Below are 72089 nucleotides of genomic sequence, written 5' to 3' on the forward strand. Positions count from 1 at the left end.
GCTCCTCTAAACAACATGTGCTGCTTAGGCAACTGGAGTTTTTTCTCTGCCTACTTATATTTTAATCTGATGTCAAGATTTTCATCTATATAAAAACATGCTTAACAGCTACATATCAATCAGCAGCAGTATGACACATTTAGTAGTTATGACTTTTGTTACAGGAAAGAAAATCCAAGAGGTCATTCAACAGTACAGGACCGATTGCTATGCAGAATTCCGGCTCATCTTCTGAAAATGAGGCTGTAAAATGGAAAATTGATTAAAAATGTAAGATATACTGCTCTGGTTATTGAAAGTAATACAAAAAAGCTGCAGCATATCTGTTTATAACTGCTTCTGTATCACAGGGGGTCCCCCTAATGGTTTATATTTGTGATGTTGGACAATTAGTTTAAAATATTGGGTTTTTTACTTTATGTTCTTTATGTTTAAGAGGAAAACATTTTCATCTTGTGCTATTTTTATTGTTGACTAACTGACCATTAGGTATTTAAAATCTCTTTTATCGAAACATGAGAAAGCACACCAGTGGTCACTGAGCCATCCAGCTGGAGTGAGAGCAGACACAGTTAAGAACCTGTATTTCTTTCTCTGGGAGTGATGCAAGCACTAAACCCTCTAGCATTTACTCCTTGAAAGAGTTGGGTGTCATCTCATCTTCTCAAGAAGAAAGATTCACAAAGTTTTCATTTAAGGGCAGAATCCTACAAGGATTCTGTGATGGTTCAGACCTGGCTCCCTGCCAAATACCCGAACTCACAGTAACAACCCCTTCCCCTCCCTTCTTCCCTTAGGGTAAAGAAAAAAAACTATAAAAATTGAAGAACCTGAAACCAATCGAATTATATCAAAAATATATATTTTTGCATATATCAGAGTTATATACAAATAAAATACTAGGTACCCAGCAAAGGGGACCCCCAAACACCCCCCAGAGGAAAAGGGAAAGGGAAAAAAGTGACAAAAAGGGACAAAACAAGAACAGATATGTACAGTCGAAACCAAGAACTAGTAAAATAAAGAACTAGCAAACTGAGATCTCACCACATCCCTCATAAAAAAACAAGATCACCAGACATGGCCAGCACTCTCCAACCTCCCGCGTGGCAGACCAGTGGTTTCTGCAGGTCTCAACCTCCAGATAAGCGGGATCAACGCAGGGAGTCACTGCTCCTGAACGTCACTGGAAGAGAAGAGAGAGAGGTCTCTAATCTCTATCTTATTTATACCCTGGTTTACGTAAAAATGGTATGGAATACTGGGAACACGGCCACTTCCTTGGTTACGAGCTGGTTACCAGGAAGGCCTAGACTAAAACTATCACAGATTCACTAAAATTATGGGTACAAAATCTGATTCATGTACCTTGTGAGTACAGCCAGAAAACACTTCCATAAAGTGATAGTCACTAGACAGTTAATAGTCTCTTCCTATTTCTGTCAGAATGTTTCATACCCTCAGCTAAAAGAGGATGACATATACACTTGGTTTATGATCTGACACTCCCAGAGGGACAGAACTGTTATGTGGAGTGACACTGAGCAGATGGAAATGGATTGTGGGAGACACATTGCTGTGGGCACCTGAGGGAAGGTCTTTCTCCCACTGGCAGCAGGTTCTGCCCACTCAGCCACTACTCAGTACTTGGAGGGGTCATGTGGACAAAAATGTGGGACTCAGCTGTACATTACAAGACCAGCACATTTTGTGAGTTCAGGGAAGGAATAGGAGTAAAAGTGAAGGCCAGTAACCTCTGAAACAATAAGAAAAGTGTAAAACAATTAATTTGTGTGAAAACAATAATTAATACGCTTTTACCTCTTGAGCAGTATTATTGATTTTTATAGGAAGCATTCCAAACTTTATGGGATACCTGTTTGGGAAGTATATGTGGTGGGCAAGGAGAGTCATATATACACACACATACTTCCTAAAAAATAGCCATGCTAAATTTTGTATTGGATTTGACTTCCCAAATCTATTTCCAGTTTATTTTTTATCAAAAGGGTTAGTCTTACTAGATCTAGGACTTAATATTAGTGTGTAGGTCTGAAATTGTTTGGAGTCTCTTATCTCTGCTTCTTTTTCTACTTTCTTTTTCACCTGATGTGCTTTTAGATACCTCTGATTTAGAATTATCTAAAGAACTGTTGTCAGTTTCTCTTAGATGAGACAGATTAGCCAAATATTTTAGTGCACTTATCATAAATATCACTATACTGTTAGTGAGGAAATCACTAAAAATTAGAGGGAAAGTAACTTAAATTCCAAGAGCAGTATAAGTTTTAACCTTTAATTCTCCATTCTTTTATTACACTCTAAAAGTCACAGACTGAAATCACCAGAGTTATATCAGTTTATCAGATGAAGATATGCATCCATGATTTCAATTACTAATAGGCCTCCTCTATGAAATCTTGAATCTATAGAGATACATTTGTCTACATAGTGATGTATAGAATTAGACAAATAGAGTTACATAATGGGGTTCTTGAAGAAAATGGTTACCCTTCCCCAAACTGCAAATAAATTTGTTTTTAAACCCCGCTCTTGAAATAATTTGGATTCTTTGGGGTTCCATGGCATGGATTTTCCTTTTAGCTTTGTTACAGTGAAAGAAAAAATTCTGCCAAGACTGAATTATTTAAAACTACCATGATCCTTTAAATTATTACTGGTTACCAACAGCTTCCCATGTTTCACCTATATATTTCAAGTTAGAACCAAGTACACAATATGGAACAGGTCGTATTTTTTAGCTCTTTTCTTTTCTAGATTTATAGTGTGGACTCCTGCATCAAGATAATTCATGACAGATAATAGAACCTTAAAGCATATGGAAAAATTAAGTCTCAAGAATGGCAATATGAGTCATTGAATAATAAAAAGATGAGGCTGTCTCCATAGTACTGATTTTTAAGACCATACTCTGTCAGCTCATTTATTTATACTAGATAGTAATTTTCATCTTTTCCCAGTTTTTTATTAGTTATTTTACATCTTAAATATTAACTTGCATTGCCACTTTGTTAAATATATTTGTTGACACTCCAAAAGCTATGGATTAAACATTACCATATATACAACATAATAAAGAATTTTTGGGATACTTAAATGTAATCATCTTATAAATACAACAGAAAAATTTTACATCATCAACAGAATTGCTATTGCTAGAGAAAGAACTGGACTTTCAAGACTTCAAAACATTGCTGTTATTGAGTAACTTTCATCCACAGTGTTTTTTCACACTACATTATTATGTTGGTCACATACTCTCCTTTAGATACACTGAAGAAAACCAGCTCAGCAGAAATTGAGAAGATACTATTTTAACAGCAATAACATTGTGAATCATGTGTTGGAAGGTTATTTTGCCATCACTTGTGATGATGGGCACTGTAAACAACCATGATATTTAGTGAAACTCCACAAAAACTCAAGGATACCAAGAGGGAAAATAATCCCTTAAAACCATAATAAATTATAACTTGGCAGAGAATGCCTATGATTCTTGTATAGCTACTACAGAAAAATCTTGGAGAGAAGAAAATTTTGCCACAGATCTCTTAACAATATGCTTTTTGAAGACCTCAGTACTTTTGTGCCATTTTTGGTCAGATTTCCATATTAAAATTGATTTCATCCACCTCTTGAATGTATTTATATACAGCAAAGACCACTACCTCTGAGTTACCCATACTCATCATACTTTCATCTGTTTACATGCCTCTTTTGCTGCATTTCCTGTACAGCAGAACCCAGACTTGCCAGGGCAAGAACTTCTGTCTGCCAGCTTCCTGCAGCAGTGTCTGGATGCCCTCTCTGACCAACCCCTTCATATCTCCAAACGTTGGAAGAACTGTGTCATGCTTTACAGAACCACATCTAAACAGGGCTGGAGCAGTCCAGTCTTCCTGCCCTATCAGGGAACTTGTCTCAGGAGGCAAACACACCCTTCTGCTATGAAGATGCACAATAATCACGTGGTCCAGCAAACATACCAGTGGTGACAGAAAGAATAGTCCTATTAAAAGCACTCCATAACTGAGATTCAAGGGCAGAAGCTGGACTAGCAGCTGCACTACAAGCCTGCAGTGCCAGAGCTCTGTCCTACCTATATGGCTTTCCACACTGACCTCTAGACAACACAGAACTCCTGCTGTCCCTCATAGCTCTGGAACAGGGAACTCAGTCAAATGAAAACATGATCCACTACTTGAGGCTCTGTCCTGCAGAGCTCTTAGCACTGTGACATCTCCAAACAAAATTCCTCAACCTCAAAAATGTCACAAAGATGAAAACGTCTTAGAAGGTGTCAGCTATGGGGGTTAATGACTCAGAGAACCTAAAGAAACATGGACAAGGATTTAAAAAAATCACTCATCCAGCAGAATGGCATAGATCTATGACACAGACAAAAGTAAAATCGTAGAAATGTAAATATTTAAAATCTTATTCTGCATGCTTATTTTTAAATGCTTTATTAAAAAAATCTGTGAAAAGAGCTTATTGAAGTGTACATCTGTATTCTCAGTACTGGTACAATGCTTGTAGTAGGAATATAAATTTTTATATTATGTTTCCAAAGAAATCTCTTTGTCATTCATTGTATTTCATGTCTTTCTAGTCTTTAACCTCTATTTGGCAGTTTGGAAGTTACGCTGACCTCTGTTGGTCTTTGTGAGATGAGCAGCTTATTCCCGACAAAACTGTTTGCAAGCCGAACATCAATTTTCAAAAAATCTGCTGCTATAAACCACAGTTGCAGATCATGATCCAAAGGTTCTGAAATACCTTGCTCATTTCTGCTCTCCAGAAGACAATAATTTTTCACATTAAATCCTCTGTTTATTCAGCCATATTGTATAAGAGTTGTCTCTAGTTGCCTAACACCAGAGCTAGCTTTAAGTACAGAGCAGTAGGCACCCAGACCAACAGGCTGCAAAATGACCCTGGTCTCAATGGTCCTTGCCAGATCCCTGCAGCAGCTGCCACTGAAAAGAAATATCTTAGGACATGGTGAGTGGTCAGCATTAGGGTTGCCTGCTTCTCATAGCAGAAACATGTGAACCACCTTCATCTCACTCTTGCAGAGCAAAATTCAACGGAATACTTGTGTGCACTGTACTTGGTATCACTTCAAAGACAGCAGCATATTTTACAAGATTATTCTGTATATAAATATGTTTCTGAATTCATCCTTCCTGAAGCAAAGACATAAGAATCTTTTTGAGATTTTTCATCTTTTATGAGCTGTTAGAAAGAGAAGTAGTCAGAAACATAGAATTTAAAGCTAAAATATTATGCCTGTTTCTAAAAAAACTATGGAATTTTCTTAAAAATTAATGCTGTAATGTAGTAAAAAAGCCATGGATTGGAAAATAGCAGAGCACATTTAGAAAGTGATGGGAAAAATGTTAGGTCTCTTGAAATAGAACATGAATGAATTGTCCATGAGACACAAATTGAGAACATCTCCATATATACCTCCATATACCTCTCTTTAAGGTATGTTTTAAAATTAATACTCTGTACAATATATACGGTATAGTGGATACAAACAAAGAGGACTGATACGTCTGCAGAAGCAGATTTGTGTATTTTAATATCAGAGGAAAAATTGATATGAAAATATGCCCTTCCAACTTCCCTCAACTTCAGCCACAGAATTACATTTCGAAGTCCAATGGGATTCCATGGAACCCTCGAGTGAATAAGGTGCTGTTCAACAGGCATCAGGGTGGCAGTCTGTGCTCCTCTTCTATTAGGCTAAACAAAGTTCCTGTCTGATCCTGCAACATAGATTTACCTTTAAGAAAGTTAAATTAATCATCTTTTATCCACTACATCTCTGTATAGATACTTTTAATTAGCACATTTCCCCTTGGCTCTTCACTTCCTTTAAACTTCTCAACATGTTCTTGATGGAACAATTGGTCTTTATTAATGTGTGACAGCTTAGAGCTGCAGCAAGCTGTTTGCCAGATGTTTGAACTCTGGTGAACTGCTGTTCACTTGTCAGACTGGCAATGAGGAGTGAACAAATACCACACTATAAAGCCTCCCTCCTGAGAGTTTCAAACAATTTCAAGGGCCAGAGCCAAAGGATCTGCTGAGAAAGAATAAGGTATGTTCCTAAAGAGATCAGTGAGCCATGACTTTTCTAGAAAGGCAACTTTGTTTTTTATTATCTGCTGTGCATGTGACAAAGTCAAAGGCTGAAACATCAGAGGGACCCACACTACAGGGAGCGAGAGGCTTTCACAGATTCTCAAGTTCTTCATGGACTATTAAGTAGAGGAGGGAATAGAAGTAAGCTGGTTACTATAAAGTATCTCCAAACAGGCATATTTGACTCTGAAGATGTTCCTATCTGTGAACAGAAAAGGAAGCAAGGTCTTTTGTGAAGTATCTGCATTTTAATCACTTGTTCAAGGGGAAGGGATAGAACATAAGTTTTGTTTCTTCTTTTTGTTGCAATTCCTTCTTCCGATTTACATATAAAATGCATAGGGGTAAATAAAGCATAAATCTAGCACTTTAAATTTTGAAAGTAGGTCCCCAGTGATGCCAGTAAATAAAGGGCAGATGCTAAAATGTGTTCCACCAGCTCTGCTAATGAAACACATATATGTGCCTTGTATGTGACCATCTTATTGAAGACCTGCACTGACTACAAGAGTAAGACCATGTCCCATCAAGATGTGTTCACAGTCCAAGTCCAGGACAGTGTCTCTGGCATCAGCTGACTGGCACCTCCTGGCTAAATGCACATTTGATTGGTTCCATTATGACATTTGAAATCACCTATTTGAGTACCATCTGTGCAAAAGGGATGGATTCTTTATATACAGAAGAATTAATGTGGTTTGGGTAGTCCCAGTACCCACTTTTTATAACAAAAAAGAAAAAACGTTGTTTGCTGTGTGACCTTAAAAAGCCTCAAGATTGTTAAAGAGACTGAAATCACAACAGTTCAGTGCATTATCTGGTACTAAATGTACTGCATTACATTGTTTATCCTGCACTGAAGGACACTTGAGCAGGATTATATGATGGTTGTCCTACAGCGTGCTTATGGAAACAAAATGCACCTCTCATGAGGTTATGATAGTAAACACAAATTTTCTTTAATATTCAGCAGTGATATAAACCTAAAGCCAGTAAAATGGACTAATCATCTTTGCTGCAGTTTTTTCTCCATTTTACTACTATTTCACTGCACTTTCCGGATAAGAGAAAGAAGATGGACTAGGAAGTAACAAGTCCCTTTTATGCATAAATAATAAAAGAAAAAAAGTGAGGAAACATGATGGTTAGTAATTCTTCCATGAGTGTATTCTCTGACCCATTTTATTTCAAAGTGGAAGTCATATAAACTGACAAAACAAGCACTATTTAAATTTGTATTTGTGTATGTGCATGCATGTATGAAAATATCTTTTGTAAAAAAATGAAAACAGATGTAACAGAAAATGGTTTTGAAGCATGTTATTTTTCTTTTCATGATTTGTCCCTAACTGATTTAGAGGAGTTTTTGTAGGAATCACAATATGTCAGACCTACAGTAATGCTGTGTACAGTACATATCTAAGAAAATAGAGGCTACAGAAAATTGCGGGCAATATAGTGACATTTGATTTCACAGTGCAAATGAAAGAAGGAAGATAACTTCTGAATTGTGATTGTCAGAACAGAGTTTTGCTTAAACTGCCATTCTTAGTATTCCTACCAGGTGGAACACTTGAAAATGCTTTCATACAAATTTGAAGGAAGAGAAAATATCAGCAGCAATTCCTTGCAATTCTTTCAGGTCTGAAAGTCCAACATACAGAAAAGACAAAATGAGTGTGCTGAGCCTGTAGCTCCTCTGCTTCATGTGCAATCACAGAATCATAAAATCATTGAGGTTGGAAAGGACCTCCAAGATCATTAGTCCAACCTTTGACCTAATACTGCACTGCCTGCTACACTGGTCAGTTCCTGAACACTTCAAGGGATGGTGACTCCACAACTTCCACTGCAAACATTCCCTGATGCAGCTTGACACCATTTCCTCTTGTCCTATCCGTAGCTGTCTGGAAGAAGAGGTTGACCTCCACCTTGCTCCAACATCCTTTCAGATAGTTGTAGAGAGCAACAAGGTCTTCCATGAGCCTCCTATTCTCCATCTCCATCACGTGAGTCATCCCACCACACTTCCAGGATGGTGACTGTGTCAAAGCTTTCCTGCTGCCCAACAGCTTCCAGCTCCTCCTGTTTGTTACCCATACTGGTACTCACTGGCATTACCCACACTGTTACCCACTATTGTAGATGCACTTCAGCTGGGCTATCACTTTCATTCCTGGCACAGACATGCCACCCCTAGGCTCATCTCTAGTGAGCCTGGTCTTATTCAAGGCCCTTCCCCCTTCAAATCTAGTTTAAAGCCCTGAGAATCAGCCCTGCCAACTCATGGGATAGAATGCTTTTCCCCCTTTTAGACAGGTGAACACCATCTTCATCCAGAAGCCTGATGCCATATAAACTGTCATGTGTTTGAAAAAGCCAAGATTAAGCTGGTGGTATGAGTCTTTAAGCCACACGTCGGTCATGTGAGTTCTCCTGTTCCTTTTGATCTTCTTCTTTGCTACCAAAGGGATTGAGGAAAACACCACCTGGGCTTCTGTCCCTTCAACCAGTCATCCCAGTGCCCTGAAATTGGTTTTGATTGCCCTAGGACTTCTCTCCTCACTCTCATCACTGTTCACCTGGACAACCAGAAATGAGTAATAATCAGAGGGCCAAATCAGCCCAAACCCTTCTAGTAATCTCTTACCTGGTCCCCAAGGTGGCAACAGAAAAATCCTAAATGGAACATACAAATGGCCAGGAAAGACTTCCATCTTTAAATAATAAAAAACCGCACACATTTTCTGAGTCCAGCAGATTTTCCAGTGTCAGTCTGTAAGCCAAAGTTTTGGAGCTCTCATTCTTCAGGGTTTACAAGCTGTCCACAGTTGTTTTTATGTTTCACTAATGATGAAAAATTGTTTTCACATCTTTCTAAAGAGTTTTTATGCTGTTTAACAGTGCATAAAATTCCATCCAGTTATACAAGCTATGATTGAAGGATTTTGCCTGTTTCCTCATAAAATAGACTACTACTATGAGCTCACTAGTCCCATAATCCCTTGATTATTATAATTTCCCATGTGATATCAACAAAAATTAACAAATTAAACTACAGTGTCACCCATCTTGTGTCATTATACCTGGTTCAATTGATTTGACTTATCTTTTCCCTTGTTCTCTCTGAGCTGAGATACTGTTTTCTTATTTTATCCACAGGCCTTCTTGAAATCAGCACTAGCTCCTAGAGTTCTGTGTAATAGTTTCTCTGTGCTGATTGATTCTCTTGAACTCCTTTCAGGATATTATTTTGTAAAATATCTTTTACCTTTCTTATATTTAAGAAGATTGGTCCTTTAAAATCTTGTTTTCTGACATGTTTAATTAGTTGAAGCCTGGTTAGCAACAATATATAGCAGGGACAAGACATGTCAGGGCAAACAAATCAGAAGACAGTATTTTCTTGTGAGTTTTCATCCATTTTTATTAGGTGTCCTTTGATACTTAGATTTGGCTACTATACACAGAACCTTGTTATCTGTGCTGTAACTGAGAGTCCCCCTATAGATGCACATAACAAATCAGAAGAAATTCTGTGTACGCTAAATGAAGTAATGGTGGTCTTCTTAGCCTAGTCTTGGTTTTGATAGAATTTAAAGGAGTTTAAGAAACATAATATCCAAGGCTTCATTTGATAGGTAGAAAGTAATAATAATCTTAAATTGTAGTATTGTTCTGCAATAATAGTACTGCCAAAATCCACTTTATTGTGTCTTCCAGAATTACACGTACTGTTGCAGGTAGGATTTATGCATACAATTAAATACTGGAATAACCAGGATCTGATATTTCACCTATATATTGAAAATTCAGGTATCTGAGAGATCAAATCCTCTTTCATGTGCTGAAGTATAATGACAATAATTCGACTGTGCTGACAATTACTGCAAAAAGTAACCTTAACACATGCTGCTGAATGCCCTTATGAGTGCTATTTTTTCTCCTTTTTCCTTGTGTTAGTAAAACTTCTGAAACAGTCCATTGCATGGTTTTAAACTACAGTAATAAAACAATTTAATTTTGGAAGAAACCACTGCAACGTGTGTTGTGGAATAGCAAGTGACATTTTCACACCAATAAGTTGCAACCTTTGGACAATATAAAAATGAAGTTCATAAAATTGAAAATATACCTGTTTATGTTGTTTTCTCCAGCACTTGAGAGAGTACTTCATGGCTACCGGTATGTATGCAAAACGTAAGGTTTTATCTGCTATATGTAATTTGTTAACCTTCTCATTTTTCTTTCAGTTGTCATGTCATGGCACAACCTCTACTAACCCTTCATTTTAAAACTCCATAAAGCACATCTGCCGCAACCTGAACTGACTTACAATGCCAAGGAAAGAAAGATGATTACCTGTCAGCAATTGCAGTCGGGTTCTGATGCTTTCCCTCCACTCTGCTGTGAGAACCAAAAATAATGTGAAGATGCTTGTACGGTTAAGCAATCAAGTATGATAATCAATCCCATATTTCAGCACAGCCACTGAAGTAAGAGGGTATGTAAGGAAATTCTAATCAATATAATTCTAAGTTTCACCTCAACCAGACCAAGTGAAATATAGTCAACATATAAGCAGGACTAATACAAATAATGTCATCCTATAATTCTTTGCTTACAAAATATTTGTTCTTATATGTAACAACCATTAATCCTCTCATGTTATGTACTACCTGTTGCATCTCCCGTGAGGAACACAGGGCTTTCTTCTGCTACTTTGGCAAGAGGGAAAGTCTTAGAAAAAGGCACAACTATTTTGAAAGAGTTAATTTAAGAAGCACAGGCATGAAAAACAACCATGGAATTAATTAGAATCGAGTGAAGAAAGGAAAAGTAATAGTGTAAGTGGGATTGCTAGACCAAGAGGAGGATTGATACTGCTAGACCAAGAAGAGTAAAACCACTTTGGTGAGGGAAAAGCTTGAATTTTTCTTTAATCAGATCCTGAGACATAATTGCTTAGAAGGGTTTCTATCCACATAGGAATAATGTGTCACAGCCTGAGACTGAGACAAGAGAGGCACTGCAGGAGCAAAGTATTAACAACAAAATCTTTGTATTTGATGCCAAAGGGACAATTTTAAGAAGCAGTTACTGAGTTTTACAAAACTGTGAGTAGTTTTCAGAATCTGTATTAGAAAACTGGGATATTTACGTATCTTGTGTATCCCTTTTGAAAGCCTATATTGAGGAAAGGAATGGGGGTACAAAGCAGAAGGCAATTAGACAACACCAGTTTAGTTATTTGATGTCAGCTCAAGGTAAAATTATAAATTTCCTTAAAAGTATTTCAGAAAAAAGTGGCAACAGGCAAATCAAATAAGAGAATCTACTTGGACTTCACTGTAGGTTTTGACAAGGTCCCTTGTAAGACACGGAGTTATTTGAACATAGAAATCACTGAGTAATGAAGTACACAATGCTAAATTAGACTAGATGTCCTTCTGCCATGAAAATGTAACACAATATAATTCATGGACAAAAAGGAAAGTTTCAATGTAAAACAAAGAATTATTAGAATTAGAATAAACCACACAGATTTTAAATACTAGGATGTCAAAAATTTCAAACTACAGCAATGTTGAATACACACGATAATTTCTACGCTCTGATTTTAGTCAAGAACTAGGAAAAACCAGGAGAATTTCAGAACTCTGATTAAGGAAAGTAAACTCTTACAAGAACTTAATCAAGTTCTATGCCACATTAAAAGAATAGACGAAAAATAGCTCATCAATAGAAAAAGAAGTATGTCAGAAAAAATTGTCAGAAAGAATCTTGCATTTTAACAACTTCTACATTACCTAAAGTTATTTAAGAAAAAAAATGTCAATCACTGAAGAGAGATCAGTGAAGGTCTCTACTGAATGTCTCTACTGTGAAGCTGTTAAAAAAGATTCTGAAAATAAAACCCACAAGGATTATGATTAAAAATAAAGCTGCAGTGACTTCATAATATAGATCAATCGTGCTATTTCACCTTTGTGTAGCTGCCTTCAATCTGATCATTCCATCTGGAGTGAAGAGATAAAAACAGATGCATCCTAAGAACAGTTCAGACTAGGTCACTGAGAAGGTCTTGAGTGAGGGAAGGTTGGGATTTATAGGAGGAGTCACATAAGGGTATGTATGGAAGAGTCAGCTGTTTTCAGGATTTTCAGGATCAAGGCCACCTTGTGCCAGCCCTTTGAAGCAGGCTGTCAGTCCTGAAAATAAATACATTTTAGCCATTACTACGGCCTTTTTCCATCTTCCAGTGGTTGTTTCACATCATACTGCTTGAGATGTCTTATGTGAAATTTATCATGATCTCTTTGGCTATTCTGGGCACTACAGCCTATATATTTGCTTCAACAGAAATACAAAAAAATTCAACAGAAGCAAACTGTCATTTTTTCTCACTCACTGCTTGTATATGCACACTAGCTTACATTTTAGCCTAGACTTCCTGCCAATCTTAATGGTCACACTCTGGCACCAAGGGAAGAGCAAATCTGGCAGAATGAGAAGCTGCAGGAGCCAGTTTACCAGCAGGACAGAGAATTTGCTGTGGTTCTAATTGAAAAAAACATCCTCATTTGGGCTTTTGCCTTCCCCATCACTCTCTCCCTCTCTCTGTTGGCTTCCTGTTAAGTTCTATTGTGTTTTGCCAATGCAGTCATCTTATTCTCTAGATATTTGATTTACATAATTGAAGCAGTCCATCTTATTTTAGAAAAATTACAACTTTGAAGAAAAAAATAACTTATACAGTAATTATAGAAAAGATGTTCTGCTTTGTGTCAGACACAATGAAATTAGTGGGTTTAAAAATTAAGAACAAGGTCCTCTTAGCACTCCTTGTCATTTTTTAAAGAAGAATGAATACTCTTAAGAAACAGCTTTGCATGTTAATCACCGTGGCTGGGAACATTTCTTGTTAAGATATATGATGTTTGAAATTATTAAAAGAAATACTGAAGGAAGGAAATTGATTTTTTTACAATAAAATTTACCTGTCGTTCTGTAAGATAAGTTTGGACTGAATGTGTCCATTAAAGCAGATTGTTATTTGGGAAGTCACCTACTATACAAGAAGAAATGTTGAATTCACATTGATTTCATTCAGGACTTATGCAACCTATTTTCAGCCAAGGAAGCAAGGTTCTGAGTGGTTTGGTTCTCATTTGCATACAGTTCCTCTGTGCATGGGGCCTGTTTCCAAAACAAAAGGTGCAATAACAACTGTAAAATATATATCATGGGAAACAAAAAACCTAAACACTATAACATGTATAACTGTAAAAATAAGATGATGTTGCAGTACACCCAAGAGATCATGCATATCATAAAGAGGACTAATGTGTGCTGGCAGCCAAAGAGCAACAGATTATTAGGAATCACTGTGGCTAAACTAAATATATACTTTAAGATAATTTTAAGGTTTCATCTCTTTCTTTTAATAGTGAAGACAAATCCACTACTTACAGTTATCCACTATATCCATGGGAATTTTCTCCCACTGCTGCATTTTTCTTCCTAAAACAGTCTGGATCCAAGTCATCCCATGCAGGCATTTTAGGAGAAATAGTGGTGCTCATATCTTGATCTTCAGAAACTCCAGGTCATACTCAGCTAAGCTTCAGAATTTATTCCACACTTGCAGAACCCTCTTCAAGAAAACCTTATACACCAGGAGCACTTCAATGTCTCAGCTAAATAGCCAATTAAAAGGTTTTGCTAATCAGCAGTCCTTACAAGATCATCTCAAAGCTAACCTGAAATGCTGAAAGGTCAGTTCACGTCAGAGAGGAATTGACTGGTTCATGTTATGTTCATATCTTTTCCCACAGCAAAAGTACAGTGCAGCCAATGACATGAAGCAGCACTGTGTATTTTACTGGCATAATGTTCAGCAACCACCATTTCCAGTGAAAAAGCTGTTCACATCTGAAAATGAACCCTTTCTGCTAAAAAGAATCATACAAATAATCTTTATTTGAATAAATCAAAAAAGCTGAAGCTAAAATAAACCCTAATTTCAAACAAATTCACTTCTATATGTCTATATTTACTTCCCTTATAACTCCTTGTAGCTTTACAAAAATGAATATAACTTTTTTTAACATTTTTTTTCCTTTTTAACAACAGAGAAGGCTTTCTGTAGAGGTGCAGGAAAAAACTCTTTGATGATTAGCAATCTTTTCTTTCAGCAGATCCTAGAAGTTGTTTCAAGTTTAATCCAGACAACACAGATGAATATCAGGGGTATCAGCTATCCCTGTATCTAACTTTATGCAATATATGCAGCTTGCTATTGCCCCTTTTGTTCCTCTTCATCAGTAACCATTCTTAAGCCCATGGGGTCAGCCTGTAGAAGAAGAGTATATTGAAAACATGTCAGAAACTAGCCTACATACCCAGTCTTTTTTCCCTTTAATTCAATTTATGATTTCACTTTTCTCCCATTTAATTTGATTCAATTATTTTTATGATGAATAATACAATGTCCATACTTAAATGATATCATTACCTAATTAGCTTATTGGCTAAAGAAAGATGCAACTTTTTAATTAATTAAGGAGAGAACACATACCTCTCTCAAATGAAGGGTAAAACGTATTCTACCTAGAGTGGTTAATCAGGCATTTATTGACCTTCTAGGTACTAACGCATAATGTACAAGCTGTAAAATGCACTCTGTTTCAAAACACTAATGCAATCATAAAATTACTTCAAATTGAATTGAACAAATTGGCTCCAAATAAAACCAAATCTGCTCTATTCACATATGTTTCCAGGCTTACAATATTTGATACACAACTGGGAAAGAAATATATGTATATGTCATTTGAAAATGACAGTATAAAATCAAAAGAGATGAAGAGGGGGAAAAAACAAACAAACAAAAAAACAAACAAAAAAACCCCACCCTAAAAAAAAAAAACAAACCTGCTCTATCTGTATTTACCTGCCTGCAACTAGGCCAACACATAGAAACAAAAGACATTATCTTGGGAATTGGTTGACTTTGTTTTATGACTGCCTGGGCTACACAAATAATTTGAGACTGTTTTATCTAATACATAGCTGAGCTATAGAAGTTGCTGTTTCTGTAGACAGCTTTAAAAATAAAAGTCAACCCACATAATATATTTTAAAAACTCACCTGTAAAACTTTAGAAAAATAACCTAAAACATTACTGAAACTTCAATATCACAGGGCAGAAAGAAGAGGGCAGAAAAGAGATCAAGGTTAAAAGATAAACACAGATTGGACGACAACCTTAAAATATTTACCAGTAACATGAATAGAATATATCCAGTTATTGACCCCACTTCATTATTAGCAATTACAGACAAAAGAAAAACCAGCACTTCTTAGCTAATATCTCACATTAGCCATCAGGAGGAAATAAGCAGCAGATAGTTTGACCTTCACTATCTCACAATCTTGTTCTAGTTTGTCTTGCTGAGCGCTGACTTTGCAATTTAGACAAATATTTAATCTTGGAAATGAGTTTTTCATGCTTCCATATGCAGTCCACTGAATATACTTGGGATAAATAAAAACTAAATAACAACTATTTATTTGGGATAACAACATTATATTTGGGATAAATAATATAAGAATAGTATATATGGGACAAATAGCAGCTAAATAACAACTTTATTTGGGATAAACAACTAAACTTTTGTTCTCCCAAAGCAGGGAAATGTTTGCTTTATATACAGTATTCTTTTCCCTGGTAATTCAATCAGCAAAATACAAAGCCAGCACATATTATATATCAGCTTCTGTCATTAGGATTTAATGACAGGTTATCCAACCTTATCTGGCAAAAACTAATCTCATGCAAGTGTTGTACACAGTGCAGAGACATCTACAGTCAGTCCTAAAGTATTTGATGTAAGTGGATACAACCTGGTAACATATGGTTTAAGGTCTTTTTACATAACCTCCTTCTTGCTGATGCATTTTGAAAATCGCTCAAGGGGGACAATCTGGCTCAGCCAGGAAGTTCTGAAGTTCGATACAAATCCTCATGTTTACCCCGTGAGCACTAAATAGTTTGATTTCCTGTCTATCTAGTGTTGATTAGTGTTGCAAACTGAACACAATGATAACTCGACATTGCAGAAAAAAATTTCCAACCTAGAAGGGTGGTTTATCCATGTTCACTCTTTGTGCATGCTGATGTCTCTTCAGCTCTTCCCACTTTTTCTGTTATGTGATTTTAACAGCAGTAGCTCTGGGGGCAGATGACCTTTAAAGGCATAAGAGGGGATTCCACTGTGCAATTTATCACCATCAAATGACAGGGGACATGGGGAATGTCTGTATGCAACTCCTCTACCTCTAGCACATAGAGTGAGCTGATCATATGTGTGTAGTTATTTGAGCCAGATTACTTATACTGATTCACTTATATAATGCGTAAAGGACAAATTATATTCCAATGACTTTGATAACTTTTTTAATACCTTTTCTACCATTCTCACATTATTTGGCCTAATTTTATTTTACACATGTGTTTTGCCTATAGACTTAGTGAACAACACCTGGTGACTAGATTTTTGTTTGAACTTTAAACTTTCTCCTTGTCAGTGATACACAGCTAGATATTAGATTACAGGACTTGCCAAATTCAAAGAAGCCTTGAAACTTCAGATACCAGAACAAGAAAAACCTGAACAGCGTCTAGCACCAAGTTCTGGGTCCTTGTGAAACAACAGCCTGGGCAAAAGCCAGTAGCACCTTTCAGTATAGCACACCATTTCTATGTCTCTTGCATGCTACCAGTAAAAATGAAGATTGCATTTTATTTCATACTAGATCTTATTGAAGGCATGATGAGCTTCCTGTTTTTTAGCTTTCAAGCTAAACAGTGAAGGAAATGAGTGTATGTTTCCTTTAACAAATACAAAATTGCATAGTGTATTGCAGATTTCAGATGAAGTTTATACACAGTGGTAGTCAAACGAAGCCAAACATGAAGTCAGAAATGGTTGTACAGGGCCAATACAGCAGTAACTTGGCACACAGTTAACTTGCAGGGTTACTACACTTTTCCATGTGTTTGATACAAGTCTATTTCCTTTCACTGTGCAAGGTTGAGGTGAAAATTACAGGGCTTTTCAGGATTGTAATGTGATTTTCATTGCATTATCATTTATAATATATTTCATTACCAAAATGTTACTCTGATTGGAATTTTCTTACAATGCAGGGATTTCTTCCTAGTCACAAATCCACATGGCACTCATATCCACTTACAGGGTAATTCTTTAAATGTTATCTTTTTCAGTTAGTTTTTTTTTTATTAATCTTATCATGGGAGATCCAAACTGGTATACACTTTACACAAGCTTCATCTTGATAGAAATTAAGATTTCCTCAGTAAGATCAGCTCTAGAGAAACATTTGTATTATTTACTTCACCTAAGCTACCTCACAGGAAATGATGTCTAGAATTTGGTAGGCAATTGATCATTGCAATATAGGTTTCTAGCACCTGCGCTCACGTATTTTCAGGAAAGCAAACCATAGTTAAGTTTCTCTGACTATTTTGTTCCTCGATTTCTTCAGGGTTAAAATAAAAATGAGTATGTATGTCTACTTCAAAGAGACTTGAAAAGCTAACAGCTGCAGGCCATGAGTGAGCAAGAGAAGATTTCAGAAGAAAAGTACCAAAGATAAACAAGTTGTCACTGATAATTGCTGAGTTACATTGCTGAGTTACAGACCTGTGTGCCAAGTGCATTTGGAAACCTTTTTATAGAGTAAATTCTAAATAGGCAATAACCTGAAGCTAGTCACTGTGCATAGGCTGAAACCATTCTGTCTTTGAGACGTGAGTCATAATGTTCCTTTTGAGGGTTTTTCAAAATGGAATGCCATTTTGAAGAATAATGAGATTTTGAGTTGCATTCCTACCTTAAAAACGTCTTAATCCTTGTTTGGGTTAATCTTTCATACAATAAGGTGTGTTTCTAGTTTCAAGATAATTATCTTGATTTAAAAACTTATTGGAGATAAAACAGAGATACCTTTTACCAGACTTTTAGTGGCTACATTAATATAAATAAACTACAGTTCCTTCTTTCTGCTACAACTTTATGTAGGTTCATTTTTTTGATGCAACAAATTGTACGAAAAGTTCAATGCAAAGATAAGTTTTTACTTTTCTCCAGTAGAGATAATGTTTAGCTACTGGTAGTTGATGTCATTAGGCCATAAGGAAAATCACTTCACATCTCTGATAGTTGGTCTACCTCTCAACTAACTGCAGCTGTGAAAAGACTTGTTAAAAACTGCAGATGTGTGTAAATTTGTGTTTTTCTAAACTGTTTCTAATGGATATAAGCTCACTAACTCAGGGACTGAAGAGTTGCAGGTTGCCACATTAGTTAAAAGCGACATCACAAACAACTTTTCCCTAGTTTTTCCCTTCTCTTTTTAAGAGAAAATGTCTAATGAAACAACAGAACTGATGGAAAAAAAAACCAAACAAACAAAAAAACCACAAACAAAACACAAAACTGTTTAGAAAAAAATAATGTATGCAGTTGGTTAATAAAGTACAGAAGAGCTGCAGCTTGGCATTTAGATGTCATTAAGTATCAAAGATAACATACAAATGATCTGGGCTCAAATCCAGCTTGTGTATAAAATGGTAATATAATCAGAGGACACACTATTCAATGAACTGTGCTGTCTGATGCAATTCAGTTCTGTTTCTTAGTCCTACCTTACAGTATCCATCACTTTTATTGTTAGTGCTACCTACTATCATGAGTTTTGTTTAAACCATAAAAGATCACAACTGAATTATCCTATTACACCAGCTCCTGATGCTGATATACTGATAGCAATGGTAACTTCACATAAATTATTGCCTATGTTTTCAGGTCTGTAGCATTACCACTAGTCACTAGAATTATGCTCATGGTAATCAAAAAAAAAAAAAAAAAAGGGAATAAAATACACAAGACTTCTTCTACAAATCTGTAATCTTATAAAAGATACAAATTCCAGATAAATATTTTGGACGTTGGCCATACAAAGAAGGATGAAGTGACTCATCAACAGACAATATGGGAATGAAAAGCCTTTAGATAGTTTTGGATTCTGATTCATAAAAGTCCAAAAGGAATACAGATGCATTTTCTCTCATACAAGAAGATCCTAAAAGGGAGAACCACAATATGAGAAGCTGTCATTGTTTGTGAGGACAACCAAAATAATAAAACTGGGCATTCTATGATGATGGCCTAAATTCAGCTTTTATTGCTCCATCCAGAATATTACATCTTGTTCTTCACACAGTTGCACTCACACACCGTCTGTAGAATCTTACATAGTAACACTATTCTTAGCTCTGTTATCTATAATTTACCACTAGCCTTAACATATGATTGGATGTTCACCTCTTATTTACATTCTTTTCCATGCTGCTAGGCACTGCAGCCTTGCTGCATCCTCCAACAATAAGCTACATAACAGTACCTAACTGAAGACCTAAAGGGATAGGAACCCAATCTTAGGCTGTGGGAACCAGGCCCACAAATGCTCAATGTTCCCCAAAGGTTGATAACTGTTCAGAAAAAAATTCAAACAAAAAACAAAGAACAGGGCTTCTCGGCAGATACACTCCAACTGCCCTGATCACATTACTGGATTTTCCTCATGTTTCCTTCTCCTATTTCCCTCTCCCCAAACAATCAAGCCACCTGATTTTGTTTTATTCCCATTGGCATCATCTTGGCTGATTTTGCAGCATTGTTTAGTAATTTTGGCCTTAATGACTCCCAGAAACCTGCAGCCTTTCACTATCTTTTGACATTCTCCACTCAAGGGTAATCCAAGCACTCCTTCTTCACTGTCTGTAAAGTCCAGTAGTTTCTCCCATTTTTGTTTTATTTTTGTCTTACCTAATACAAACTCTTTGTGTAAATATAAATGTATTTTCTTTTAAATGCATGATTTGAGAGATTTACTCTTATTAGACAACACTGGTAGGCTGCCAAATTGTAGGCTAAAGAGTGTGGTTCCCCAAGAGTTATAAGAAGTACCTGATGAAGAAAAAACAAGTGATCATGCTGAAGAGAAGGGGTCAGGGTAAGTCCTAATAGCACTTTTCAAAAAAATTACTTAATTATTTTGGCACAAAAATTGTGCTAATGAAATTCACCACTAGCACGAATCGGGAGACGATGTCAATACAGAGAAAAATTGGAATATCACAAATTAAGAACTGAAAGTCCCCTGCGACTAAAGTATAAGATAAAATGACAGCATATAAAGTCCTGCATGCAGGAGTAAAAGAGAATTTCTGCTATATGCTAAAACCAAGTTATCTACAGATAATTGAGTGACAATGAGGCACTACAGTGATTCAGCTGTAATAAGGGTGATAGCTATCAAGAATGCTTCGTGACAAAAGTTTCCAGTAGAGACACAGAAGTTATATGCAGTAAAGGCGCACAGAAAAATGTTTATTACTGGAAGTTTTGGATACTGGTGTTCAAGAATGACAAGTTCAGCCTGTAGAAATTCACGGAGGAGTATTAGGAGCAGGAGATGGCTGGAGAGCAGAGCTTGTGAGAGTCTGACTTAGGAGAATGCTTAGGTAAAACAGAGACTAAGAGAAGATATGATTGCTTTATACAGATAACTCTGGGACGTAAATGCCAATGTCGGAAGAGAGTTGCTTAAGCTGAAGGATGTAAACAGATGATGGAGCACGGAGCTGTTAATAGGCTATGACTAAATATAGGCTGGAAGCAAGAAGCTTTCTAGCCATTAGAAGAGTAAAACTCTGAAATAGCCTATTTCTACACTATCACAGCAGCAGAAGTAAAACCCATATTTTGTTACAAGAGGAGGCTGGAAAATGTTCTGGACCATGGCTATCTGCAGTGGTAGATTCATCTGAAATCGTGCATCTGTTAGCATAAATTCAGCATGGTTAAAGCCTTATCTCCACTGGAATATAACACAGCTATAAGGCTGTGGACATGCACTACAAATTCGTCCTTGCCAGTGAAAGAAACAACTGCTTCCAACAGCTGGTGTGAGCGTCCCTGTGCTGAAGTTATTGCCCAAACCAGGCAAGCAGCTGAGCTTATGTCTGTGTGGGTGCTCCACGAGTCACTGCAGGCAAAAACTGCCAGGTCACTTTAAATTCTCTCACTGACATACATTGGCTCATTTTGCCTGAAGCAATTTAGGGAATGCTCATGAAAAAACACTTTGCTGGCAGATCCTGGTGACTAGCAGCAAGATGTGGTGATTTCTTCCACCAACATAGCTGGATCAGAAACATCACATTTTTCTGCATCTTGTTAAACTGTGTCACAAAACTGTACAACTGCTTATTTTGGACTCAATTTCATCAGTATAAACATACCTATGCTAATATAGTTCATTCCCAAATGCTTTATTCTACTAGGATATATAGTGATATAAATATTTCAGTGAAATAGAGTGTCCTAATCTATATGGTTATACTGGGTTAAAAGTTATGTGTAGATGAAGCCTATAAGAAGCAGACATTATCTGTCTACTGTGTTGTTCTGATGAGATCAAAGCTATAGTAATCACATTACACTGAAGTCCTGACACAATTAGCAAGCATGGTGAAATGAAAAAAATTCACTTTAGTGCCCCTGAAAGCTTTATTGTAGTTAGCAAGTGTTCATTTTCATAATAATATAATTGGAGGAATGGAAAATTGCAGGTAATTGCTGTTGTTGTGACCTTGATCTTTTAGTAATGAAATTAATGTAATTGCTACTATTTTGATTCTTTCCCTTTCATGGGCAGATTCAAAGTTTTTGAGGAGAGTGATAAGAGCACAGGTGTTACTTTTTTTTTTCTTCTTTTTTTTTTTCTGCACCTCAATTAGCATATGGAAAGTATTTCTTCTTTTGCTGAAGTTCTGTTTTGGTTTTGGGAGCTTGTAAGTCTTTATGCAATACACTCTTTAAACACTGTTGACAATCTTGAAAACCAACACTATTAAAAATCTAAAAAAAAAAAAGAAAAAAAAATTGTTTCACGATAAGTATCTTATAACTTCTACAGCAGCTTTTGTGGATTAAGGAATACCTCAAATATTTATTTCCTCATAAAAATGCCTCATAGGGGTGTGTGTGTATTTACCTTTTCACACAGAAAATAGAAGGTTCAATGTCATTGGAACAGAAAATGCCCATGTCCACTGCTGGATACAATCTAATAACATGGAAGATTCAAAAAAATGTCGAGGGAGGGGTTTAAAATAAGGACATGCAAATACTTTTCCACAGGACTCTGACAGACTTCTACAATTTCCACCTAGGAAATTCTTCACCTACCTGTTTTTATATTTAGCTGTCCTTACAGGCTTTTCTTCTATGAAACTATTAATTCATTTCTTAAACCTAAGTAAAACTGAATCCACAATATCTTTCCTCAAACTCAAGGAATTTGTGCCTCAAATACACTTACTCTGTGACTTGAAAGTACCATGCCATGTCCCCTAATTCTAAGGCCAGTGAGCAGCGCTTTCCAGTGCACCTTCAGGACCCTATGGACCTCTATGATATCCCTTTCCAAATGACATGTTTTCCATATGATGTATGATAAAGTAGAACCAAAATCAAAATCTGTGGTTTCTGACTATGCTAATAGTGACAACACACTCACACCTGTACTCAACCATTTGTTATTTGGCTTTAAATTAATTTCTTTCCTTTTGTTTTCATTTTAGGTTTCTGTATGTTTTATGTCCTGTCTCCTCAAGTTAAGATTTCTTTCATCTTCTTGACATTGTTATCCGTTTCTCCATCACAGCAGCAGCAAGTAACACTGAGGTTCCAATCTGCTAGAACAATGATTCTTCCAGACAGATCTCTTGGCCTCGGCTTTCAAGATTACAGGATTACAACCCCCCAAGTGAAAGAAAATTGAGATCTATTTCATACTGCCTGTGTATTCATTCATCTTCTTTCAACATAACTTCCTCATCTTCAAACACTTTTTTTTTTTTTTGCACTGTGGTTAAGCAAAATAGTTATCTTCTTTTTCTTTCCTTTGTTTTTTTCTTTTTGGTGAGCCTTTTTTATAATCAAAAAATTCTCAGGGATGGTCAGAACTGTACAACCAAATAGATAAGTTAATCAAGGAACAAATGACAAAAGCAAAAGACAAACCTTACTTGGTTACTGTCCCTAAACTTGTTCTTTTCACTTGTCAGTAAAGTCAAAAGGAGTCCATACACAGCACAGCCATATGGTTCCCATTCTACCCGTTTTCTATAGGCATCAGAAGGGATGCAGGAACCCAGACCAACCAAAGTTGCCCCAGCATGAAATAATCACTGGAGAGTAAAAGGATAATAACTTATTCTTTGACAAATAAGAATATGTCTTTCACCATATCCAGCCAACTTCTTTGTAGCTAAAATATTTCTTTGAGCTACTGTAAGTTAGCAGAGTAGTTTAACAACCTCTGTTAAACTGAGTTAAAACTTCAGCATGAGCTTGAGCTGAAGGGACTGTGATCTGTGAATTAGTCCAGGATGGAGCATAGATCCACCTGCAGCCCGTGGAAGACCTCATGCTGGAGCAGGTGGATGCCTGAAGGAGGATGTGACCCCATGAGAAGCCTGCCCAGGAGCAGGTTTGCTGGTAGGACTAATGGCCCCACAGGGGAGCTGTGCTGGAGCAGTTCATAAAGAACTGCAGACCACGGGAAGGACTCACTTTGGAGAAGTTCAGGAAGGACTGTCTCCAAGGGAAGGGACCCCATGCTGGAGCAGGGGAAGCAGAGATTCCCCTGCAGCCCATGGTGAAGGCCATAGTGAGGCAGGCTGTCTCCCTAAGGGATATTCTGTATCATATAACATCATCCTCAGAATATAAGGAGGAGAGAAGAAGGAAGAAGGGAGGACATTTAGAGTTATGCCATTTGTCTTCCCAACTCATGGTTATGCACAATGGAACCCTGCTTTCCTGGGGATGGCTGAACAACCAGTTGCCAGTGGGACACGGTGAAAGAATTCCTTGGTTTGCTTTGCTTGTGTGTGTGGCTTTGGCTTTACCTATTTAACTGGTTTTGTCTCATCTCACAAGTTTTCTGACTTTTTCAATTATCTCCTAAATCCTGCTGGTGGGGGAGGGAGCAAGTGGCTGTGTGGTACATGGTTGCTGGCTGGGGTTAAATCATGACAATTGGTAAAAGCTATTTAAAGCCAGTTACTTGCCCCTTCTCTCTGCAAACTGATACTCCCATTAACAAAGAGCCCAGGAACATAATTTATCATAATCTTTGTTTTTATGAGTTTATACTGTAAATATTTCCTTATATACTGAGAACTTTATAGGACTATACTAGGGTTTATATAAGATTATCCTGTGAATATATTTAAGTGTCTGCCTTTGCTCATCTGTATGTGTATGTTCAGTCTGAGTTTGCAATCTAAGCCAAACCTCCTTCTCTTCAATAGTTTACCCACTGCATATGGAAAGGGCACAGAGAGAAAGACAAATGTAGTAACCCAAACACTAATTGCCTTCTCCTTTTAAGTTAGAAGTGGAAATCATTCAGTAAACAGATTGAAAGCTCTGAAAGTATCCCGAGGACACACTCCAGCCCAGGGGAAGCATTTTTAAAAACCCATATAAAATGGTAAGGCTTTTGTAGAATCCTATCAGAGAAACTTTTAAAAATAAACTAACTTTTCAAAATAAAGTTTACTGTAAGTGACTATGTATTGTTATAATGGCAGCCACATCCCTTTCCTCTTCTGGTCTTGTTTTCTACCTTGATTCTGTTGAAAATCTCTAGGGCTTCCTCAGTCAAATATCGCATAGTTTCTGAATACTTTCTCTGTTCTTTTTTTTTCCTGCTATCAAGTCCAAAGTTCTTGATGCACAAGCTTTTTCAGCATCCTCTTCTCCATGTGTTCCCTTGTTATTCCTCCTTGCTACACTTCCCTCATTTGTAGTAAGGATAACATCTTTGAGGCTTTCCTCACTCTTCTTCTTTCCATTACTGCCCTCGTGTGGCATCAAATTCTACCTTCTCCAAGCACATCAAGCAATCTTCTACAGCACACTAAGATCAAAACTAGTCCTTCCAGCTCCACAGACTATTATTCTTCAGAGACAACAGAAGAGACGTGAGGTGTTGACTAAGATCTCCTATGCATATCTGGGTTTTTAAGAACACGCTGCAGAGCTGGGGTTGAACAGCACATGAATAGCATGTCTAAATTCCCAAAGTCTTCACTTGGTTTCCAAGTTTCCTTTGAACAAGTAATGCTTCCGTTGATAATTGTGGAAAACTTTCAAAAATCACTCTGAATTCAATGAGTTTTAAATGGCTGCAGAATTTGGTCACAATGAGCAGAAGAAAGTTATTATTCTTCATGGATTTGGCACCATAAAATCGTATCATTAACAGAGGGATGATATATGACCTGAACCTTGGGATGAGTGAACAGCACAGAAAATTTGTCAACATTAATAGACCTGGGAGATACAGCTGGATTTCTCACATATGCACAGCAATAGCTGCTGCTCTTAAATCATGAGGGTTTACGACACCCTACTGAACAAGTAGGTAAATCTACTGATCAGAATTGATTTGCTGCTGCTGTGTCACAGGGAACAAAGCTCAAATTCTTTTGCTGCTGAAAACAGAGAAAAAAACTGCACCAATTTTCAATTAATTCTAAGCTAAATGATGACAGTGATCAATGTGAATTTTTGTTTTCTGTGTAGTTTAATCCCTGATGCACTTTTTGTTTAGTTACAACATATCTCAGATAGGTGTGCTTTAAAGCATAATACCAGATTTAGTAGTTGTACTTCTGTGGAGAGAAGTATACGTGTGGGCTCTATTCCCCTATACCGTGGGAAATTTTGTTTAGATTTTTTTGTGCATCTGCTGCCTCAAAATGAGAACTTTTAGGCTCATTAGGGATACGACTTAATGAAAAATGCACTACTCTTAAGCTTCAATTGTTGGTTGTTTTTCTTCTGGTACAAATCTTGCCATGTCTGTGTGCACATGCCCAACAGCGTGTTCTCAGTTGATGGGAGAATAACATGTCAGATCCTTCCCTGACAGCTCTATGAGCCCTGCACGTGCTGTTTGCCCAAGGCTGTATTCCTTATGTCAGCAGAAAAATACCAAGATATGGCTTTCAGGAACCATGAAGCAAGAAGAAGTATATAGTGTGGGTGTAGCTGTGTGTCTAAATATGGAAAAAGAGTCAGAAAGGAGCTGTTATCTTCATTAAACACTGAAAAGCTAAGCAAGTAAGCAAAAATTCTTTGGAACCTCCAGATTATCTAGATCCTATTTTGCTGTTAGAGATGGTGTCTGAGATGACTAGGACTAGGCCCTCTGTGTGCTATTAACTTTATGTATGACATTAGGTGAACTATTTGCACATATTTTTAATCATTCATCCAAATTAGGGTACTAAAATACCTCCACTGAATTCTACCTCCTTTAGTAGAAACACTACAACACTGCCATTTCTGAGGCTACAAAACACTGCCACCTTCAGAAGCCGTTGCATAACCAGAGGCAGAGAACCACACATGCAGCTCTTCCTCCGCTCATATCCAGCTTAAATGCATATCTCCATAGTTAACTGGCAAGTTATCCAAAAGAGCCTGACCTGTTAAGCTAGATGCTGTGACAAAAAGTCAAACCCCCAGAAAGCATGCAATGTAGGATGAAATGCAAGAAACAAGCAAAAAAAAACCTGAATATGATACAGAAGAAATCTACAGGTGTAGATTGTAAGTGTAATCACTACCTGTGCCATAAGTGGTTCATCATATCAACTTCATGATTTAGTATAAAAATTAGAACAGAAACAACTGCCAACTAGCCATCTTCACTGTTTGTATGAGCTGCAGATACATGTTCTTCACAGGACTGTATCTGTTCTTCACCTTCCTGCATTTTACATTTTGCAAAATCAGAATTCTATGAGCACTTCAATAATATACAGTATTATCATTCTTTATACACCCAAACATTTGTACACTTTGGCAAATGAAGCAGACCTCTGCCTGATGGGGTTTTGATCCAAAATGTAATTAAAAGGCTTTTGCTGATGAAATAATGTCTACTCTTTATTTGCTACTTTGTTCATAATATTAAAAAATGTGGAAACCTTAATATTTCTGATGTTCTAAGAATGTTCACCTTGACTCTAGGACAAATTTTTGGATTTTTATTTAATTAGAACCATGCCCTTAATCCACATTCACAGAGAGAATAAAACTCAAAACCATCAGAAAAATAAAAAAGTGACAAAGGAAGGAAAAAAGAAAAGAGAACAGAGAAAAAGAAGAATTTTTTTAATTCATTCAGTAATTCTTCATCTGTATGCTTGGCTTCCACCCACGAAAATGCAAGAATGTGCAGACACATTGCTTAAGAATTTTACATGTAATTTATACTAATCAGAATCAAATTTAACCTGAATAATAATAATATCTTTCTTTCAGGAGAAAAATATTTAATAAAACTCTATCACAAGCACATTTAAAGTAAACAAACTCATTTTAAACTACAAATTAAGTTTGAAAAGTCCAAAAATTAAATTGACTGTTAAAAAAAGAATTTTCCTACCACAAAACCCTCACTTTCAGCTTGATTATGCTACTTTAATGACATCTATCTGCATTTTAATCCCTGCTTGGAAGTCTGCCGGTAGAATTAATAATTATGATCAAAACCCATGAAAGTCCATGCTAATGATAAGATAAAGAACTTACTCTCACCACCTACACTGAGACGCTAATCTTCCTCAACGTCCTAATCTACTGACATACAGGATTTGATCTGAAATAAGGTCTTAATAATGAGTAATCTGCCTATGAATGATTCTGCTGAGCAGAAAATTGAAGATTAAAGCAGGACTTCCAAAAAACTAGCTATGTCTGATTTTCTCCAATTTTAAGAATGCTTCTCCAGTGCCTTTCCCCTCCCACCGGAAAATACAAAGCCAAACAAAAACAAAAACAAAACAAACAAAATAAAACACAAACACACACAAAAACAAATAAACAAACAAAAACCACAAAACTTTTTATAGCTGTTGACACCTTAAGGACACAAAGTGCCAGAGCTGCAGTGCAGTGGTCCCTGTCTGGCCATGACCTGTGCAGGTGCGTGCTGGTTTTGGCTGGGGTACAGTTCATTTTCTTCATGGTAGCTGCTAAGGGGCTGTGTTTGGATTTGTGCTGGAAACAATGTTGATAATACAGAGATGTTTTCCTTACTGCTGAGTAGTGCTCACATTGAGCCGAGGGCTCTTCTGCTCCTCAACCCACACCAGCAGCGAGTGGTCTGGGAGAGCGCAAGAAGTTGGAAGGCTCCACAGCCAGAACAACTGACCCCAACTGACCACAGGGATATTCCATTTCATATGGCATCCTGCTCAGCATATAAAGCTAGGGGAGGGGGCAGCTTGGCAGGGAAGCCACTGGTCATGGACTGGCTGGGAGTCGGTGGTGATCAATTGTTTTCATTTGCATCACTTGTCTTTAGGGATTTCATTTCTGTCTCTTTATAATTTTCCTTTTCTTTACAATGTATTATTATTACTATTTTGGTTTATTTCAATTATTAAATTTTTCAACCCATGAGTTTTCTCATTTTTGCCCTTTCAATTCTCGTCCACCCATACCACTGCAGTGAGGAGTGAGCAAGCATCTATGTGATGCCTAGTTGCTGGCTGGAGTTAAACCCCAACAAGATGCTTCTGGGTGTAAAGCTGCAAGCTGCAATTTATTTCAGAGCATCAACTGTTTAGTGGAGAAATGGCAGGCAAGCCAAATCCCTTCCTTTAAAACACAGTTTGTGAGTTTGAATTTAGCACTTGCAGGAAGTCAGTGTCCCGCCTGTTCATTCAACAAAGTTAATATTTGTGCATATGTATTGCACAAAGTAGAGGGAATAGAGAAAAATCACCAGTATTATTTGTTTATTTGTGCTTGCAATCTGCCACCAGAGAACAGTTGCTTGGGCTTAGCAGATGTTTCACTATTGCAATTGACTTCCTTAGCCAGACAAGGCAGATTTGAATAAATGACCAAGGAGCTGTAAATTTCAAAAGTTTTCAATTTCAAAAGCATTAGGTATCTCCATTTTTGAGTGATAAACCTGAAACACCCTTGAGGGTCTCTGTACCATTTTGGAAATACAGAGCAGAGAAAATCAAGGCCCTTTATATTCTCTCTTTAACTGAGTATCCAAATATTGATAACGGGTGATCTTATTGATGTCATTTGACCTGTGACTGAGCTGCTTCACTGGTATGGCAGATATCTAAAGGGCATTGAACTCTGCAATCCATACAACAAAATGTCAGTCATCAAGGATTGCACTTTTTTTTTTTTTTTTTTTGGATGTATCAAGTGGAGCCAGAAAATTAAAGGTGCAAACATGACCCTGACAATCACCCTGACAATCTGGCACGTTAAATTGTTCAACAAGGACTGGAATTCTATTACAGAAGTGAAAGCTTATTTAGTTTATCAACAAATACACTAAAATATTTCTATAGATGTGTTTATTTGGATGTACAAGAGAAGCAAAAAAGGCTTCAGATTTAATTAAAATCCTAAGGCACTTGGTTCCTTTTAAAAAATTAGTGGCATTGGCTTTTCACCAGAACAATTATTATTTAAGGCATAATTTGCTCCACTTGGTCAATTTGCACAATAATGTTACCTGCTGGTGAGCCCTGCATCCTGCTTAGGTGCCTGTGTTAGGATCCCTTGTAAGAGAGGTGGGATTTTAATATTTACAATAATTTGTCCATTTCCATGTGCTTCAATGTGACTGTAGATGTTTTTCTAAAATGCCTTATCTCAACTATGGAATAAGTAATTCCAAGCAGAAGATGTATAACGATTTTGTTCAGCACTTTAGGTTTGTTTCAGAAAATTCTCACTACATTTTTTCAGGTGGGAATTGCTTTCTACAGAAAAGTGGGTTTTTTACCCTGTGTAAGGTTCTGACACCTATCCCCAAGAACAAGGGGGTAAATGACAAACACAGGCCATATGGGTATACTTTTAGTATGGAAATATTAATAATGATTAAGATGTATTTTTGCATCTCCTTGAACATGAGGCTTAATCCTTAGTGCTTTCCAGGCAAATCTCCTTTGCCTAAGAATATGACATAACTGAAACACAGCTAATTAAATTCAGCTGTGGCCCCACATACATCAGACCATGATGATTTTCTGATAGCTTCATCTCTCCATGTGATGCATAACTGCAAGCAGCTTTCTCCCAGACAGACTCCAGAGGATTTTTGGAAGCGTCCTCTGCCTGCACTGGGAGAGGAAAGGGAGAGCTGAGAGCAGCCTGCTTTCTGGTGTATCCATGCATCATTGCCCCTGGGACCAGGAAAAAGCAAAAGGGCAGCATCTGGAAGGAGGTCTGTAGATATGTATACATTTCAAGCTGCATCTATAGATGTATCTGTTTTAATCAGATTATGATGCCGAGATTTGTTCTCCAATGTAAGAGGTAGTGCATTAGAAAATCTTGTTATAATGTTGCACCCAAAATAAGACCTCTAAGAATACACTCATAATGACATTCATAATGGAGATTTGTCCTTCAGTGAGGGAATCACTTGTTTTCTTGTTTGCAGCATACTGAGAATGAGGTAGAGCTGAATACCCTAGCCAAAGCTTTCAGATAAGCTTTCTTAATAGTTCTTTAATTTTCTGAATGCATTTTACTGAATTTCTTCCTAATTGTTTACAAATAGAATCAATTAAAAGCTGTGATAATCACTGGAATAGGTATTGGTTTAGGTATAAAATGAGGAATAGAAGCTGAAAAACTGCTTCAGGTGCTGGGCATAGATCTCAGAAGTACTAGTCCCTCTTCTTCTCCATCACACTAGCACTTCTCTGAGAGTATTTTTAGTATTATTCAACACATGTAAGTCACCAGCTAACTTGTTTTTGGCTCTATCCTCCTTTCTGCCCCACCCCACACTCCCCCCACTTAAAAAAAAGACAAACACAAGAACCCTTCCATATTCTCGAGTAGAAGGTTTACCAGAGATTATATGGAATAGTTTAGGGAAAGGAAGCAAGCTTTATCTTCATGAGCTTGAAGGAAAGAAAATGGGTCAGGAGGAGAGCACTAAGAGGCAGGTGGTGTCAAAAGGCAGGTGGACAAAAAAGCAAAAGGGTCACATGAGTCAATCAAAGAGCTGCACAGGGCATGGAAAGATCACCATCATTCACTCAGCATTTGCCTAGGATAATTCAAGGGATTGTCGTCGAGTCAGCAGGTGAACCGGAGATCTGAAACCCAGAAAGTGTCTTTAATGGTGACTTAAACCATTTGACAGATAAATTAGTCACTGCTGCATGGCATAAGTAAATAGCCTTTGGCTATTTACTTAATTCATGAATCTGGGAAGGGGGGAGGTAGAAGCAAAGTATTACCTATTTCTCTTACTTTTGAATTGTTGTAGCCTTATAGCAGTGAAAAAAGACCAGTACCCTCAACAGTATGTGTGAATTCCAAAATACAGCTCACCAAAGACCCTCTGCTGTATTGCAGACATAGTATGGATTTGGGATTACTTAAACTTCAGGAAAGGAATAAGTGATCTGGAGTAATGGTAAATAATTGAAAGTGTCTTAGTGGGCACTTCTGCCAGCTCCTTCAGTACCCTTGGTTGGATCCCATCCAGTCCCATGGACCTGTGTAGGTCTAAGTAGCATAGAAGGTCACTAACCATTTCCTTCTGGATTATGGGGATTTCATTCTGCTCCCTGTCCCTGTCTTCCAGCTCATGGGGCTGGTAGTAAAGCTGTGTTTAACCTTAAAAGATTAAAGATTTAACCTTAACCAGAATATGACATAGAAGATGGAGAGAAAACAGTCAAGGCAGCTGAGGGTTTTTTCCCTAAAATCAACTATAGAAGAAAAAAATTAATTATATAGGCATATACAAGTATCCATTTGGGGCTGTCTCTCAGGTAGAAAAAATCTAAATCTCTTGAGCAACTCTCAGTATAGTTCCAAGAATTTTTCCTTATAGATAATTATATGATGAAGCTCCTGCCTCAGAATTCCTCTATCATAAGCTGGGCCTTTTTGAAGAATGCTAAATCAGATCACAGCAGATTGTGTGTAGGGTTCTAATGTAATCCAACAACACGAGCCCTCCTGCAGATGGTGACTATACTAACTTCGTTTATTGTTATCTGCACTATGGATACTCCTGCTCAGGGTGGGCCTTCAAAGGTGATTAAGTAGCTTTCTTGTAGTCATGGGGTTCAGGTAAGTCTTCAGAACATCAGCACTTTCTTCAGCAATGCCAGCTCTTATCCATTGTTCATATGTTAGACACATCTCTCTTCCCAAACAGACTGAGACTCATAAGTGGAAATATTTTATTCAGATCAAACATCTTAATCATTTCAAAGTGATTTAATTTTGAGGATAGCTATTACTCCAGGCAGCCTGATGTGCTCCGCCTTCTTGATTCTGTATTGCCTTTTCAGCCAAGCCCACAGACAGCTTTGAAATTCTTCATTGATTATCAAGTGTTATAGTTGCACTGTTTTCAATTAAATATATTCATTTATATCAGTGCTTCTGCTGGGTGTGCTGTGAGCACATGATCCAATTATTTCTTCATTGTAGGATTAGATGCAGCTCCAGACAGTGAGAAGACTAAAATCCCCAAATGTCTAGTTCCTCCATGAAACAAATGAACGATAGAACATAATATGAATTCCAAGGAGTTTGCAAGACAAGAAAGAATTGCATGTTTATAGCATACTTCAGGGTCAAAAAAAAAAAAAGAAAAAAAAAAAAAGAAGTGGGTCCCTAGACGTTTTTACCATCCAAAATTATATAAATATTTGAAATCGTTTGAATTTGGGGGTGACAGCTCAAGGTGCCAGGAATCAATAGCACTTATTACTATCATCAGAATTCTGGAAAATAGTCTTACCTCTTGTTTTGATTGTGTTCATTTTGCATTTTCCTCGTAATTAAGAGGACTGGAAACACTCATCTTTCAACAAAGAAAAGAAAGTGGAAATGCTGAGTGTAAAACTGTGTGAAACTGTGTTGAAAACTGCCTTGATTGTGGATATAAGTGTCTATCAGCACAATAGCCAGCTCTGACAGTGACTTTATGAGGCTGTTTCATATTACCAGTTTTGTAGGCAAGCCACCTACTCATCCAGAAAATCACCATTTTGTGAATGCACAAAGTGGGTTCTTTGGAGTTCATTTGCTCCCTCAGAGGTGTTACTGTTCTCACCATACTCTCACTGTCATCATTGCTCTGTACTTTCAGACTTGTTTGGCCAGATGTTGTCTACTGAATGCATCTGGAACCAATAAAATAACCACGATATCAGACCTCAACAGTTTTCCTGTGTTGTAGCACCATTTGTGTTTTTGGGAAACCAAAAGTAAAGGTTAGGTGGGTCTTCTGACATTTACATGAAATATGAAACTATGTATCTGGAAAAAAATCCAGTAAATGGGCTTTAACTATAACACAGACACAGTATAACTTAGGAATGTGAACTGTTGAAAGATTATTCACATTGTCTGTGGATCACCTAGAAATTATTGATGTCTCAAGATGAAACAACTTATTCTGCATGACACGAATTTCACAGACTTTGTAATGCACAACTTTAAGCAAAATTTTATTCAAATGTAACCTCTTTGGCATAGCTAAATCATGATGAGTTAACTTCGATTTTCCTTCTTATTCTTAACATCTCTGGAAGAAAAGTTGCTTGATCATTGTAGTATCTTGAGTCTGCATGAAACTCATTGACTTTTCTTATTCCCTGTAAATCTGTATAAATTAAAGATATGAATATCTATAAAAATGTTTTTGGAGAAAAACAGCTTTAGATGGGTGGATGATATAATGTACTTTCATTTCATTAGCTTCAATGAAATAGTGCTGATTTAAAGACATTAAACATAGAAGGGCATGTTGATAGGTTTATAAAGGGCCATCAGGCAGAGCTATTGCTCAAATAGTTAACTGGCAATCATAGAAAGTTGTGAGGGGAAAAACTAGAATTTAGTAATTACAAACACTAAGTTGTTATATGCAACATTGGGTACTCAGTTAAGATGGATTTTTTTTTTTTTTTTTTTAAAAGCAGCATTATGAGAATTAAAAATGTACATTTTTGCAAGAACCTTTGCATTAAAATCGTGTAGTCAAATTTGTTCAGTTGCTTCTTGTCACCAAACCGTTGAAAAAATTTTTCAGGAGTTAGCAGGCAAAAATATAATTTAAAAGCAACAGATGTGATTTTTTTTTTTTCTCAATCAGTATCAGAGAGTAATTCCTCTTGTGAAAGGTACTCTCTCAGTCTTGTGAGGTCATGAAATGTTCTTTTCCATTTTCAAACCTTAGGGATTCTTATCTCTGAGTCCCAAATATATAGATTATCCCTAGGACTCATAATTTTAAGACTAACACCAAGAATTTGCAGGGGAAGATGTGATTTCTACATACTAAAATTGACAATGCAAATGAAAGCACTTACTCAAAGTTACAATAGCAGAGGATGATTAGTGATCAATATGTGTTTTTTCTGTACAGATCATGATTGTTCCTGTCTGGGGCTATTTCGGTCAGAGACCAAATAGGAATTGATTTGTTCAACTGTTTCTTAGTTATAGTAGAAAGGTGTTAAACCACTTTGGTCACTGCTATTTTGCCACCTCAAGAGTGGTGTTGTTGAGGAATACATTTATAGCAGGTAACTGGGTGTGCAGCTGCAGTGTGAACTGGCACATTGTGCCCTGGGTAGGGGGAATTGTTCGGAGGCCCAGGCAAGGGGCGGTGACCTGGCACTGATCCTTTGGACAACAAAGGGCAAGGGGACCTGTGGCTCTGGCCAGGGGTTGGCCAGTCACTCAGAAACTCTGTAGAATCCAAATAAACAAGAAGACCCCAGACTAAATATCACCATTGGATCAAGAGATACATATAAGGGGCATAAAGAGCGTGTGAGGAACAGGTCTGGCACACAGACTATGAGTATGTAAAATCCCAGGGATTCCTTTCTTGAGGGTCTCTCCTCAGAGGCACCAACTCGAGCTGGTCTTGTGTTTCTGTACCACAGTTAAATTACTAAGAGTAAGTAGACATCTGGGACTCTGCTGTAGGAAACCCAGGGTCAAGCTGGTAAGGAAACCTCGTCTGACTGTGTGAGTGGGGTGTGTAAGGAGTGGCACCTGTTGAGTCACCCAATGCAAAGGGTCTTTGGTCCCAGCAGTGAAAGTCTGGGGTGGTGCAAATGTGACTGACAGCGTGGCTCCTGGGTAGTCAGGCAGGGAATTTTCCTTAACAGTCTTATTCAGTGTCCTCAATGTTATTAGTTGCCAAGTGTTCAGGGTTCTGGATGCACATGACATATATTGTCATTTAGAGTAATTCTAGTAATGTAAATTTCCACAGTGGAAAGCGGAGTCTTTAGTGTCCAGTACCTTGCACTGGGAATAGGCAAAGGCTTGCAGCTGTATTGACTTTGTCATTCAAGGATTAATGTGGCAGCACAAGTTTAAAGCCACTGTGAATTTCAGGCTAACAGCTGACAGTTTTCTCAACAATTAGTTTAAAAATCTATCATTTAATTTTTAGCTTGAAGGACCCTGAAAATGAACACCATAGGTACCCCATTTACATGTTTAATTGGATTAGTCTCCCAACTTTCAGATTCCAGCAATTAATTTTTCTAGGCATTTCTTTTCAGATAGCTAAATAACTAATCTTTTTCATTCAGTGCATGGATTCACATAATAATACATTTTTATATTGAAAAATGAATTGTTCTTCTGCACCATTATTCTGCTACTGTACGACCTGTTGTAGAACAAACATTGATTCTTGAAATAAGTATGTGTTACTGCCCTAGTTAAAGGGAAAGGAGGCAGGGTTTAGGAGTAGGTGGGAGTAACCAAATTATGTATTCTATCCCACACATCATTTTTGATAGAACTTCATTTTCTGCATTGTGTTTCTTTGTTCTACCGGCCATGTGGCCTGGGGGGTAGGGGGAAAAGCCTCTCCACCAGTCTGTTTTTGTCCTAGGAGTGGAGGGACCAGGCAATATTTTTTTCCTTTCATTGGCTTAAATTGTTTTCCTAGGCATCTTTGCAGTTACTGCTTTTCCTTTAGTTACTTATTATATTTACTTATATTTCACCCTATATTACTTACACTTCACCTATTTTACTTATATTGCCCCTTCATTATTGGATGGGGTGGGAGGAGGAGAAACAAAAGGGGAGTGACTTATTTGGAGTTCTAGTTCTCCAGTGGTTGTCCAAACCACCACAACTATTTAACATAGCTGTTAACATAGCTTTAGGAGCCCCTGGTGGTCTAGTGGTAAGGGCGCGGCGCTGTCACCTGCTGAGGCCAGGGTTCGATTCCCGGTCAGGGACACTCCCGGGCAGATGGGGCTCGTTAGCCCTTAAAGGCAATCCATCTACGTCCTGAGGACCTTGCTGCCACCGTCCAAGCTCGCTTGGCCCCGGCAGATGAACCTTAGGATTAAAGGGTGGGCTCAGTTCCACGCACACTGTGTCTCACCTAAAAAATCCAATGCGCAGGCTGGAAGGTGGAAAGACCTTCCCCGGATCTTCGCTCGCAAAGACTGGCCATTATTATGTAACATAGCTTTAAATTTTTGAATAATTGATTTTATATCACCTGCAAATGTTTTTCTAATTTCAAGTAACTTATTCAAAGTAACAGAGTAAGCAGCTAATGGTGTGAGACCTATTGTTTCATATTAGCCATTTTTAGACCAAGAGCACAGCAACGTTTAATATATTGTATTCTACAAAAAGCATCTGATGTTTATTTGTGGCTGCTGCTAGGAACTACCCACATTATTGCAGGGGAACTTCTAGAAATCTGCATGTTAAGCTGAAACTTAACTGCATGACCATATGAAGTATTATTTTTAACTAGAGGAACTGCACAGATGTCAACTCCTGAGCAGTGTATGTTGCTCTATCCATGGAGGCTGTGAACTGATAAAACCATTAGTTAGTGACTGTTGTGTGGCTGCTACAGTAGTTTCTGCTTTAGTTCTTACTTTTTCTTCTTTTACACCGGTATGTTCTTTCACTAATAGTGTATACTTAGGATATGCTCATAGACAAAATACCTCTAATGGGTTCATTGGAGACTTTGTCTCCACCTCAGCTTCAGCTTTCCAAATCTGTTCCAGTTCCTTAGTGTCTTTGGGTTATTAGATGAGTAAAACAGAAAAATGAAATGAAACATTTGTATAAATGGTATGTATTTAACAGGTTAAACACTTCTCTGGCACATGGTTTTCTAATTGTAATTTTGCATTTGTTATTATTACTGAACAGAAGATAACACCGGTAATGAGTCTAACAGATTGTCTTTAATACTGGCAGAATAGAAGAAGATATAGGACCCAGGATACACAACATAAAAAATTGCATCCTCTAAGATGCTTTGAGGCTACAAGCTTTGCTAGCCAGATTGTAATGGTTTATTAAAAAAAAATAAAAAATAAAATCCTCAACATAAACCAAACATTAGACAGTCCCTCTGGCAAAAGGCCAAAGCTGAACTCTTAGAGGAATACAAAAAAATCCTCTTACACAGTTTTCACAGGGCTTTGGGCTTCAGCTCTTAATATATTGCTACTTCCAAGATAATTTCCTTGGGGGAGTGTTCTGGTGTCTTTACCAATAGAAAATTTCTGTTTCTAAATAGAATTGCAAAGGCTATGATTCTCCACAATCATAAGTGAACAAGATCATTTCCCATAGGATATTTCAGGGCAAAAGCCAAGACAGCAAATCCAAGAGCAATGACAGCATCAGAAAGTTCAGCTAATATTGATAATTTTTTACTGCAGGCATTTCTATACTTCTCTGGTTCCTCAAAAATAAGCCAAGTCTGTATAAAACACAGAGCATGCCAATGTGGTATATAGGAAAGGCCTTTTAATGATGATTTTTACCTTTGTGTGCTCCTATTAGGGATATTTGACAATACACAAATTCTTTCCTTTCTCTTGTGTAGGTACCTGAACCTAGCAGCCCATGTTCAGTGTCCCATTCTTCTTCCAAGGGACACCAATCATTTGAGGTTATCTAAATTAAACTTCTGGAAGTTTCTTCTAAGCAGAGACACTCACTGGAAGATGTAACACCTGCTGAACTGCTACCTGCCCTTCACTGTGGAGATAGAGCTTGTAGTAGGGGGAGATACAGCTGTGAAACTGAAAATGGCCTGGGAGTATGAGCCCAGCAGTGAAATTTAAACAGCATTTGCAATCTACCTGTAGCCCTTTCTTACTAGAGCAAGAAATGTGTGAATATCTGAGTGGTGATTGCAGTAACTGTACAGTAAGAAGCTGTGACCTCCTTGTCGTCTATGTGAGCATCTGTGGTCAAGCTCTAATTTCATCTGTTATAATTGCATTTTTTACTATTTTCCCTTTATCAAGACAAAAGCCAATAGAAGCTGGACTACAACTTTAGAAATCTGATTACTGTGGTTTATTGATAAAAATCATAAATAGTCATGCTTGGGCTTAAAGATCATGAGTTCTGAAAATTGATTTAATAATTTTCTAATCAATTGCAATAAATGCTGGTGACTGGTTATCTGAGCATTTCAGAACATACCTATTTAAATGTAATAGCTGTTCCTAAGCAAAAAAAGAGTAGAAAGCAGATGTCAAATCCATGGTTTTTTCTCTGCTAAAGTAGTAAAGTTGAATTTGGGTGAGGTGGAACAAAAAAAGACATAGGATTAGCACCTTTCCTGTAATTAGTGAATTGGCATCAATGAATGACCCACATAACTTAAAGAGTGGGTTAATAATTTGTATAAAATATTCCTTCATTTTTTTCCTTTATTTTGAAAGAAGAACTTTTCATATAAATATGGATGGCTTCTTTTCCTGCAGTTTGTCTGTTCTATCCCATCATTCCTTTGTGTTGGTGGTTTATAAGCTCAGTCAAATCATTAAAGTTATTTAAAATTCTCAAGAAGTCAGGGACCACCATCAAAATTATGTGGATATCTTGCAAAGATGTACTGCATAGTAAGAAATGAACCTTGCTCTGAAGAGATACAGCTTAGGTGAAAGAGAAAGATAAAGCCATAGCCTCTATGCCAATAAGGAAAAGAGACAAACAAATGAACGCCTGAAAGTCAGTGAGAGCTTCATGAAGACAGTCAATGTCTTCATGAAGTTGGCTTTAAATACTCCCTGTTTATATTCAGCATTATATGAGAAACAGTGAAGTGGGTTCCAAGTCAGTTGGTATGCTGATGTGGTGACAAAACTAACTTGGAACCTGAGAGTAGTGTAGCTCTGTAAGCTCTCTAACAGTGCTTGTTGCTTTGGGCACAGTGCCATGCTTGTGCAGCTGTATTGCTTCCAACTCCAGGGCTCACTAGATTGGGAATCTTGTGTGTGTATGCAGTTTAAGCAACTATTAAATTTTATACAAGAGGAAAAAGAACAGCACTCACTTCTTAGGACCTAGACTAGTGTTGTCACCGTACTCCTTTCATTGCTCCCTTCAGTAGTCACTTCTGTATATAACATATTTCTGCTGGAATAATTCAAAAGAAGAAATTATTATGTCTTTTGCTTAAAAGATTGCTGAAATCTGTACTCCTAAAGTTCATACCTTTTATAAATATATATAGATAGTCAGCTGAGCCTGTACTAAAGTCTCAGCTTGGAATTAGTCCTGTTTCAGCTGGAGGGAAGCAAAGGCAGTCTCCCTGCAGCCTCTCACAGACAGGCAGTTTGGCTCATTTCCTCACACTGAATGTGATTTCTGGAGGAAGTTCAAAAGAGGTTCACCAGGGTCTCAGTAGTACCCTTGGTCAAAATTGCAGATAAACACATGAAAAGCCATAAATCTTGGCAGGATTTATTTAAAGCATCTTTCTACCATGCTCTCTGCTTCCTGTGTGTCTTCAAAATGTGGTAATCTGCTGGCAAAACCAAGCTTTACTACCATCAGTGCTTCAGAATCAATACTTCTGCAAAAGAGCAAGCTGGGTTCCCCCACACCTCATGTATCATAATCCCACCAAAATCTCAGGCTCTGCTTCCACCCACTGTCCCAGGCGGTTGATAATGATGAGGCAAGGGCTCAACTTTATTGGAAACCACCAAAAGGAGTGAGGCTGCTGCATTGACACATCAGAAATGTTAATTCTGACCTGAAAAGAAAAGCAGCATGGCTAATCCTTTTTTAAACAGATTTTTTGTTTTTCTCTCATGAATTCCCTGTCACAAACAGTGCATTTGTTTACTTTCTGATGAGATTTGTAACCTGAATCAATATTACTCCAGCCTTTGCTCAATGTGAGAATGTAAATACTAGTAAACGCAGTGTGAACCACTTCCATTCCCAGAGCTCAAACAGTAACAATTTGTAAAGAGAATCAGTGACCTTCACCATTTCAAACCTAGCCCTTTTCAGTTGTGAAAGAGTAGTATTTTGACATCTGCATGACTGTGTGTCTGAAATAGGAGCGATGTGGAGTCCCTCTGCAGCCACCAAAGTTTGGTTCCTAGCTACTGTCCAAACTGTCAGTGACTGACACTTTGATGGCCTCAGGAGACAGGCTATAGTTGCACGTGGGCAGAGTTCAGCCCCCACCTCATTCCTGCTTGCAATTCTCATAGCTGAGCTGCATTGGCAAGAAGAGGAGTAATATACAAGGAAGTGGTGTGAGATGGGGAATATTGTACTGAGGAATGAAAAAACTGAGGACTTCCAGCAGTACAGTCTCACACATGAAATGTATTTTCAGACCTTATACCAGTCTATCTGCCTAGATACTTTTTGTTGTGCACTGTCCTGAAAGTGCTTTCCATGTATTTATTCTGGTTTTATTTCATATACATTGTCTCTCTTTCGGGTTAGATAGAATGGCTTCAAAATTAGTTTGTAATTAGCTTCAGTGAATCACTGCAATTATGCAGCACAAATTACATCATTCCTAGCTGGAGAAATTTCGGTGTCGTGTGAGAAAACACCTTCCCTCTTACTAAATTCATCAGTCACACAAAGCCTGGAATAATATAGAATACTATTAATAAAATAAATTCTCTTTGCACTCCTACATAACATTCACTTAATGATTTTTCTGCAACAGACTTGCTCTGTGGCAGTTTACACACAGAGTGCTGTTGTAATGGTTTAACCACACCTCAAACCTAAGTCGTGCAGAAGAATACTGCTTATTTTTTGCTTATAGCCTCGATTCAGAAGTCTTGTTTCTTCACATTGTTAATTCCAGTCAGGAGGATCAACCAAATCTTGAATGGGACCAGTATCTGTGCTACACTCTGCAGTCTCTGAAGGCCCACAAAGGGCATGCAGTTTAGAAAAACACCAAAAAAAATGCAAGATCAGAAGGTTGGAAACACTTGCAAAGACTGAGAATTTTATATTAAGAGAGAAGATGACAGTAGTTTGCCTTAATATCATAAAACTTTCATTCCAGAAGAAAGAAACATAACACTCTTATACAGGTGAGCGTCCTTAGGCATTAGAGTTGGGCTATGAGCAAAGGTTAGACCATAAAGCTGGAAATTAGCTCTTCCTGTCTCTATCAGCATTTGATAGCAAGACTTTTAAAACTTAGTACAGGGGAGGCAGGGGGGAATATGTTTTACTAATGAGAAAACCCTTGGAATGACATAATGTGTACACAGGACAGTGAAACACTTTGTTAGGTATATGGAGGAAAGATATATCTCTAAATGATTTGCCACAAACACATGTGATTCAACACTGAGCTGAAATAGGAGAAAAGTCATTAGGATATTTCTACCCACTTTTTCATATGTTCTCACTACCTTCACTTTTCAGACCTATCTGGAAACTGTAGCATTAAAATTAGGAGAAAGGACAGAGAAAGAAATTAGGAGAAATGGTGAACTCTATTAAGATACCTTCCTTGAAAGATTTTCATCTTGATTTATGGGTAGAGAGGACCAGGCCAGATGGGGGCTTGTTTGGACTGCAAAGAATATATGATTGTGACTTTGGCGTTGGTATTGTTATGCACTTGAGTCCTGTTTGCACATGGAAACCCTTAACTGATGGTGCTTTAAATGGAGTTTGGCTTTCTAATGGAGACAAAGCCTATATATCTAGTGAGTATGAACTATCCACTGCTGATCCATGTTTCCTGTAGCCTTGATGCATTTTACAGTGTGGTTGCTTTGCCCAAGATGAAGATTAGGTTAGTGGAACAAGCTTCCTTCAATATTCAGGTGATGCTGCAATTCCAAAGAAACATTTGCTTGCTATTCCTTACTGAAGATCTATTTCTTTTAAGGTTGATCAGGTTTTGATCAGCCCTGGCAGCCTTTAGGAGTAAATCCTCATATAATTCAGTATTTCATAGACAGATCTATTCAATAGCTGAATTTTTTTTTCCAAAGGATAGAGTAAATATAGAGAATTAAATTATCCAGAAATCTTAACTCTTGTTGAGTCAATATTAAGCCAGATTCCTCTATGTTCAGGCCTACTGCAGCATCAAACCCTTGAGGAAAAATCTGAAAGTAGCTTGCAATAAAACTTCAGGAAAGTTATTTGAAAGAGTTAGGCTTGCACCCCATGCAGTGACATTGAGAAAGTTGTCCAGGGTGCAAAAAAGGTCTTGAATTGACCCATGTTTTCTTGATCCAGCCCTTTTCATTCAGACTCAAGATCTGGGGTCCAAATAGCATAAACTCACTTGTCAGCAGGAGGATTAGCTCCCAAGGTTGAATTAATTTGGAGAGTTATGTGAGAAGTCATCTTGATAAAAGTCATAATAATAAATCATATTCTTTTGTGATAATATTTTCAATCATTATTCAGAGAGCCAACCCTGTAGGGGGTTTTTGTGTTTAAAGCCTTTTAAATGTTTTTAGCTAATCTTTATTTTTAAAAAGAACCATGCTCTCTGTTCTGCTATGTGTATTATGTCTGATCAATGCTTTCTTTGTGCCTGAAAAGTGGAAAGAGTATTTTTCTTTATCATTTTATTATTTTAATCTGCTACATGGTTAGAATTTAATACCAAAGAACAGCGTAAGTTTTTATATTTAAAGTGACACTGCTGTTGGTTCTTTTTTCCCCTAAGTTAATTTATTGCTGGTGAAAAGCATTAGACTGGCAGCACCAGAGATTACAAGTGAAGCCTTACCCACTTCACCCCTCTTTACATCTAAGATCCAGCTGAATAATTGAAAATGCAGGCAACAGGACTTTCAACTCATCCAAACAAAGGTCCATTATTTCCAGCCTCACTGAAGTGGAGACTAGGGTGAACAATGGATTGGGAAAGAGATTTCCAGAACTCTGCTCAGCATTCATCAAAGAATGTTAAATTTAAATGCTCATGTTGCACAGGTGAATATTGCCTTTCTTTTGCTATGTTGTGTGCTTTACACTTTGTTTTCTTCCCAGAAAAGTGAGATCATGCTATAAGTGCATTTAGGAGTAGGAAATGGAGGGTAAGGACCAGTGAGGTAGATTCACAAAAGAGGTCTGGTTGTTCATCACAACATGAAATTCAGAGGGTACAACAATCCACACAACTTAATCTGTGCGTACTGAAAACTTCCTTAGCCATGTTTCCAAGTGCAGCTGCAAATAAGGGTAAGTTTCTAGCAGGGTCCTCAAGGTAGTTTCTTACCTTTGTATAGTTTAACATTGTGGAAAATTACCTCAAAGGGGTAGACAGTGACTTATAAACGTGTGTAAATGATACAAAAATTTAATAATAATAATGGCCAGTCTTCGTGAGCAAAGATCCGGGGAAGGTCTTTACACCTTCCAGCCTGCGCATTGGATTTTTTAGGTGAGACACAGTGTGCGCGGAACTGAGCCCACCCTTTAATCCTAAGGTTCATCTGCCGGGGCCAAGCGAGCTTGGACGGTGGCAGCGAGGTCCTTAGGACGTAGGTGGGTTGCCTTTAAGGGCTAACGAGCTCCACCTGCCCGGGAGTGGCCCTGACCGGGAATTGAACCCGGGTCTTGGCAGTGACAGCGCCGCGCCCTTAACCACTAGACCACCAGGGGCTCCACAAAAAAAAAATTTAATAGAATCATAGAATATGCTGAACTGGAAGAGACCCACAGGGACCATCCAGTTCAATTCCTGGCCCTGCACAGGACAACCCTAAAAACCACACCATGTGTCTGAGAGTATTGCCCAAACACTTCTTGAACTCTGGTGGGTTTGGTGCCACAACCATTTCTTCTGGGAAGCCTGTTCCAGTGCCCAAACACCCTTTGGGTGAAGAACCCTTGTCTCATATCCAACATAAACCTGCCCTGATGGAGCTTCATGCCATTCCTTCCAGTCCTGTTCACCAGGCACAAGAGATCAGTGCCTGCTCTTCCACTTTGCCTCATGAGAAAGTTGTAGGTTGCTGTGAAGTCTCACCTCAGTCTCCTCTTGTCCAGGATGAACTAAGTGACCTCAGCTGCTCCTTGTATGACTTCAGACCTTTCACCATTTTTGTGGCCCTCCTTTGGACTGTAATAGTTTTGTATCTTTCTTATATTGTGGTGTCCAAAACTGCACACAGGACTTGAGGTGAGGCCCCACAACCACACAGTAGAAACAGGACAATCATCAAAACTACGAGAAGATATGGATGGCTTGGTAATATGACAACTGGCCAATAGAGTCCTCAACATGGTCAAACCTACATATTTGTGCTCAGGATTAAAGACAATCATCAAGCTACACCTGCAAAGTAGTGTAGCCTGACCTGGAAAGCAAGACAGGCCCCTACAATTTAACCAGGAAGGCAAACTTCCCTGTGATGGTGTGACTAAAAACGCTACTCTAATTCTGGGACTTATAAGCAGGTTAGGAGGTGTGTTTATTACATTTGTACTCTCAGTGACAGACTTACTACTGAAGAATTATATCCACAGCCCAGAAAGGGTGACACTTATAGCTTCAGGAACAATTAAAAGACTGAAAAAATATTTCTTCTAATGCGAAGCTTGGGATGGTCTCTCAGCTTTCCTCATTAAAGACAGGACTGCAACCTGTCAATACGCATTCATATGACAAATGAATCTGAAAGCTGAAAAGTTTCATGATCCTAAGTTTAATGAAGTCTACTGGTTGATTCTGAAAATATTTAGGTTAATAATTTTTGTGTTTTATTTATTTTACAATGGTAAAAAACACTGAGAGAGCATTCTTTGGCTTGTAAATTCTACATCTGCAGAAAATTTTTAAATCAAATCTACATGTTTTACCTTTAAAACACTGCTCTTCTTCAAAGAGGAATTAAAGAAGTCATTACTGTGATTTGTACAGCTCAAACAAGGGGCGGTAATGCCCATTTGTGGCTCTGCAATTAAAGAAAACTGCTGATTTTGCTCAAGGTTAAAGAAGTACTCATAAGGTAAGAGGATGCAAGATAAAATGGAAAGAGGGAGAACATATATGAATTTGAAGGGAAATTTTTATTTTACCATTATATTCAAAATTGAGCTAATTGAGCTTCTTTATTCTTAACTGATAGATTATTAACATATTTCTATTTTAGGTAATATTTAGCCAACCTGTTCACATGAATTTTTCATATGTGTGTCTAGATGCTCTATTAAATTGATCTGTGACCTCTGGTGATTTTTGTTCTCCCTCCTGAAATATTTCTCAGTAACTTTCCAGTATTGAAATTCCCAGAAACTAATGAAACATTCCATGCACATCCCTGTTCAATGGCATAATGCCTCCAGTAATGCAAACTAAAATTACTCAGTTGATGACTCTAATTAGCTGTTAAACAGTCCACTTCAGTTCTTTTTGTAATTTTCATGCTCTACTCCTGCTGTTTCTTATACCCACAGTTTTCACTAAAATATACACTTATTCCTGAATAACTGTATACAGACTTTAATCAAATTGACATCCTGCACCAAAATTGCATCCATTTTAGTTGAGCAAATACAACTATTAACCATTTGCTGAAGACTAAATTTCTGCTCACCCACTGCATGTCTAGTGGCTGTTTGGCAGCATTTGATATAATGAAGAATGCCAAAATTAAAAGCAAGGGTCCAGAATTCTCAAGTAATTCTTGAACTGCTCCAGCACCAGTTAAAGTCAGTGGAAGGTTTGCCACTATCTTCAGTAAGAGTTAGGATGATTTCTTCTGGTACAAGATAAAGGGACATTGTGTACAGGATTTGAGACATTCCTCCTTCATAGAAAACCAGGAGAAACTGTGCAACAGAAAACAGCCTAAGTCTTATGAGGAGCAGCTGAGAGAATTGAAACTGCTTAGCCTGGAGAAAAGGGGAAACCTTATCACTCTCTACAACTACCCAAAAGGATGTTGTAGTGAGGTGATTGTCAGTCTCTTTTGCCAAGTGGCAAGTGAGTGATAGGATGAGAGCAAATGGCCTCATGTTGTGCTGGGAAAGTTTAAATGGGATGTAAAGAAAAGATTCTTCACAGAAATGGTTATCAAGCTTTGGAGCAGGCTCCCCAGGGAAGTGATTGAGTCATCAGCCCTGGAAATATTTAAAAGACAAGTTGATGTGATGTCATGGAGCTGGTAGTTGTAGGTTTATGGTTGGATTCAATGACCTTAGCATCTTTTCCAGCTAATGATTCTATGAATCCATGTTCTATGATTCTATGAGGTGAATTAATTGTAGCAATTTTTTGTACTCTGAATGTCTGTTCATTCTATACTCAACTACAATTCCTTCCTTTGATAAAATAATCTGCCACAGCTGTTCAATCAGAGATTTACACTGCAAGCCAGAAAAGCATATGAGCACATTTAGATACACAATTTGCTTTGTGGCTGTCAATGGAAATGACATGTACACATGTAAAATTAAGTGCCTACATTTCTGAATCACAGCCTAAAGAATAATATGCAGAAAAAGCTTCTGCTTCATGACTGTGCTTTTATTTGATGTACAATAACTTAGTACAGGCACCTGAATACCTGTATATTTCATTCCCCCCACAGACTGCAAGTATAAGGCCAGTATTATGTACTGAAGAATAGCTCCTTTATGTTTGCTTATCCTACTTATGAAGGAACTTTAAAAATCTTTTAAATGTGTGGCTGGCAGAGTTTGAAATACTTATGGCTTTCAGTAAGAAAAATTACCAGGAGGACTGTCTTTCAGCCATCCTGCTTCCTCCAGGAACTCTGCTGAGGCAAAAGATGTGTATTAAGCTCCTGGGAAAAGTCAACCAGCTGAGAGCAGGATCCCCAACCTGAGCAGGGAAACATCTTAAGCATCCAGCAGAAACAGCCTTAAGGTTAGTCTGTCCTATGGTAGCAGACAGCAGCTGTTAAGAAAAAGCCAAGGACGGAGCTGCTGCTCTCTCTTTTTCTTCCTCAGCTGGTTTGTTCTAGACCTAAGACAGCTGAGACCGGGTGCTGGGGCAGTTCCCATGTCCCTTTCTCTGCATGCTCCAGTGCAACACTGACCCAGCATTTTAAATGTCTATATTTTGTATCTAGGAGATTAGAGATGCAGGCTGGGGAGATAATACAAATCCTTGTGAGAATCTATTTGAAAACAGGACTAAACTCAAAGCACTGAGGAGCCAAAGCATCTTATCTGAGGTGTTTACTTCCTTGCAAAGAATCTTGCAGAACGTGTATCTGGTAAGGGAGAGATGCTTTAGATTCAAATTCACTGAAATCAGGACAAGACATAATGTTGTGACCTGCTTAGAGATCTTTCCTCTTTTTCATTGAGCCCGACTTAATAATTTCCAATCGTCACTTTGAAAATTCCAGCAAAGTTGCTAGCAGTTATACTCGAGTAGAGAAAGAACTGTGTATTTGTATCCAGATCTTGCTTTCTGCTCTCCCTTTCCAGCATTCTTCAAGCCTGTGCAGGCTAACTGAGATTTTTAAAGGAGTAGAAGGTATTGTTTTATGCCACATATGTTTATAATTCCTAATTTAAGGTTTATTCACAGGAACTAATTTTTAACCTGTCAATGAAAATAAATAAATAAAGCTATTATTTAATGAATACCTGGCAAGCACATGAGGAAAGATGATGCATCAAAAAGCAGCTATTTATTGCTATTCAACTAAATAAAAAAAAAAAAAAAGGCAAACAAAAAACCCCAAGGTACTCTCCTGGTATAGTACGATATCTCCCAAGATCTACTTCTATCCAAATGTTTATACAGAGTAAATTGTACACCCTGTTAATAGACCCAACTTTCCAGCTTCCACAGATTATAGTTCATTGCATTTTTTCTGTGCAAGTTATCTTAAGGGGATTGTGTCATTCCCCAGCATTTTATCACCTCTAGTATATCCTGAAAACATTTCTCTGTACATTTCTAGCCCTTTTTTTTCCTAATCAGGAATGTTTTTCTGCTGAGATTTATGAACCCTCCTGCTGAGAATATGAGCATACACAGTGGTGCTAAGCAACCGAACACATGCAGAAATGGTCAAGACAGCATGTAATTGGAAGTGCATGCATCACTTACAGGATTTTGCTGCAAGGTACTGTACTTTGGCTTTTCCTGGCACTTAAAATATCCATTTACAATAATAAGCTTTTTATAATATGAAATCTTTCAATTGTTCCTAAGATGTACTGGCAAAGCTTTAGGCTGTACTAATGAGTTGCTTCTGGCCCCAAAATCACATTTTTAAATTAGATGACTGTACTAAGACATCCATATTGTTGTTTCTGATTTTTTGTGCTGCCTCTTTACTGCAAGAAACAGTGTTCTCTTGGGTCCAACACCACCTTCATACCCTGTCACTTGCTGTTACCAAGCCTAGAGATGAAGGGGTTATGTCTCTCTTTCAGTTCTGTACCTACAGAATTCTGCATCTTTTCATATGTGGAGAGAAATGTTTAGCCTTTACCTGGATTGCTCCCTGTCCCATCCTGTGCCCCCTGGGGAGGGTTTGAAGTGACTTATGTGCCACAGTAGCACACAGCAGGGTGACAGAGAGCATTCACACCTAGAAAAAAGCATCAGACCCTCAGCTGTAACACCCACACAAGGGTCAGCCCTGTCTGGTTTTGCTAGTCAACTAACTTCACTGTCTTTCACTTAGAAGAGAAGTGAATGGTGGAGTTAAGGACCTTTTGCAGATTATAGTCTGCCTCCAGGCACAGAGCCTAAGAATTCAAGAGCCTATGCAAATCAAGAATATCAGCTGGTCTCAGCAGCCTCAGAGAGACACAGGGGAGGGAATCAAGCATTTCAGTTGTGTTATTTGTACCCACGAGGGACAGTGAGTATAAAATCAGAGGCCTCAGAAAAGCTCTGTACACAGTTAGGTCCACGAGAGTCACTGGTATCATGTGTACTTTATGTGCAACACAGGTCTGTGGGAATTGTAAAGGATATGATAATTCAAATATCCAATTCAGATTCTCTAATTAACCATTTTCATAAAGAAATTCAACAGGTCCATTTTCATAATAAATCTATGTGTAATAGGCATTACCCCCCTCCCCTTGTTCTCTAAGTAGGATGAACAATTATAGCACAATTGTGAGAGAATGTTGCATTTCTGCATATTTTGGTCAAAGTCATAACCAAATCAATTATTCCAAATTGTTCTGAGCAGAACCTAATTTTATTACCTACTTGTCAAGTACATCAATCAGATGTAATTTTCTTTCAATGTATTTTCCTTTCTGGTTAGTCTTTTGCAATTATCCCTACTTTAAGGAGTCCATTTACGTACTGAAGAAGGGTTATGTGTGCTAGTGACTAATGTGCTGCTGTTAGCAGAGAGGGGTTGTCTTATTTTGGTCCATTATTCAAATTTAATGTATAAATTCCTTGGGTTTGAGCATATTGTGTATAGAAATGACAATGGCAGTTTACAGTACAAAGGCTGTTATGCAAAGCTATGCTGGATTTCTTTCCTTCTATTTCTAAACACTCAGGAGGGCAGAAGCATTTCAAAAGCAGAAAACTACAATGGACTCTGGATTTTAATTACATATGAAATTTAAATAAAGTTGAAATGTGTCACTCAAGTAAGATATCTACACAAAAATTAAAAAGCCAAAATAAGTCATATTTTTCTCCCAACTATGCTAATTATCTAAGACTCTTTATAGCAAAAGAAAGAAATCCATTGCTCCTCTTACGAATGCGTGACTTACAAAATTTGTAATGAGATAACATCGGCTTTTAAATGCTAGGTCTTTCCAAAAACCAAGTCAGCAGTGGCTGTAAACTGCTTTCATCTAAAAACCATTGAACTGAGAAATGTCCCCTATTTCCCTGCTTCCTTCCATCCTAGAGTTTTGACAGGCAAGCTTTTACTTCACAGAGGACGACATAATTGACAGAAAAGACTAGGTTTTGACTAACCCATGGAGACTTATGCAATATCTCCAGATTAACAGTAAAACAGTCAACACAGTAAAACTGTAAAACTGAGTATCTCAGTTTCAGAATTCTTGTTCTAGGATAAGTGTCATATGTCTCAGTCTTTGCCATACTCTGAGAAAAGAGGATATGTAATATTAAAAATGCTAGGCTATTTCACAATCCTGGGTGAATAATAGATGAAAAGAAATCTACATTTCCATGAATGTTTTCTTACCACCACCATATTGCTGTCATATTTTCACTGATACACTGTGAGCATGCGTCAGGTAAATCACATACTAAGTAGTTGTGTTGCTGATGATCAGAACGAGAAAAGCTGAACACTGCACTCCTGCCATCTCCCTGCAGCACTTCTGAGTGCCACTTGAAAAAAGAGAACATGCTGTAGCTGTGAGGAGCACACAGCCTGGCACTTGGCACTGGCCTCCAGGTGACAGTACCTGCAAACATTGCACAGAAAGCCCAAGTTCTCACAGGCAGTTCTAGGTTTGACTGTATGGGGGAGCTGAGCAAATTAACACGCAGAGAAACCCATGCTGTGGTTGACAGGCTGTTGTCGGTGCTTAGGCTGGCTCAGGTTCCTCTCCACCACACAGAGCGAGCAAGCAGCAGGTGTGTTGTGCAGCAGATAAAAGTACCAGACACCAAAATTCCTGGATATATAAGTTGAGGGTTTGAGTCCTGTCTGATTCATGACAGAGTTTTGCTTTGGGGTAGTATCATGTGCCAGAGGACTGCAGTTAGAAAATTCCAAGCTCCAGATACCAGGCACCTTGGGATGCAGATTAGCTTTTGAGGAAGGAATGCAGTGACTGACCAAATCATGTGAGCCAGTTGTGCAGCAAAGGAATGGAGCATCAGCAGTATCATCCAGTATGGGGAGGCATGCCCTGTAAAGCTGTTATGATTCACTCTCCCTTTCTTGCCTTCTCTTCCTTCTGTTGACTATTCAGGTTCTTAAGACTTCTTGTAGGTGAAGTGACACAACACACAGCACCTCAGAAGTGACATCTAACCCCTATTTAGAGTGCCTGTATGAGAAGAGAAGGTCAGGAGCAGACCATGGAGTTATCTGGGGAAATGCTGAAAATGCTCATTCACAACAAGGGTTGTGCTTAAAAACTAACATAAAGAACAGAGACAGATGCCTGACTCTCACAGATGCATATTGTGTTTTGCTGCGATGTTGTCTATCACAGTAAATGATTTTCAGGGTTGTTTTGCTGCTAATGAAACCTTGTGAGGCTGACCCCAGTAAAAAGTATCCTTAGAAAAACAACCATCACCAAATCACAGCAGAAGTTCCCATCTGGTTTTAGTAAACCTCAGCTCTTTGAACTTTCCTTCATCAAATGTAGCTTGTGGTCCTGATGCTTCGAGTCTAGCGCCAGTGCTGGAGGACTATCATTGGCACTGAAAAGATTTGTGCAGGGATAAAACAATAAGAGTAATTCAGAGATAGCTCTTCCTTTTCATCCAATTCAGATTCTAAACACTTGGGTTAAAGCAGGGAATGAAGTTTATCCTGATTCTACCCAAGGCGTAGGTTAAAAAACCCTTTATCTTTAGTTACAAATACATCTTTATATTATATACAATTATTGTATTCACGATTACCTATCTGACTATATACTTCCAAAAAAGCAATCAGAACCAAAATTAATACCTAGGGGAAAAAACTTACTTCTCCTGTGTTCCTGAGGGACAAAATGAGTTGTTAGTCTGATACATATACTTTTAGTAAAACAGAAAGTCAAAAAATTGACATTTTGTGTTTTCCATGCCTTCCATATAAAGCTGTACAATAACGTTTATTTCAGATAATGATTTACATCTCTCCCTTTGGTAGGGACTGGATATCCATACCAGTTGAAATGCATATATCTGAACATCCATCATCACAAAATTCTGAGTGAAAAGTACAAGTTCCTTATCCCCACCTAATCCACTTGTCTTAACTCTCTTTTACTGCTGTTTATCTTTCTCTCACCTGTCTTTAATTCATAGTTTCTGGTATGAATGGTTCCTGCAAAATTCATTTGCTTTGTTTTATTTCTGCTTTTGATAGTATTTTCCCAGTTCAGCTTTGCTGATACCCACCTGCATGTATATGGATTTAACAGCACTTTACAGTCTATCAGCTAAATCCTAGATGATAAAAATCTTTCATCTCATAAGGGCTTCTCATCATTTGATTTGTATCCCAGCACATGACCCAGAGAGAAAGCTGCTGCTGTCTGTGGGTGGGTGGGCAGGAAATCCATGCACTGTCTGTTCACATCCACCTCTGCAGCAAAGCAGCATCTCTCCTGAGCATGCATTTAGCTGCTGCCATTCTCAATGACTTCCTCATAAATAAAGCATGCTCTTTGTTCACAGTTCGCCCTCCCTTTCCCTTCTTTCATTCTACAAAAAGAAAATATTTGTACTTTTTTGTACAAGCATGATTTAAGATGTCATGTGCTGGGGCACTACCAGGTACAAAATGCCAGAAATTTTCAGTCTAGGAACTGACAGAATATTCTCTTATAAGACACTGTCTGGATATCCATGCTGAAATCTGAATGTGTGATGGAACTTAGGTTCCAGACAATCCATCTTTCTTATAAAAATCTTGGATGATCTGACAGATATTTTGCAATAAGTAGCACATGTAACACAGACAGAAACTGTTTCATTTTAATTGAGTTGCAATTAATTTAATAGGAGAAAATTATTCCATTGTATTCCGTGTCCACATATGTGGAAGAACACAAAATAATATTTTTTGTCTCTACTGGCTTTTCTAGGAATTTCTCTGCCAAAAGCCCCTACTAAACAATCATTGGAGCCAGCTGACAATGGGCCTATGAAGCACTCCTCACTAGTTTTCAAAATATGGTGTTATTTCAGCAGTAGCTTAATTCTTACTCCAAATTTTGACAGGCCAATTTCTTTCTCCATCCACCCTACGTAGAGGGCTGAAGTTTGCTTCCAAAGAGATCTTGGAAACAAAAATGCTATCACTATCTGAGGTGTGATGAATTGCAAAACTAGGGTTTGCTTCATATTTTACGAACAACACATGCATGTAGAAACTTCACTGATTGAAACTGAACCTGACTAAGCTATTCATAGATGCTGTCACAAATCTGAATGTGAATTTCAAGAGATAACGTTTCTGGTGCCTTTTAAAGCTGTCCAAGTAAACTGTTTGCTGAGAGTTGATTCTTCAGAGAACAATGAATACATATAGGTGGTGCCATGGCCTATTTGCTTTTGATATTGTGTAGTTACCGTGACATTTCTGTTATGATTTGAAGTGCTATTGTCAAATCAGTGAATTAACGGAAGTGCTACATCGCCAACAGTTACTGAAGGTTTAGCTGACAACCATCTGTCAGGTTTTGATACTGATACCGAAAAATGAGCCTTGGAATTACATAATAGTTACTGCGCCTTTGAAGTGCATTTTTTGACTTAGAGTATCCCAGCAAGTTGCAGGGAGTGATGAACAGATGAAGTGAAAACCTCATCTATAGAGAGAGGCTAGATTTTTCTTGGAATACATCACTCTGAATCCATGTTTGAACAGACAAATGCCAGAGTCCCAGACAATGACAGCCTGGTAAATAGTAAGAAACCCATAAACATGAAGTCTGGAAAGCAGGGAAATGAAAGCTGAAAAATGAGAGATATTTATGGGAGGAGGAAAAAAATGTGTTTTCTGGAGAGTTTTTGCTCTATTATTATGGAGTGTGTTCTTTATCTGCTGCAAAATAGATCTGGTTGCTGAGGGGGTGCTGCTGTGCAGCTGAGCTGCTATTGGCTCACCTCAGGTGGACAGATTGAGGAGAACAGCTCACAGGGCAGAAATTTAGTCTGTAAACAGCTGGGGTGTCTGTTGGGTTGTGTGAAGCTGGGGAAAAGCTGTGTAGAGAGAAGGTCAGCACGGCTGGGAGTAAGTCTTGGGAGTCAATAAATCATAAGAATCAGAAAGCAACTAGGACTGTCTGTAGAAAGGCTCAAAGGGCAGTGCTCAAACAGCAGTGCAGATTCAGGGCAGTGCTCAAACCAATGCAGATTTAGGCTTCTGGGCACAGGATGATCCAATTTTCAAGAGTTCTAGAGCTGAGGGCCTACAGGAGAAACCTCTGATGTCTTAAAATGAAAGGAGAAAGTAGCTAGTTTTGACTGAGGAGGTTGATGGAAAATTTGAGATTATCTTTTTCAGTAGACTGTCTGATTTGTGATCTGGAGGGAGAGAATTCTTGTTAACTCAGCCTTTCCTTTTCTTCTGAGCAGGCAGTAAGAGGGTATATGCATTCCTAAGCTTTCAGCCTAATTGAAGAGTTATTTAAAAGCTCTTTGTTCTATTTTTTAACTCCTCTTAAATAAATATTTTGTCTTTTTTCAAACTAACCAGATATCCAGTCTGTTATACGGGAAATCTCATTCATCTTCATCTTACTCTTATTTTTTTCTCTTGGAGTCAATTTGCCTTCCATATTTGCTGTCTTATCAGTTCTATTTTTTCCTATCTGAAGAGATTTTTATATTTTTTTCATCTTCTTTCTGTTTCTCTTTTTGATTCCTGAAAAAATCTGTTTCTGATATTCTGACACACCCAGTGAAAGAGAGAGAGAGCTGGCAGGAGTAGAAAGCTGTGACTGCCAGTAGTCCTGTTCCTGTCTCAAGATCTAATGCCACATCTAGATAACTGCTTCACTCCTGCCTTCCCACAAGGTTTCAGAAAGGGAGAGAAGAAAAAGACTTCTAAAGATAAGTGGTTCTGCACTGGGCTGTACATAGGGGTTGGTAGAGAAGGATGTTGGAACTTCAATATACTAACACTGAGAAATCAGACCCATGAGATACATATGCCATCTTATAATTCTTCATTTGCCAACTAGCCCAGAATGGAGCAACTAAGCCAGTACTTGAAAAAAAAAAATATTACAGGCTGTTTCTGGTAGCCTCAGTCAGAATTGGAAAGTCTTAAGATTTGAGGCAACTATATCATTAAATGCAAATTGTCAGCCTCTAACCCTGATTAACATTTGGCCTTGATTAACATTAATGGTTATGTATTTCTCTACTTTCTCTATCTAGAACAGTCTGCAGTCAAACCTCTGTAAACTAATAACAAAGTTGGAATTTGTGCCTGCTTTTGTGTAAATTAGGAAAGGAAATGAAAGCATTTACTCAGTTATAGCTTTTAGATTAGCAAAGCACATCTGTTGTCAAAAGAATACTGGAAAGGTTGAGGAAAACATTTTTTCTATTTGTTAAGTTGTTTTACTGGACCCTTCAGGGAGCCATTGAGTACTTGCATTAGGAGCAAAAAGAGCCTATTTAAAAAGGCTTGGACTAAAACTCTTTCTGCCACAGCAACAGGAAACAAAAATCATCAAAAATCATTCTGCAATGTATACTACAAACAGAAGCAGCTCTCAGTAAAATCATGGGTATTACCTGAAAACTGTTCTGCAGATACATCAGTAAGAACTTCCATACCCTACACAGAGATCACATTTATATGCTAGGCAGACTGTGAGTTTATCACTCACAAACTTATTGTTGTTTAAAGTTAAGCATAACTGTGGACATTGTGTGAAATGCAGAGAGCAAGTGAAAACCAAAACATCAGAAGAGTGCAGCTTGAGTATGTGCCATTCACATGCATAGGACCTGAGACAGTAACTGCACCTGCCTGACTCTCAACCATCCTGAGCACTTTCAGTGTAACTCCAAGACTTTTAAGATAACCCACATCCACTACCAGTCATCTTTTCTTTAAGTATACCAGGGAAACTTTCCCTTCTCTTCTCCCTTCCTCCATGTTAATCAACATATTACAGGTGATGGCAGGGAAGAAGTGTACAGTTAATCAGAACCAATATGAGTAGATATTAGCACTGATAATACTGGCTTTCTAAATGTGTGTTCTTTATCTGCACCATTTTAGTTTTAAAATGCATGCACACAGAACCAATAATAGAAATGTAATAGCATAGATTAGTTTAATGATACAGAATTCTTCCCTAAGGGATGATATTCCTCCATATCAGCATGTAAGAAAAGCAACATTTCAGTGCACAAGCATATAGCTGACCTAAATATAGACAACTATTTGTGCCTATTTGCAAAAGACTCCCTGAAAAGCCACAGAAAGTATTTAAAATAGAACAGTTATTCTACCAACCAAGGACTAACACTTGACTCTTCAAAGCTATTTTATTGCTTAATTCCCACTAAGATGAAGAATGATGCTTCCTTGCATTTCCAAGTGTATTGATATGAGCAAAGTCAACAAAGAGATTAACAGAGACCAGGTTTAAAAATTACATTTTTGCAACAACCTTCAGGTCATGGTTTTTATAATAGGAAGTACACAGATGAAGCTGAAAGTAAAAGCTGAATTCTGCTCTTTTAAATGTAGAGAAAAGCTTTTCTCCATCACGTAGACTTAGGTAAGTGTGAATGTTACCAGAGTATGGAGAGAAGCTGTTTCTTGGGTGGCTTTGCTGCCATAGCTCCTGATGATGTTCTGCTATGCTTTACACTGATCCTCAGCATTTCTTCCATACCTTGAGGGCTGGGCTCCCCAGTACAAGACAGATATGGACTTACTGGAACAAGGCTAACACAGGGCCACAGAGATGAGTAAAGCTCTGGAGAATTTTTAATGTTTGAAAAGGATAAGTGGGCTAAGACACTTCAGCCTGCAAAACAGGAAGATAAGGAAGCCTGATGAACTCAGCACAGGTGAGATTGCACCTCGAATCCTGTGTTCAGCTTCAGGCCCCGCACTATAAGAAAGACACTGAGATGCTGGAGCAAGTCCAGAGAAGGGTAACAAAGCTGGTGAAGGTTCTGGAGCACAAGTCCTATGAGGAATGCCTGAGGGAGCTGGCATTGTTTAGCCTGGAGAAGAGGAGGCTCATGGGAGACCTTATCTCTTTCTACAAGTACCTGAAAGGGGGTTGCAGTGGGATGGGGGTCGGCCTTTTCTCCAAGGTACCAAGTGACAGAATCAGCAGAAATGGCCTCAAGTTGCACCAGAGGAGGTCTAGACTGGATATTAGGAAAAATTTCTTCACTGAAAGGGTGGTCAGGTATTAGAGCAGTCTGCCCAAGGAAATGATGGAATCATCATCCCCAGCAGTTTTCAAAATAAATGTGGGTGTGTCACTTAGGGACATGGGTTTCTGGTGAACATGATGGTGCTGGATTTAAAGTTTGGATTTGATGAAGTTCTAGGTTTTACCCAACCTTAACAATGCTATGATTCTATATGTAACAGTTCAATACCATTTTTTGTGCATTTCTGAAGAGCAGTAGACTTCTGCTCAGGTGTTCTAAATATTTGAATCTGATTCTGTGAACCTGCAACTGTTTCTAGTCCAAAATCTGTTACTGAAGGGCAAACAGCAAGTCAGGGTTTCCTACACAGCAGCTATTGGTTTAAGATGTAATACATTAAAGCAGAGCAGAGATGCAATCGTGCAGCAAGCTATTTTAAAAACTTTAATGAACCATTTAAAACAAACTCGTTGCAAGGTAATTTAACAACACCACTTTTACAATTAAATATACTACTTAAGCATGCAAATACAGCACATTAGTCCCATGTCAGGATAGAAAATGAAGTGAAACTGAAGGGATTCTGATACATGAAAGTCATCTCAGTAATTTCTCATCAGTTCATGGTGCTCTTAAGCGGCATAATGAAAGAATGAATTGATTTAAACAACATTTTCTTGGAGCAATGGGGTTTGTGGAATTTAATTAACTTGATGGTTTTCTGTAAGAGCAGGCTTGCATAGCATTATGTTATTCTTGAAATTAATTTCTTTTTCTCTCCAGAGTTGTTTTTGTTTTGTTTCAGGGTTGATATTTTCTCTCTTACCTATTTTGATAACATCCACTAAGGACTTCTGTGCTAATTTTCCACATTTGTCACTTCATTATAATAAATAAAAAATGCCTACTCGGATCCTCATTATCATGTTCCTGAAGACAGAAATCAACAAGAATTCTTCAGTTTGTTTCTTAAAAATAATGATTTCTTTATTGGTATTAAATCCTTCTCCTTTTTTCTTTGTTAGGGAATATGGTGAAAGAGAAGAATATAAACCAGGGTAATACAGACTCAGATTACGCTGGCCTATCAAGAGAAAAATGCTCCAATGAACAAGGACACAGGATCTTTTGATAAATCTATTTAAGTCACAGTTGAGAGCAGTTGTGGTAAAACTTGCAGTATTTGTAAGAGGAAATACATAGGTTAGATAGGACTCCTGTATTTGCGCAGGCAGGACTTTAGCTCTATAAGACATCTAAGAGACTACAAGACTACTCCCACTGCTAGTACCCAGCTAATGTATAATTTGATACTATAGCATAGACTGTACACTCCCATCAGGAAGCAACTCCTACTGGCACAAGTAGGAAATATGCAACTGACTCACAGGACCTTTCACTACCAAGTGCCTTCCTCTATTTTATAATTTCAAACCTCTATTTTTTGTAAGAAGGGAGCAGTCGGGCACATCAGTTCTGAACTCAGAAAAAAATTTACATTTTTTCAAACTAGAGAGCGAGCAATCTGATAAGAAATGCCAGGATATGTTTGTAAAGACCATGTGTAGATACCTGCTGTGGCTCTTTCTCTTATTGTAAAAATAAACTAACTGAAATGGTTGATTGTAACAATGATTGCCAGTTATTTGGCCTTTCACTGAGACTTGCAGACTCAGTATTTCTAATACTTCGAGGAAAGCAGATTTAACACTTTGAATATTAATGTAGTCATACCTGTAGCGTTTCTTTAGTTTGTTATCAAGAGTTGGTTTCTATTGAGTTTCTTCAAAAATCACAGAAACAAATACAAGGACACAGCATGATGCTCTGCTGAGTTGGAGCAACAAGAATTAGTTTCTTTAACTCACTTCCATTATCAAGGCTCTCTCACTTTGTGTCACTTTGTTCCCAAGGAAAAAGCACAGCATGTGCTCCACTGGCCTCCAGATCCCTGTGCCCTGGGCAGAAGGGTGCTGCCAGGCCCAAGGTGGAGAATCCTTGTTTGGTCTAGCCTGCACTGAGTGCTGGGCTCTCACCATCTGCATTTGCCTGGCTTGATTGGTTGCCACAACCTCCACAGTGCCAGCTTCTGTCAGTGCAATTACTATGACAAAAAAAATGAAGTGACATATCCAGAGCCAGACAACTTCACCATCTTATCACAGTCTTAAAATCCCAGCAGGGCTTCTAGATGATTACTCAGAGATGCAATTTGCTTCTGTGCTTACCTCTCAAAGCCCATAGCCCTCATTTTTCTTGCTCTCTTGGTGCAGAATAGACTCCTTGTTCTCATCTATGTGGCAGAGTTACAGGTCACAAGTTCAATCCCCTGTATGGACCATTCACTTAAGAGATGAACTTGATGATCCTTATAGGTCCCTTCCAACTCAAAATATTCTGTGATTCTGTATTCAATAATATTTTTTAAGCACTGCCTCTTCCTTGTGAGGAGATGAAAATGCCAAGGAGGATACAACAAATTACACACTAATGCACATTAGTTCTTTTTTAAGTACAACAAAGCAATTCATTAAGTGATGGGCACTTCTTTTTCTTAATATTTTCCACGTGTTTTCTATTTGCTATAAATATTAGAATCCTTTTCAAAATGCCTCCACCACACTGGTCAACTTCAATAGAAAGCAGCCCAGCTGCCTGTTTCCTTTAGTTCACCTTTTTAGACACTTCATGTTTCTGTGAGAAAGGAATAAAAGATTTTTGTCTCTCTGAGCTATGGAAGATGCTCACTTTCCTTACAGACAAGCTTGTTTTGTCAGTAATGGTCTCTAGAATTAATTATCTCAATAATCTAAGTAGGATGTATCAAAGGACCAGATGCTAAAACCTCCTAAATTGCAAAGCCCTGTTTCATTAGAAGCAAATGGTTATGAACAAAAAAAAAAACCAGGCCTTTTTTTACTGTACCTTCCTGGCAGTATCATGTATTTTTAGCATCTATTCAGGGCTTTTTGCAGCCCTGCTTCAAATAAAATATGATATTTTGGTACCAACAGCGAAATTTATTTACTAAGAAAATCTTAATTTATTGTCAGTGATTTGCTTTTCTTTTTCTGCAGATTTCAAGTTCACAGATTTTAGCAGGATTTTACTGAAGTACAGGAGGCCAAGTGAGTTGCTCAACTTACACATACGGTCAGCAGCTCTTCTCAAGGTTAGAAGTCAGGACACTGCTTGCTTTGCACATGAGGGACAATTATGTCTGCATTAAACTAATGAGTCACAATTCTTTTCAGCCATATTCCAGTAACAGATGTAAATTTATGAGTTTCACTAGGCACTACGTAAGTTGAATCTATGTGTCCAAAGGCAGAATATGGCTTGTGATTTGTGTGCATCAGATTTAATCAATAAACTCAATAGACGGAGTTTTTCCACAGTTTTACTCTTTCAACTTTTACACAGTTACACCAGAGAGAAATCTGTCCCACTGACAACATCTAATTAGATTAAATATTCTGACTGCTGTTCACCAAAACATTATAAAACCTGGGTGCTGGTGGTGCTGTCACTGACAGTGTAAAGGAATAGTCTCATGGATGCGGTGTACTATAGCCATAGCTTGGACCACAGAGATCCTTCCAACACAGCTGAATATAATGGTCAACTATTCCCTGTAAGCACTGGTTGAAGAAGGGGTACCACTGCCACCTCTCATGCAACCCGTGGAGATTCTTCCAGTACATAACCTTGATTCTCTTAGGAGCTGAGGTTTAGGTTGTTGTATGTGAAAGTGTCTGTCCTCTACTTGATTCAAATATTAGCAATGTTCATTTTCAAAGTGGGTACATAGATCCTAGAATTGCAACTGTATTAACTGTTGATGATAAAAATTAAAAAGCACAAAATTTTCCACAAAATTGAAGAGACATTTCCTAGTATATCTTTAATGTCTAACTAGTTGGTTGCTGGAGATTTTTTAACCCTATTCCCAAGGTTTAAGAGATTTCGTTAGGTAATAAAGCTATATCAAACATAATTTTACAATTAATGAAATGCCAGATTCCCTGTTTATGTTCACTGCTACTGCTCTATTCAGTCCTGCATGGCAGTTGCAGGGGAATATGGCCAAGAGTCTATAATTAGTTATTTTTTGCCATGTAGTACTGGGTCTTAGTTGGGTTTTTGAAAATAATTACTGGCATATATTCAATTAGGAGTTCAGTTTAAAAATTTATCTTATACCATGGCCTTTTATTTTTCCAAATAAAGTGTCTGTTTTAATGAGTGTTTTGTATCTGCTGGGAAGCATACCCTAATCAAGTAGGAGTTCTCGTGCAGACAGCCTAGGACCAAACAATAACAACAACAAATTGCATTGAATGACATTCATCTCATACAGAGGGTTGACATGAGACCTGGACACAAGACTTTCTAAAACTGGAGGACAGAAATGGAATTTAAGTGGTCTGCATGACACTCCTGTAATAACCCCCCTCCACAGAGCTGAATTTGATGCACAGTGAATCTTATTAAACAAATGTCATGCCACAGTACTAGCATAAATATGTATCTAAAGCATCTAACCTCTGCTGAGATCATCAGTGCTGAAACAGGCTCTGGATCTAATTCTGAAGCCTTGACTCTTAAGCCTAACAAGAGCAATAATTTCAGAAGTGTGAATTTCAGAATGATTCTTCTCAGAAATCATATAGTCTGTGTGGCTGTGGCAGATGTGTCTCTCATATTCTTCAAGAAGTCAATCTTAAAGATATAGGAGCAGACTGTTCCCATGTGCCAAAAGATGAGCTGGTAGAGAAGAAGGCCAGCTTGGCTGAAGAAGTGAGAGATTTGCCTGGAACTCAGAAAAACAGAGTGTATCACATTTGAAAGAAGAGGCAGGAAACTCAAGAGGACTACAAGCATGTTGTGAGGTTGTGCAAGGACAAAAATTAGAAGGGCCGAAGCCAGTTACAACTTAATCTGGGTACTACTGTAAAAGAAAGTAGGTAAAAATCGTTTCTGTAAATAAAAAAATTGTTTCCATAAATACATTGTTTCTATAAATACATTAGCAATAAAAGGAGGGCTAAGGAGAATCCACATGCTTTATTGGACAGTGGGGGAAACATAGCGACAGAAGCTGAGGAAAAGGCTGAAGTATTTAATGCCTTCTTTATCTCAGTCTTTAATAGCAAGACCAATTGCTCTTGGAGTACCCAACCCCATGAGACAGAAGATGGGGACAAGGAGCAGAATGAAACCCCCATAATCCAGGAGGAAATGGTCAGCAACCCGCTGTGCCACTTGGACACACACAAGTCTGCGATGTCAGATGGGATCCACCCAAGTGAACCGAGGGAGCTGGCAAGAAGACCTCACCAAGCCACTTACAGTCATTTACCAGCAGTCCCGGCTCACTGTGGAGGTACCAGTTGATTGAAAATCAGCAAATATGATGCCTGTCTACAGGAAGGGTCAGAAGGAGTATCTAGGGAACTACAGGCCTGTCAGTCTGACCTCAGTGCCATGGAAGGTCATGGAACAGTTCATCCTGAGTGTCATTACATGACAACCAGGTGATAAAATCCAGCCATCACAAGTGTGAAAGGCAGGTCCTGCTTGACCAGCCTGATCTCCTTCTATGAAAAGGTGACCTGCTCAGTGGATGAGGGAAAGGCTGGGGATGTAGTCTACCCAGATTTTAGTATTTTGGAGACAAGGAAGGCCTCTGTACTTGGCATTGGTGAGGCCACACCTTGAATCATGTGTTCAGTTTTGCACCCCTCTTGACAAGAAACACTTTGATGTGCTGGAGTGTGTTCAAAGAAGGACAATGGAACTGGTGAAGGTTCTGGAGCACAACTCCTATGAAGAGTGGCTGGGGGAGCTGGGGTTGTTTAGCCTGGATAAAAGGAGACTCAGGGAAGACCTTATCCTTCTCTACTATAACTACCTGAAGGGAAGTTGTAGCAAGTAGAGGGTCAGTCTCTCCTCACAGGTACCAAGTGACAGGATGAAAGGAAAGAGCCTCAGACTTCAACAGTGGCAGTTAAAATTGGGCTGAAGAAAAGATTCTTCACCAAAAGAGTCATCAAACATCAGAAAAGGCTGCCCAGGTGTGCTGATTTTAGATGGAGCCAAGTTAATTTTTGTCATAGTGGCTAATATAGCTTTAATACAGTGGAAGCATGCCAAGGTCATAACCCAGAGATTGATAGAGTGAAACCATCTTCTGCTACCCAAAGGGCTGTCATGGTTTAACCCTATCCAGACACAAAGTACCACGTAGCCACTCACTCACTCCCCCATCAGTGAGACTGGGGAGAGAATTGGAAAAGTGAGAAAACTCATGGGTTGAGATAAAGACTATTTAATAGGAAAAGCAAAAGCCACTCACATGAGCAAAACAAACCAAGGAATTCTTTACTACTTCCTCTAGGCAGGCAGTTGTTCAGCCATCCTCAGGAAAGCAGGGGTCCACCATGTCATTGGGAAGACAAATCCCATCACTCCAAACATCTCCCCATCTTCCTTCTTCCCCCTTCTTTACATACCGAGCATGATGACATATGGTATGGAATATCTCTTTGATCATTTTGGGTCACCTGTCCCAGCTATGTCTCTTCTCCACTTAGGGACATTGTTTGGTGGTCGTGGACTTGGCAACATTAGGCTAATGGTTGGATTCTTTCCTAAACTGAATGATACTGTGATTCAGTGATTCTTACAGGACTGTCCTAATTTCAAAGGCTTCTCACATATTCTCATACGAAGTTGTTGAGAGTGTTACATTAAGCCTCTGGGTATTAAGGAGTACCAGCTACAATAAATACAGGATTTTCTGTTCTGTAATAGATCAATGAGCCCTTTAATTTATTATCCTTCCTCCAGCAGCAGTCTGCATCAAATGCTGTAGAGAAAACCCTCTTCAGAGCATGTGAGCTGACAAAGTTCTGCTGAAGCTTTCCTGAGAAATGTGGGGTTGCTAAACGATAGATCAGGCATCCTTAATAAAATGAAAACTGCATCTTTAATAGTTACTTCATCAGCTTTTCAGCATAACCAATTGTGACAAAGATGTAAGTGATTTGCAGTGGAAAGTTGCAATATCAGAACTCCATACTCATGTTAAATGCATGCATAGTACTGTTCCTGTTGCATCATGATTTTTAAATACTAGAGATCTGATGATGATTATATCAGAACTGTCATTCATCTGGTTATTATTAAGCAGCATGGTTCAGGCCAGTGACTTCAATAGCTATAAAATAGGATCCTCTTTGAAAAGGCCAATATTCTTGTTTAACTATGTCTCAGTTTTCGGTCAAACCATGATTTTGTTTGTTTTCCCTTTGTAGGATTTTTTTAATGATTTTGCGCTTTTGAATAATGGGACTGGCACAAATTATTTTGATATAATCATAGAATGGCTTGGATTGGAAGGAATATTAGAGATCATCTACCTCCAACTCCCTACCACAGGCAGGGACACCTTTCACTAAACCAGGTTTCTCAGACCCCCATCTAACCTGGCTTTAAACACTTTCAGCGATGGGGCATTCACAGCTTCTGAAGACAACCTGTTCCAGTGCCTCACCACTTTCACAGTGAAGAATTTCTTCCTAGTATGTAATCTAAATGTATTGTCTTTCAGTTTTAAACCATTACACCCTGTCCCATCACTACATGCTCTAGTAAATAGTCTCTCTCCATCTTTCTTGTGGACTCCTTCAGGTACTGGAAGGCCACAGTTCGGTCATCCTGAAGCCTTCTGTTCTCCAGGTTGAACAATTCCAATTCTCTTTGCCTTTTCTCACAGGAGAGGAAACCCTCTAATCATCTTGTTGGCCCTCCTCTGGATTTGATGATTCTTTCAGCTGCCTGTAGGGTGAGCAGGCTTACCTGAAACAGTAGTAAATACTTTGAGAGGCCAAAATCTGTTGAAATTTTCAAGTACTCTACTGGAAAATTTAAATTAATTTAAAACATCAACTTCCTTCTCATTTAATCTTTTATTGCTAATATTACAACTGATTTTATGACCTTGATATGATTAACTTTAATGAAATTCTTTCTTTGTTCTTTGATCAACTTCCTTCATTTCCAGTACTGATTTAAGGGTACTTTTCTAAAATCATCTGTCATCTTCATATCTGTATATTCCACTCAAAGTAGTAAAACCTTGTCAAGATACCACCTGGTTGGGTTGATTTATCAGATTGTGCACCTGCAAATCATCAATGGAAGATACAGTGATTCTCAACACTTTTAATATCACCCCAGTTGATCATATGCTCAATTTTTCATCAATTTATCTGTAAACTAAACGAAAGCTCTGAGCATTCGTTACAGCAGCACCTTCACTTTTGCTGAAATATCAGCTGATGCTTTTATTTTCACTGAATTGAGTAATTTCTCTGTTTGCCATGGCTTAATGTGAGATACATCCTGAGACAAAAGTCTTAATGATTTTGCTACACAGCAAACCAGGAATACGGGGTAAAATACCAGTAAGTTTTTCCATAAAAAGGAGGTTTCCTTTAGGATATGTCAGGTGACAACAACACATTACACACATTCTATCTCTGTCTTATCTCTACCTTGCTCTTAGATCTTTGGGAAGCAGAATTCACCTACCCAGTAGGCTCAGGTCTTCGAGCCATCACTTAGGGGAAACAGTGCCAAAACTCCTTCCCTTTGTTTTTCTGTTGCTGAGTTTCACAAGCAGGTGCTAATCTTTCATTGCTGACAGAAGAATAAAATAAATACTCCTTTTTCAAGTGAGTGAAGTGTGGGTGGCTTAGTTTGAGTTCAGGGAAGCCAAGTAATGGTCAAGGACTGTGTATATATAATGGCAAGTGCTTACACAAACACAACCAACCAAAATCAATTGGCTTCAAAAGTCCTTACTTCTCCTTTGAGGTGTGTTCAGTGTGTAGTGATAATAATAGTTGGCTTTTCATATTTATATGTCACTGCCAACAAAAATGAAGAAATAGTCATCATCCCTAGATTATGCCAAAGGCTTACCATAATACAATAAATAAGGATGATTCACTGAGGCATTTGTGCCATAAACTAATGACTATTATGAAGTTATTAATATTGGGATTTTATAAGTCCAATATCTTTTAAGAAGCGACTTTGTGGCTATTTTTCCCTCACCACCTTGTAAGATTAAAACATTTATTTCTAACTGAGATTGTTTTTAACAGCAAACAATTATGTTAAGAAATAAATCAGCAATAAATGTTGGCACAAATAAAACAGGAAAATGTTCTCATGATAATGATCAAAGCTTGCTGCTTTTATCCCAATAACCTTTATTAAAATCAGTGTTATTTACTCTTTAAATGGCACAAGGTCCATGCCTTTTAACATATTTGTTAAATATTGGGTATTACCTAGATACTGTGATGACGGGCACACAAGGGAGATTGGTCTTGTTCTGTCTGTTTCCTAGTCACAGCAGTAGTCATAGAAACACAGCACCAAAAAGGAAGTGGAGTCCATTCTCCTATTCTCACATGCAATCACAGCATTCAATCCCATTCATCAAACCCTGTTTTAAAAGTGGTTTTATAATGAAGTCAAATAGGAGAGAGATGGATAGATGGATTACAGAGATAGCTGCAATTTAACCTTTTCTGGTTTTAATCTTTTCAGTACAAGGATTCTTTTTTTCCCTTTTTTTTTTTTTTTTTTACCTAGGATCCCCAGTGTGTCTCTGCTTCCTCGCTGAGTTCGGTTCCTTTATGCAGAAAGAACAGACTGCTAATGAAACCCTGAAATCCTTTCAGGGTCTTAGAGAAAGAAGGCATGCTTTAGAGGAACATAATCCTTGTGACACCTTTACAGCAAATAAAAAGATCATTTTGTCCTTAAGTGATTTTCCTCTGTTGTTTCAGTAGCAGCAACCATCAATCAAATTCCAGGAGTATAAGAGACATTAAGAAAGTTATTTCCTTTTATACCTGTATTTGTGCTCCATTAATGAACAATGAACAGCCTTTTTCATTTTCTTTAAAATTTGTACAAATCTCAGTGACACCAAAAATTTCATGGGAAAACTGCCGATTTGATTTAAAGAGAATTTGGGTTTAATATTTACAGATTATCATGGTTGATGTAAAGCAAGCTTTTCACCTTTCTGATGCTAAGTCAGGCTCCCAGCAAGAGGTTCCAGGGTCTTGGTACTTAGTCTTAGGACCAAGGAAAAACAAATTATTCCAACTGTCTTAGAGCTCGACCTGACATTTGCTCACTTAGCAGATTTCAGATAGCTAGGTTATTGATTTCTTGTAGCCTACCATGCTTTTGGTAGAGTGCTTTTGAAGTGCTGCCTGATGTCTCTTTCAGGCAGATTAGCCATTCCAGAGTTTCTCCAGTATCTTGCCAGTAGGTTTTGGAAGGTTCTGGTTTTGGGATGCAGGATTCACTCCCACAGAGAGACGTAGATTGTGACACTAGAGCACAGTTTAGGGGAGCTAGAACAGCAAATCAGTTTGGAGATCATACTGAGACGGTCTTTAGCAAGTGGTTTGTTAAGGAGGACTTTCAGAGAAAACACATGGATTTGGAGGGTTGGATCTATAAGTTCTTCAGAAGGGGAAATAGCTTAACCAATTAAACTATGAGAACATGTTTTCTATAATTCTTCTCCCAAATTTACCTAATTAGTTTTTGGTTTCTCTTTTTAGCATTTTATTTTTCTTTAGACCTTAACACCCAATCACCATTTACATTGCTTTGGTTCTTGGGCTACTTTGAAAATCTGAGCTGCCTCATGATTATCAGCTCTGAGCTTTAGAATGATTTCTGGTCATACTTTTGCCTGTGAGAACAATTTTTTTGACACAGTGGTACTCCCTTGGAAACTCAGTGTTTGTATGTTCTTTAGAAACCTAGTTATTAAAAAAAGTCATTAAATAAATTAATTCTCACCAATTTATTAATATACAGCCTATTAGTGAGTAGTTGCCCAGAATGATATCCTGCAACTCTGTGTGGTGGGCACTATGAAATGCATTTTGCGGTGTCAGCCTATTCCATTAACAAAATACACAAATCATTACAATAATCACAAGAGAAAGGAAAATTGCATATTAACTGAAATTGAAGACTCAGGCAGAAGACAGGGCACACAGGAGATAAGTTTAGACTTCTCTGAAGTGCAGTCAGTGGGGTGAGTTCATGGCCAATCAAATGGGAAAATTTCAGACTGTTAAAGTACTCATGCCATGAAGCACTCCTGGGACATATCTGACAATTTAATGCTCCAGGATTGCTGCACAAAATCTTCACCCAAACATATAAACTCAAAAATGAGGAGGAAAGTCGGGAGGAAGCAATAGAAATTAACACAGTGAATCGCAGATGTGACCTCTTATGTATGAATGAACATGATGCTCAGATGTCCCAGACCACCTGTTAACTTCCCACTGCCTTCAAGTGTCAGTTGCTGGTCCTTCTCTTCTGTGTCTTCAGCAAAGAGATGACTCCTTCCTGGGTTTGTACAGATTTGATTAGAGTTCTGTTTTATCAGTATCCTACTGGAAAAGAATACTAGGAAATAACTAGATTGCAAAGAGGCTCTTTTTGCAAGAGAGGAGGCAGAGGAGGTTAGAGTAAAATACTACCATGTGAGTTCTCAAACCCTAAAGGAGTTATCCATCAAAATTTTTGTACACTTTTTCTCTGTCTTGCTTTGTGTTGCAGAATTTCCTGATGTAGTCCAGACCAGGCTCTAGAATAAGGCTTGAATTTCCTTAAGACAATGCAAAAAGTGCTTTATAGATTCCTCAGCAGAGTAGACGAATAGCTTGTGTTTCACTAAGCCATTTCTACTATGCTACTGCAATTCCAAACCTCAGAAATGAAGGTGCAATGCCTACACAATGTCTAGCATAAAAAGCTCCTATGGCTTAAGTTTGCTTACATCCATCCCCATAACAGCCCACACGTTTCTATTGCTTCTTGTACAACAATCTTAATGTTACTGAAGTGAATTCATTAACGTTGTTCATTGTTTTGTTTGAAAGATAAAGCCAATCAGCAAGCTACTGTTAACAAAATTTATTTACAAGAGGTATTTTCCAAGCAAGTAGAAATTACAGCAATTTTTCATCATTAATTTTTGTTAATAGACATGTGTTCATTTGTTTTACCTTGTAAACAAGCCACTGCATTATACAGTAAGCATACTGTTAAACTTGTGATGCTGTTTAATGTTCTCATTTTATTCTGTATAATCACAACATTTTCCAAGAAGCCATGACTAATAACCTTGAGGCAAGGCTCTTTGTGAATTTTGAAGAACCAAGAATCTGAGCTTTGGAACCAGTCCTGAATATTATAAATCTTCACCTATATCAGAACCTGAGCAAATGCAAAGTGAATTATTGAGGCAACCTAGCTTAGGAAGATTCTGAAAAAGGATTAGACACATATGAATACTGTAAAAAAAGCTTCTGGAGTTACAGTCGGTAGGATAAAATTAAAAGGCCTATCAGCCCACATGCTTCAAAGCATAAGCCGGTCACCAGCTTGAGCCAGGAAGAAATGTCCTCTCATGGGAATTATTTTTATCTATAATGCCATTACATGCATTATAAAACTCTTAAATTACTGATGAATCAATCATTGACCATTATTGAGAGCCTAACACATAGAGCTGGATAAGCACATCATCTGGTGGGTAATAAATTGGCTCACGGGTCAAGCACAGAGGGTAATATTGAGTGGGGTAACATCAGACTGGTGACCTGTCACTAGTGGGGTTCCACAGGACACCATCTTGGGCCCTCTGCTTTTCAGCATATTCATAAATGACTTGGATACAGGACTGAAAGGGATACTAAGCAAGTTTGCAGATGATACAAAATTTGAACGAGGTGTTGATTCCCTCAAAGGCAGGGAGGCCTCGACAAATTGGAGGACTGGGTAATCACCAACCACATCAAGTTCAACAAGGGGATGTGCTGGATTCTGCACCTGGGATGTGTGGGATCCCAGATCCAAATCTCATTGAATTATTGATATGGGTCAAGGCAGACCTGCCTGGTAGCCTGCCCACACCACTCACTCTCTTTCTCTCTTTCTCTCTCTCTCTCTCTCTCTCTCTCTCTCTCTCTTCTGACTCTTCTCCCTCTCCAGCTGACACCATGTGAACCATCAAACCTTGTCAGTAACCATTTTTTCCTTTCCTCTCTCTCCTTCTTTGTGTCTTCTCTCTTTCCTTACCCCTTTTAATCTGTTTTCTTCTTTTACTCTTTTCCTTCTCTTGTGGATAACTTAAAACCAATGAATTGTGTTTTACTAAGGCAGGTATATTGAATGTTTTAGTGAGTGTTTCCTGTGGAATGAGTCTTTATGTTGAATGTTTTAGTGAAATGCTTTTTTTTCTTGGTTGTATTTTATTACTGTAAAAACCTTTTGCCAAAGTATCTTATTTTTCTCACTAAATTAAAAAGAATTTTTCTTAGAGAAGAGTGTTTGACTCTTTCTCTGAATGTTAATTAGAGGTTATAAAGAACCAAAAGGCTTTTAAAAAGTCTTAAATAAAAATGTAACCACTCTGGACAGTTTACAGCTTAATTTGGAGTGTAACAGGATGGGGCAACCCTGGATGTTTATACAGACCGGGGAATGAGATGCTGGAAAGCAGTTCACTGAAAAGAGATCTGAGGATCCTGGTCAATGGCAATTTGAATTTGACTCACCTTGAGTATTGTGTGCAGTTTTGGGCACCACAGTATAAGAAAGATATTAAGCTATTGGAGAAAGTCCAAAGGAGGGCAATGGAGATGATGAAGGGTCTTGAGGGGAGGCCATATGAGAAGCAGCTGAGGCCACTTGCCTGTTGAACCTGGAGAAGAGGAGACTGAGGGGAGACCTCATTGCAGTTACAGCTTCCACACGAGAGGAAGAGGAGGGGGCAGGCAGTGATCTCTTCTCTGTAGTGACCAGTGACAGGACCAGAGGGAATGTCCTGAAGTCATGTCAGGGAAGGTTTATGTTGGATATTAGAAAAAGATTCTTCACTCAGAGAGTGATTGGGCACTGGAACAGGCTCCCCAGGGAAGTGGTCACAGCACCAAGGCTGACAGAGTTCAAGAAGCATTGGAAGGATACTCTAGGGTACAAGATATGACTCTTGGGGATGTCTTATGCAGGGCTGAGTTGAACTCAAGGATCTTTGTGAGTTCCTTCCAACTCAGCATATTCTGTGATTCTATGATCTGGTTTTGAAATGGGAATTTCGAAATACATAGACTTGAAGAGAACCAACCAGCATTTAGTGAAAACTTTCAGATCAGAAACTAAAAGCACTGTAAAAGAAAGATAAATTTCAGTATCCTCACTTAATAGTTTAGGAAATGAGACCAAGAAGAGGGAAGTGACTTAACCAAAGACACAG

This window comes from Myiozetetes cayanensis, unplaced genomic scaffold (genome assembly GCF_022539395.1).
Source record: "Myiozetetes cayanensis isolate MyiCay16 unplaced genomic scaffold, myiCay2020 scf6-25, whole genome shotgun sequence".
Taxonomy (NCBI): Eukaryota; Metazoa; Chordata; class Aves; order Passeriformes; family Tyrannidae; genus Myiozetetes; species Myiozetetes cayanensis.